Below are 72,089 nucleotides of genomic sequence, written 5' to 3' on the forward strand. Positions count from 1 at the left end.
AAGCAGCCATCTCGCAAGGAAAAGACTGGGAGACCGAAGTAATGAGCATGCTATGGGCGTACAGGATCACCCCCACGGTGGTAGGGTACAGTCCATTTCAAGTGCTGAGAGGACGCCTCCCATTCACCAGGGACAATGTGGTGTGGAGGGAGAAAACCATCACCAGCAAGTGGTCCCCGGCCGTGGTTCAGCACAACTTGGAGAAGGCCCAGAAGATTTATGCGGCCCATTATGACAAACGACGCAACACGAAGGATACTGGGTTGGAGGAAGGAGAATGGGTCAGGGTCAAGTTGCCCATCCTACAAAAGAAAGGAGAAAGCAAGTATAGTCAACCTTTGCAAGTCAAGGAGGTGCGAGGCAGGGCAGCTCTCCTCAGCGACGGCAAGGTATGGTCACAAGACCGCATGGCCAAGGTCAATAAGATTGTAACGTGGCCCCAATCAGTGAAGGAGGAGAGACAGGAGGGGTCTGATGAAACAAGACTTCCCGTCATGCGGGGTGCAACCGGCCTGTGGGAAGGAGTAAGTGAGGACAGAGAAATGGAAACATGTACCACAGAGTCTACCAATGAAGATGATACACCTGCCAGCGAAGAACAGGGAGAAGATCAGAGTGCCGGTGAGAGATTACTGGGAGAGAGAGAGAAGGAGGAAAAGATACCGGTAAGGTGCACTCGCAGCGGCAGAGCAGTTAAGGTGCCTTCCAGATACAGAGACTTTGAAATGAGCGGACAATAGAACTGAGACTGGAATAGCTTATTTGGTTAAGATTAAAGGGGGGAGATATGTGGTGTGCGCTCTAGTCTACAAGCGTGAACGCGATGACGCGTCACGCTGTAGATGAGAGCGGAAGGCGCACGCATGCGCAGAAGGAGTTTTAGTGAAGGCGCGAAACGGGGAATAGATAGTCAGCGACCGGAGCTCTCCATGTCAGGACGCTCGGCGCTTTATGCTAGAGATAACTTTAATTTACTTGCAATAAATAGTTCTTCATCTACACTGGCTCCAGTGCACTTTGTGGGGGCAAGGAAGGAACATTATAATGACATCCAACTGCTTCTTTCTTACCATTACTAATTTGTCAATGGTTGAAGCACCTTTCAAAGCCTGTCTTCGAGTGATGCACAAGAGTCAGCTAAAGTGAAACTCTGATAAGGACGAAATTCTTTTTTTGGGTCACAGGCAGAGAATTGGTGGGAGTAGGATTGGTCTGCTTCCTTTACCACCTCCCCCGCCACAGTGGCAAAAAATCTTGGAGTTAAGTTTGACACCCTACTTTCCTTTCAACCTCAGGTGACTGCTGTGGTAGGTTCCTGTTTTGTGTTGCTCCGGGCTCCTAAGAAGTTTATTTTCCTTCTTCCATTGCATTGTAAGAAGATAGTGGTTCATGCACTGAAAACTTCTAGGTTGAATCATTCTAATACTCTTTATCATGGGCTCCTGGAAAGGCCTGGTCAAGGCTGAAAGTGGTCCCAAATTTTGCAGCTCCTCTAATTTTGAAATGACCTTGGCGTGCCTCAGTTTCTAGTCATCTTAGATCTCTCCCCTTGCTGCCATCAGGAAGAGGATTCTCTTTCAGTATTTAGTTCTGGCGCATCATGCCCCTCTCTTTTCTGGTCTGCACTATTTCTCTGCAAAATTTCAGTTTCATACCCCCAGATGCTTCAAGAACCCATTTTGCTATTCCTTAATAGCGAAAAATAACGATTCGTTATCAAGGAATAGCAAAATGCAATGCATGAAGAAATCACTAAAAAAATAGCGATTTCTTAAAATTCCTTAATTACGACTCGCAAATTGCGAGTCGCAATTTAGGAATACCTCCCCATTCATTTCTATGGGCCTAGAGGCCCATAGGAATGAATGCGTAGACATTCTCAATTTGCGAATCGCAATTAGCGAATCGCAAATTGAGAATGCGATTTCAAGGGTGCAGGGGTGTCCAAAGGACACCCTGTTGCACCCCTGAAATTGATCTGTGCGCATATGTTGTGCACACACATGCCCTTAGGGCACGTGTGTGCGCAACATGAAACTTTGAAAAATGCACTTTAGTGCATTTTTCAAAGTTTTTGCAAATTACCATGAAGTTCAACTTCCTGGTAATTTCCCAAGACCTATTAGTGAAATCACTATTTTTTAAACTTTAATGCATTGCATTTAAGGAATCTCAATTTGTGATTCCTTAAATGCAAGTAATCGCAATTTTGCAATTTCTTAATTTGCGATTTTTGCATTTGGGATGATGCATCCCAAATGCAAAAATACCGGTCACAAAGGTTCTGAGAATCTGCCCCTTTGCGAGCGGATTCTAGCTTGATGCATCTGGGCCATAGTCCTGTGAGAATACTTCAGTCAGCCATGGCCAGTTTGGCGGTAGGGCTAAGGGTTAGGTGGTCGAGGAAGGGGGGATCAGTCTTTTTTGCCTGGCAGCTAAGGCTTGGAATCAGCTACCTCTGGAACTTCGGTCTCAGGTAAGAATTGTCATTCTGGAAGAAGCTCAAGACATGGCTCTTCTCACTGTGTTAAACTTGTGGCAGAGTTTTGTTTGAACTTCGCAGCATCCGGTGCCAGAACACTCCTGGGTGTAGCAGGGCGCTTTACAAAACATATTTATTCTTTCAGAGTGCAAAGGAGGGAATACTCCCTTTCACCACCACCCAGGCCCCAAACACTGGCAGCCAAGCAACCTATTAAGCACATATGTAGAAAAGTTCATGCATGTTCATAGCTGCACCTATGTGCATGAAATATATTGAGAGTGCCACCTTTGCAGCACCACAGCAGCTGTGGCTGGGATCGGTAGTGACAATGAACATGGCAACTTGATCTGGGGCGGATGACCTCACACCTCTGAACCCTTTGACTCACCCACCACAGTACCCTCTACTGTGCCAAATCCACTTGCACTGTGGAATAGCATTCCATCCTAGGCTGCTTGTGAATGTATGGCATAGCAGTTGGGGCATGCAATGAGGCATTATTCATATCGTTTATCTTGTCCCTTCGTGTCAGTAGTGTTTGCCAAGCATGGACACGGGGTTGGATAAGATGCTTTACTTGGGCTAGGGATGTGTATGCTAGCCAGAGTATAATTATGGCGCTTTAAATAGTAGATGGTGACCAAAGTGGCCACAGCATGCTGCTGTATACAGTGGAACAATTTGGATGCTGGCCTGGATGTTATGCAAAACAAAAGTCAGAAAATTGGGTTTTCTGAAAACTGGTCTGGCTTTAGCACTTTCCTTGTATGGCATTCCAGAATTAAACACACAAAAGGAGATGGAAGGAATGCTTGCAAATAGTCTAATCACTGGCAATCGCTCTGTGTAGAATTTCAACTGATCATTTTTTGCTCTGTGTGCCACTCTAGACAGGAGCCCCCGTTATGCATATCCCTTCTGACCAGGTTACTTATAGGAAGTGTCCATTTCGAACTGACAGGCAATGCCAATTCCAAAGGAACCACAAGCAACCACAGACTGGTATTGGCCTAAGTACCAGTGAGGTCCCTGGATCGCTGCGGTAAAGGACTCAAGCTATTCATACGGCACTGAGTCAGCACTGATTTCCTTCCATAAGGCTTGGCAGGGTTCTCTCATGGCTGTGAGACCCCGCCAAGGGAGTTGTTTCACAGCTGTGAAGTGTGCAGAGCAGCTTTATGCACACGGGGGCCACTGATCCGTTCCCTGCCATGTTTCTCTTGTATTATGCTCTAAATCAGTGATACTCAAAGTACGGCATGGGGGCCGCATGCGGCCCAACAGACCTTTACATGTGGCCCCTTGATCAACAGCAGCACTGGGCTGCTGTTCACTCGACTCAGCACTATGATTAAAACACTGTTAAATGTACATGCAAGCCTTTTTAAAGGTTAATTGAAGTTAAGGAAAGAAACTAACTAGGTTGTCCTGCACCACTTAACTATGGAAACATCTTCATTTTCAAAGCCATCTTGCACCAAAAGTGCCCTCCGCCCTCTGGATCGCCATCTTGTTAGCATCGATGCAGCCCTCGATCACATCACAGACCAAAGTTTGTGGCCCTTGAGAAAATGTTTGTGAGTACCCATGCTCTAAATAGTGTCACTGTGGCCGAACTGTCCTGTGGTGGCAGTAGCCTAACTAGGCCTTAGGCCACCCGTAATGCCCCCTGAGTTTGCCACCTGCAGCGGCCTGATCTGATCGAAGAGCGAGGGGGGTGCTGGCCATTCATACGGCCGCGATGGCTGCAGTTAAGACCTGGGGGGGTTCGGGTTCTGCCGCGATTCTTGCGGCCGCAACAGCTGCAGGTAAGAGCTGGGGGAGGATGTGACCGACCGTCACCTCCAAAACTCATGCCGCATGGGGCTGACCGCCCCCCACTCTCACCCCAAGATACGGCAGAGTGTGGTGGAGTGACAGCACGGTCAAGGGTTACCGTTCTTGGAGCCAACCCAGGCTCCACTGGCAGTTAACAGCAGTTTCCCGACTCTAACTAGAGGTGAGAAACTGGGGATACGGTGGTGTGGGAGGACCACCGTTCCAGCAACATTCTCCACCAAATCTTAAATAAGCCTATCTGTTGGTATTGTTACGTCCCACATTCGAAAGGAAATGCATAAAACTTTCCTCAAATCATCATCATCAAAACATCTTTATTCAATTCATAGAATCATAGAAGAAAAATCAATATCATACAGTGTTTACATCCTTCCAGTCCAATATAGTAATATTCAAAGTTATGGATTGCAAATTTATAAAACATTACATTTATGCAAATTCGCAGTTCCAGAGTAAAGTGCAATCAAGTCAATACAAGGAGAAACACAATTTATGCAAATTCGCAGTTCCAGAGTAAAGTGCAATCAAGTCAATACAAGGAGAAACACAATCATTAAGTTCTCTGTACAATGGGCAGTTAGAAATATAAAGTGTAGTGCTTTTGTATCATAATAGTTTTCCCCAGGGATGCTTATGCCCCTTTTAGTGTTTTTTACAAAGTCATTTAAAGTTAAAAAGTTACTAAAAACAGGTTTCATTGTAAAACATTAAATAGTATGTACAATAAAAGTTATCAACTACATGGTCATAAGGTGCATGATTAATGATTTGGTCCACTATTATAAAATCCTGGTTACAATTTCAAACCCTTCTTCATTCTTATGTAGTTAGCAGCCAATAAAAATCTCGAAACTCCAACAATAAGCTGGGTATTATCTGTTTTTAAAATACGTAACATGTCATTATATCTCCTCACACCCATTTTCCTTCCCAATGGTGCAATCCATTTCTGTCTGGCTTTCATGTAAGTGGGTCAAAATAGGAGAACGTGTGCTACGTTTTCCTTCATGGCCAGCTGGCACATTGTACACTCACTATCTTCCTCACCGTTACGGGACTTTTCTCATTTGGCTGTAAATGACCTAACACAGAGGGTCCCGACCTGAGTTTTAAATACAACATTTTTGCAAGTTGAGGTTCAATTTGGTCAAGAAACACCTCAAAACGGGGGGTGGGTTTAACCATCAGGAATTCATTTATAAGTGACATAGCACTACTGTTCTGTAGGACTTTTTGCACAACTAGGCTCCAGTAAACCCTCTAGAGTTCCTTTTTTGAGTCTACAGTCAGCCTTTCTGGAAGGTGCCAGAACTCGCTAAGCCCCAAGTCCAGGAGCCATCTACGTATGTTAATCAACCATGGGAAGGTTACATGGGTATCTAGTGCAATGAGTTCACTTAGTGCCTGCCTATAAATAAGGAGTTCATCAGTAGATCTTAACCTAATCCAATATAACAAGGTAATCAAAACTGCCCTATCCCGGATACGTTTTAGCCCAAAGTCATACATGTATGGAATCACCGGGGTGTTTTGGGGGAGAGGGATCATTGCTCTTAGAACCCTATTTTCTCCCACTGTTAGGGTGGATGTTTGCTCCACGCCCCACAACTCGGAGCCATAGAGGGCGGCAGTTTGGGCCTTAGATTTATATACCTCCAATGCTGGGGTAATAGATTTAGTATAAGTAGCATGGAGTTTTTTCAGGATGGGCACTGAGTTTTGCATCAAGATTGTCCCTGATTTTCTAATATGCGGGCACCATGAAAGCTTGGAGTCTAGGGTCACCCCTAGATAAACAAAATTGTGAACCCTCTCTATTACTGCACCATTTATCAAAATATTATTTTTGAAGCTTTTGTGATGCCTGATACACATATTTTTAGTTTTTAAGGTGTTTATTTCCAGTCCTTTTTCTTTGCAGTACACATCAAACTTGTGAAGGAGGTTTTGCAATCCCCTAGGGGTCTGTGAAAGCAAGATAGTGTCATCCGCAAATGTTAGGGCACATACATGAGAACCACCTAACTTGGGAGAGTCGTGATTTGAATCCAGTAAGAAGTCCACCATATTGTTGACATAAAGGAGGTACAGGGTGGGCGCCAGGACACAGCCCTGGCGCATCCCTCTTCTCACCGGTATCTCCTCTGTTAGTTCCCCACTCAATCCCCAGCGTACTTTCGCCAAATTGTCTTCATGGAGTTTTATGAGTTGTACAAGTATATTTTTAGGGACTCCTTGTTTAAACAGGTTTACCGACAGCAGATCTCTTAAGATCAATGAAGGCCACGTACAAATTACCCGATCTTAGTTTAGTATATTTCCAGGCAATGGTTAACAGCCTAAACACCTGATCTATGGTGCTGGTTCTTTTTCTGAACCCTGCCTGGTAAGAGAACAGTATATCGTTATCAGTTAACCAATCGTTTAATTTGTCCAGAATCTGCTTAGAATAGATTTTTTTGGGTAATATCTATCAAACTGATAGGCCTGTAATTAGCGGGATTGTCCCTAGAAACCTCCTTATATATATATAGGGACAATCTCCATGCCCTTCCATGATGCACAGTGCACAGTAAATTAATGTACGGTGCCCATACGTCTGGATTATGTCTGAAGAGGTCCCCCGGGACATTATCTGGGCCTGGCGCTTTAGACGCCTTGATGGTGACTATAGCAAAAACAACAGGTGATGGACAGAATGCAGAGCAATGTCATACATTAACCCCAGTACAGAGATCTGGGCCTAAATCCATCGTTTTTTTGCTCATCATGCCTTTCCAGTTTGAACCTAGCCATATGCAAATCAGTCTTGACCCTGTGCCCCATGGGAAAAGTCCAGCCCGAACTGCAAAGCCAGGTCCTCCCTGGACTGGAAACAAGCATCCAAGGACCGGTTTCGGGCTTTCAGCCCTCATCAGCCTGGATAGCTTGATTCCAGTGGCATGGAGAGCACGGGACTCAAGTCTGAGCATACCTGTCCCACTCGGGGTGACAAGAGCAAAAACAACAGGTGATGGACAGAATGCAGAACAATGTCATACATTCACCCCAGTACAGCGATCTGGGCCTAAATCCATCGTTTTTTTTGCTCACCATGCCTTTCCAGTTTGAACCCAGCCATATGCAAATCAGTCTTGACCCTGAGCCCCATGGGAACAGTCCAGCCCGAACTGCCAAGCCAGGTCCTCCCTGGACTGGAGACAAGCATCCAAGGACGGGTTTCGGGCTTTCAGCCCTCATCAGCCTGGATAGCTTGATTCCAGTGGCATGGAGAGCATGGAACTCACGTCTGAGCATACCCGTCCCACTCGGGGTGACAAAAGCAAAAACAACAGGTGATGGACAGAATGCAGAACAATCTCATACATTCACCCCAGTACAGAGATCTGGGCCTAAATCCATCGTGTTTTGCTCATCATGCCTTTCCAGTTTGAACCCAGCCATATGCAAATCAATCTTGACCCTGTGCCCCATGGGAACAGTCCAGCCCGAACTGCAAAGCCAGGTCCTCCCTGGACTGGAAACAAGCATCCAAGGACCGGTTTCGGGCTTTCAGCCCTCATCAGCCTGGATAGCTTGATTCCAGTGGCATGGAGAGCACGGGACTCAAGTCTGAGCATACCCGTCCCACTCGGGGTGACAAGAGCAAAAACAGCAGGTGATGGACAGAATGCAGAACAATGTCATACATTCACCCCAGTACAGAGATCTGGGCCTAAATTCATCGTTTTTTTGATCTCCATGCCTTTCCAGTTTGAACCCAGCCATATGCAAATCAGTCTTGACCCTGTGCCCCATGGGAACAGTCAAGCCCGAACTGCCAAGCCAGGTCCTCCCTGGACTGGAGACAAGCATCCAAGGACGGGTTTCGGGCTTTCAGCCCTCATCAGCCTGGATAGATTGATTCCAGTGGCATGGAGAGCACGGGACTCACGTCTGAGCATACCCGTCCCACTCGGGGTGACAAAACCAAAACAACAGGTGATGGACAGAATGCAGAACAATGTCATACATTCACCCCAGTACAGAGATCTGGGCCTAAATCCATCGTTTTTTTGCTCACCATGCCTTTCCAGTTTGAACCCAGCCATATGCAAATCAGTCTTGACCCTATGCCCCATGGGAACAGTCCAGCCCGAACTGCCAAGCCAGGTCCTCCCTGGACTGGAAACAAGCATCCAAAGACCGGTTTTGGGCTTTCAGCCCTCATCAGCCTGGATAGCTTGATTCCAGTGGCATGGAGAGCACGGGACTCACGTCTGAGCATACCCGTCCCACTCGGGGTGACAAAAGCAAAAACAACAGGTAATGGACAGAATACGGAACAATGTCATACATTCACCCCAGTACAGGGATCTGGGCCTAAATCCATAGTTTTTTTGCTCACCGTGCCTTTCCAGTTTGAACCCAGCCATATGCAAATCAGTCTTGACCCTGTGCCCCATGGGAACAGACCATCCCGAACTGCCAAGCCAGGTACTCCCTGGACTGGAAACAAACATCCAAGGACCGGTTTCGGGCTTTCAGCCCTCATCAGCCTGGATAGCTTGATTCCGGTGGCATGGAGAGTACGGGACCCACGTCTGAACATACCCGTCCCACTCGGGGTGACAAAAGCAAAAACAACAGGTGATGGACAGAATGCAGAACAATGTCATACATTCACCCCAGTACAGATTCAAGCAAGCCGGGCTGAAGATGGCTGGAATGCCAGAAACCGGTACTCGGAAGCTTGTTTCCGGTCCAGGGAAGGCATGGCTTGGCAGTTCGGGTTGGACTGTTCCCATGGGGCACAGGGTCAGACTGATTTGCATATAGCCATGTCTGAACTGGGGTGGCAGAGTGGGCTAAAGAACGGTGATGGATTAAACCCAGATCTTTTGACTGGGTGTGAGTGTTTGATTGATTCAGATGCTCCGTCCATCACCACCCCCTTTTGTACCGCTTTTGGCCGCCATAAGTGTGGCAGGGTATGCTCAGACGTGAGTCCCTTGCTCACTTTGCCACTGGATTCAAGCAAGCCGGGCTGAAGACGGCTGGAATGCCAGAAACCGGTCTTCGGAAGCTTGTTTCCGGTCCAGGGAAGGCATGGCTTGGCAGTTCGGGCTGGACTGTTCCCATGAGGCACAGGGTCAGACTGATTTGCATATAGCCATGTCTGAACTGGGGTGGCAGAGTGGGCTAAAGAACGGTGATGGATTAAACCCAGATATTTTGACTGGGTGTGAGTGTTTGATTGATTCAGATGCTCCGTCCATCACCACCCCCTTTTGTACCGCTTTTGGCCGCCATAAGTGTGGCAGGGTATGCTCAGACATGAGTCCCTTGCTCACTTTGCCACTGGATTCAAGCAAGCCGGGCTGAAGACGGCTGGAATGCCAGAAACCGGTCCTCGGAAGCTTGTTTCCGGTCCATGGAAGGCATGGCTTGGCAGTTCGGACTGGACTGTTCCCATGAGGCACAGGGTCAGACTGATTTGCATATAGCCATGTCTGAACTGGGGTGGCAGAGTGGGCTAAAGAACATTGATGGATTAAACCCAGATCTTTTGAGTGGGTGTGAGTGTTTGATTGATTCAGATGCTCCGTCCATCACCACCCCCTTTTGTACCGCTTTTGGCCGCCATAATTGTGGCAGGGTATGCTCAGACGTGAGTCCCTTGCTCACGTTGCCACTGGATTCAAGCAAGCCGGGCTGAAGACGACTGGAATGCCAGAAACCGGTCCTCGGAAGCTTGTTTCCGGTCCAGGGAAGGCATCGCTTGGCAGTTCGGGCTGGACTGTTCCCATGAGGCACAGGGTCAGACTGATTTGCATATAGCCATGTCTGAACTGGGGTGGCAGAGTGGGCTAAAGAACGGTGATGGATTAAACCCAGATCTTTTGACTGGGTGTGAGTGTTTGATTGATTCAGATGCTCCGTCCATCACCACCCCCTTTTGTACCGTTGATGGTGACTATGGCCTGCTTAGTGTCTAGAATGGTAATATGTAGTGGATCAATCACATCAGACATTATCAACTCATTAATTATGTGTAGATTCTCACTTGATGTGGAACCTGGAGATGCATATAAATGTGCAAAATGATTAAACCATGTAATAGAGTCTAGATAGTTGTCCTGGGCTGGTTTGCTAGACTTATTGCCATTTGCAATAATCCGCCAAAAAAGTGAGTGATCTCTTGGCTTTGCTGCAGCTAAAAGATCTTCCCAGCCTGCATCCACCCAGCTTTTGCGTTCTAATTTTAAAATCCGGTTATAGTTTTTCCTCTCTTGCCTGATTTTACCTGGAGAGCAGTGCTTTAGTTAGGTCTTTCTTAGCTACTCTGCAAACTTCATTAAACCAGGGATTGGCTGATGTCAGCTTGTTCCTCAAGGGTGTTTTTCCCATCGCTGCTCTGGTGAGATGGGGTTCAATTCTTTCCACTAATTTTCAGTGGATTTGGGTAATTAAAATAGGGTTTAAAGGAAAGAAGATAAAAGATCGCAAAAAATATTGTATATAGAAGTCAGGGGTTCTAATTTCCCTAGGATTGTTGGCCATCTAACTGCCCATCTGTTATTACACAGAATAGGCTGTGGTACCTGCAGACCTAGTCTAAATTGGAACTGGAAATGTTTAGCTTCTAGATCTAGGCAAAGGGGGAGGTGGTCACTTTCCCTCCGTTCCTCTACTCTAAAATCAATCACATACGCCCAATGTGTAGCACTTATCATGATGTAATCTATTGGTGAGGGCGACTGACCCCTTGTGAAAGTGTTTGTTCGCTCAGTGTCAGAGGGGCACCTTCCATTACAAGCCTGTAGCCCCTTTTCTATAGTGAGATTAAAAATCTGCAGGGCTGAGACAGTGCACCTTGTTGGTCTTTCAATGCTTAACTGTGGGATGCCCAATGCTTGGTCTTCTTTCTCCGTTATGGTTTCCATACCCCTTAAAGGTTCGTAACAACAGTTGAAATCACCACCGATTGCGATGGGGCCATCATTGGTGATAAAATCAATGATCCCACCTAATTGGTTAATAAGCGGTGATTCCTTAGAATGGTATCGTGGTCTTCTATATAAATTGAGAAGTGAAATCGTAGATTGATTAGGGAATTTTAAGTGCACTCCCTGGATATCATGTGAGCTAGTCATTATATCGTCTATTTCAGCATTTACTTGATTCTTGACCCAAATTAGAAGCCCACCAGAGGGTCTACCTTTTTTCAGATTGGTTGCCTCGATCCTAAATGTTCGGTACCCCACCATATATATATAGGGGTTCCAAAGCCCAGGTCTCTTGGAAGAGGCATAGGTCATATTTATCTATGTAATTTTGCCAATCAGGTTCCAAAAGTATTTTTGTGAGACCTGCTATGTTCCATGACAGGAGTTTGATGGTATTTATTTTGGTGGCGCTATCCCTTACTATGGTTAGCTCACTTTCCCTAGGGGTATTAAGTTTTAAACTAGAATTAGTGGTGGGTTCGCCCTCTGGGTCATCATAGCCAATTTGTTCGACTATACTTACTTCCTAACGAGTCCCACCGGGGAGGTGCTGCATCCCTGACCTTATCAGTATCAAATCAGTAGATGCACTTAGTCAATCTACTGCTTCAAGTCCACTTTGGAGCGTCGGTGTAATAGCTGGGGCACTCATATTAACTTCGATCATCATAGGATTCAAAGTGAGGCCACAGCTCAAACTATCTGTTTTGTTTTGTATGATTGAGATATTTGAGTCAAATAGTGTGTGGGTTCTTAAATTCAAAGTTATCAGGTTGTCAGCTATTACTTTCAAATAGAATGTTACTCTGATGTCATCTAGGCCCCCTCCTTCTTGCTGCACCCATTCAGCTCTCATAGAATCAGATTTAATTACAGAGAGACAGTGGCGCTTAGTCCGTATCCAGTGTATGACCTTGTTAACCAGGGAGTCCGAGTCCTCCTTGGTTCCCGGCTTTAGTCTAAGAACATTTGTAAGGAAGACATGGAGGGGGATAAACCCCCCTGGGGTTTATGCAGCGGTTCCCAGTTTGGTACTTGTTGGGGTACCTCTTTTCTCTGTCTGTTTCCCCATTCCCGTACCCCCTACGCAAGTTGGCAGGTGGTAAGCTATCAGGGGGCCTTTTCATATGTGAAGGGATTTGCTCTCCTCTACGTGGTCTATGCTGTTCTTGTGAGATGGTCACATGATATCCTAAATCTAGTCGTAGGCTACGATTATGGCCATCTCTATGCCACCCATGGGCACTGTGAGTTTGTGAGTTTTGTGCACCTATGGTTCGGTTCTTAGGCTTAACCATTCCAGTAACGTTATTTTTCGAACTTATCTCTCCCGGTTTGATCTCATCAAGAGTAGGGAATAAGCCCTTCTCATTTATACGCATATTACTGGTGAGAGTTTCGATCATTCTTTTAATCACGCTGCCCTCTTCTTCAACTCTACTTAATTTGTTGGTCAATGCTATTACCAAACTGTGTGTATCAGCAAGGTGTGTTTGCTCCTGGGCATGTAATAAGGATGGATTAGGCAAACTCCCACTATGTATTTGTCCCCCCCAGGTAAAGCCCTGTCCCTATTTCTGGGTTTTCTGCTAGGACTGTATATATATTGGAGCATTCGATTGTAATAATTTCATTTTGGGGGTCAGCATCGGTATCCAATTTAGGTACTGTTTCTTTACTTTTATCGTTAGTATTGCTGGTAGAAATCCCTGCTTTTTGGGGTTTTGGAGCTGGTGCTACAGGAGGAGAATCCTTTCCCGTTGTCTGGTGGACTATAACTATACCACTATCGGCTTTCCTGCTTGAAGTTTTATCCTTCTTGCAGCAGTAGGATTAAGTTTTATTGCTGCCTCTAGGATTAGACTCCTTGCCATCAGCCAACATATGCTCCACCTCTTCAATGAGGGTTATCAATGTCGGTTAATGTGCAGTTTTCGGCTGCAGATTTTGGTAGCTTCTGTGTCCTTGGGATTTTTTCCCTACCAGTAGTTGTTTCTATAGCTTTCCTTTTCACCATAGCTGTTATTCCCCTAAGGCAGTTAACCAATGTACACAACAAATGCAGGAATACTAATCGTGCACAATGAACTGTCAGCAACCGGTGTTACCTGACATATGCAATACAAATTCAAATATCCTACACACAAGAAGCTAGCTCTTACACAGATTGCAGTTGACAGGTGCACAATAGTACATGTGTGATTTTATTTGAGCTTCCCAGCAAATTCTCCCCGCTGGATGGCTATGCAGATCACAGCTTATCAGGAAAGTGCGAACATGACCAGTGAGAATAGTTGTCAAGGGGCAAAAGGCTGGGATATTGGGTAGTTGTATTGTACTTTGTCCCATCAATCGAGCATCTACAATCGCTACTATGTCAGTTCTCTTACCGGTCAGGAGATGCGGGGAGGACCAGTTAGGATAATATCAAGGGGGTGGCCCAGTCCAGGCTTATTCGGGCTTATACTGGCGCGGACGGACCCGCCCTTGGCACGGGCAAGCCCGCGCGCGTCCCTCGCATCCTTTGAGGGCCTCTGGCGCCCTCTGCTGAAGCTTGTGAATGGCGACCAGCAGGGCCCCCTGGGAAGTGTAGTCCTCGAGGAGGCTGGTAGGTCTCGGCGGCCGGCTCCCTTCACGGCTGATTCACGATCTGATTCAGACACTTAAACTGTTTTTGGAGAGTTTCGCGAAGATCCATTAGAGGCAGGAAACTAGCACAAGGCTCAAAAAGTGACTTACCGTTATTAAATTCCAATTAAAATAGCATCTTTAAAAAAAATGTTTTCCTATTTTTTGTCACATAGGACATTTTAGGCTTTGTATTAAAGGCACAGGGCTAATGACTTGCACCGTTCTTTCATTAGGTATGGCGGCTGGAAGCAGAGTGTAGCCAAAATCCATGCCCCCACTGAGTAGGGCCCAAATCCTTGCAAATTTGGTTGTGCGTGTATCGGTGCGCTGTGCCCAGAGCCTGGAACAAAAGGCGTGAGGCGCTACTTAGCTGGTTCATTAGTCACAGGGCTCTCTGGAGGATGCGGCCAGAGACCACACCCTATGCTCTTTCCACAGATTGGCAAAAAAGCAGTGCTCAATGGTCTTTGACTACTAGGGATTTTAGTGATCATGTATACAAAAATAGCCAACATGTGCATTTGAAAGAATGAGGTATCAGTAAAATTAATCATGTTACGGGGTATAGATATACACATTTGTTTCTTAATTAATTAATAATTTCTTTAACCGCAAAGGGAATCAGGTGCCTATGTTTTATAAATGCTAGCTTTAACCAAATGATGCAGCTTCGGGGAATACCATATCACGTTTGCACTATATTTATGGACACTATATGAGTGGCTAAAGAAAAATGTTCATGCTGTCAGTCAGCATCTTAATTATTCGTATTAACCAACTCAGTCACCAGGACTTAATCTGAATGCTCCAAAAGAGGGGGTTGTGCATATAGTTGGAGGAACTGAGGTCCATGTTTTCAGGGCGCTTCCTGAAAACGAGTGAGCGATGGTTCTTTAAGTTTTGAACGTAGGTGGTGCCAGTAGCGTAGATTCAGATCTGAGCAACTGCCCCTTGCCATGGTGAGTTTTTTGTGCCAGGTATCTCGGGGTCATGACTTTGTTTCTTATGAAGGTAATAATGAACATGCTACTTGGTTCGATAGGAAGACATTTCGATGCAGTGAGGTCAAAGGCTCAACATATTTCACTCTCCTGCCATGTGTAAAGTTCAAAATAGTAGAGTCAGATTTAGTTTTGCGAAGGTCTTTTTAGTGGAGCATTTCCGTAGGTAAGTCTTGACAAGACCAGTTTTTGCACCACCATTTTAAATTCTGATAAATGGCCTAGCTCTTTTTCTATTGTGTTTATATATGATTGAAGCTTCAGATTTTTATGATTTGCTGAGAAGATTTTTTGTACGTCGAATAATCTTGGGGTAGATGTATCAAGAAAGCCTTTTGCGATTCTTTATTTGCGATGTTTTGCGATTCGCAAAACGCGATGTATGTAGGTTTTTGCGAATAATATGCGATTTCTTAAAAATCGCAAATTATTCTGCGAATAATTAGCAATTTCTTAAATTGCGAAATTCGCAAATTAAGAAATCGCAAAAACGGGAATCAGCCAATGCAGGAACAGGATGATGACATCACAGTCAAGAAGTGTGGGTGATTACCTGCACCTGTTTGCCTGAGCCACACCCAGTGGCAGTTAGAAGACTTTTGGAGCTGAGCAGACCTGTTTTGCTTGTCATGGAGCCTGAAAACACACAGGAGGGATTGTCAGGAGAGAAGAGGAAGAGGAAGCACAAGTTCTCTGAAAAAGAACAGGAGATTTTAATTGAGGAGGTGGCTTGCAACCATGAGTTTCTGTTTGGAAAACAAGCACTGAAAGTGCCAGAGGCACGTAAGAGGAACATTTGGTTGGACATCCAGCAGAAGGTAAATTCAGTTGGAGTGACAACACCTACCATCGAGGAGTTGCGCAAAAGATGGTATGCTATGCGCCTCCGGTCCAAGGAAAAACTAGCGGCAAGATTGAAGGAGTCGAGCAAGAAAGGAGGTGGAACATCAACTGCTGAGCAGCCAACTCCACTTGAGGAGCTTGTTGAGGCCACTCTCTTGCCTAAGAGTGTGAGTGGTGTTGCGCAGATTGACAGCTCTGAGCCTTCACAAACAGCAGCAGGTAAGATGCATGTTTGTTTGTAAGTGAAGTTGTGGGACATGCATGTGCTTTAAGTTAGTACAAGTACACAGTGGGATTTTCTTAAGACCAGGTACACTGAGTCACAGACAGTGAGCAATGCATTATGGGAGTTGTAGTTACATTTCAACATGTTATTTTTTACATAATAGAAAAAACAGAATGACATTTTGTTTTTTAAATTTAGATTGAAATACACTACAAAATATGTTTTATCAAAGTAGGAACACTTTATTAAGCTCATAAAGTAATCCAGACAACAAACTCATATGTCTCTATCTACATCCACAGCACAGGCAGGACATTCCAGGGAGGAAAGTGATGGCAATCAATCGCCTCTTCAAGATGTTTGTGCTGTTGAAGACAGTATAAGTGATGAAATTGAGTCCACTCCCATTGTCAGGAAAAAACGTACACATGTGGCCCCTCTGCCTCCTTTTCAAGATGATGACATTGAAGCTGGTGGTACGAGTGAGAGTGTACAGGAAACAGTTGATCCTCCAGTACCTGTAGAGCAATCACAGGCACAGAGAAGGTCACGTGCATATACTATGGAAAGGTCAAGGAGCAGCAGAGGTGGAGAAGAGGACAATCCTACTGTATTTGCAGGATTAGAACAGGACATGTTACATGTGCAGCACCAACAGCACAAGGTCCTACGCTCTATAAATAGGCAGCTGTGCAAATTAAACAAGCATAATGCAGGCATGGGAGATGGGATGAGAGCAATGGCTTCATCAATGGATAGACTATGTTTGGCCCTTGAACGCACTGAGGAATCACGCAACAGGGCAGCTCACCGTGCCCATGTCAGGATGTATGGCTACACCAAAGCCATAAACAGATTGTGCACTGTTACTTCTAATTTTACAAGGCGTAGTATTACTATGCAGAGAGAGGTCAGTAAGTGCACAAAGAGTGTAGCCAAAGGTTTAGACAAAGTAACATCTGCTGTTGAACTACTCCAGACAGCAAACTCTGGCGCAAGTGCACTGTTTGAATCAGCTGACACTGAGGAAACCTCCAGTAGGAGTAGCAGTAATCCCACTCCTACATCAGATGTAACACAGCGCAGGAGTGGAAGGAATGCCGGACATTCTTCATCCAATAGAAGCATGGAATCTGTGCAGCGCTCTACTCAAAGCCGCCAGCGCAAAAAATGACTTTTTTCATATCTTGATTTTGTTGCTACTCATTTACCCTTTTATTTTGCAATGAAAATGTAGCTTTGCCTTTGCATTAACAGGTCATGTAGCACTACATTAGTAGCTTCAATGTTTGTGAATTAAAAACATTCAATACTGAAACCACATACATGTTTGTGATTCATTGTCTTACCTAAGAGTAATTGCGTGTTATCTCACTACGTCTCTGACATCCAGGAGCAGCTCCCACTCCTGCTGTAGCTCTTCTAGGTGGAGGTATTTCATCATCATCAGATGTATCTGAGTCACTCATTTCAATTTCAGTCCCTTTTCTCGTGGCCATGTTATGTAGCATGGCACAGCTACTTACAATTTTACAGCACGTTGCAGGATTGTATTGTAAAGCACCACCACTTTTGTGAATGCAACCAAAACGGCTTTTCAAAATTCCAAAAGTCCTTTCAATGACACCACGGGTTGAACGGTGTGCCTTATTACATCTCCTTTCATGTACATTTGATGGATTCAAATATGGTGTCAGAATGAAATCACGCACAGCATAGGCACTATCACCTGCATGATGAGAGAGAAAGAAAGAGTGTGTGCTTCACATCAAAGGAAAATTGTTGTTAGTAAGAATGTGAAATAGTGGTACATTTACCTAGTAGATAACCCTCTCCAAACTGGCCAGCACTCAAACGTCTATGTAGTCCACTATGCTGAAAGATATAGGAATCATGAGTGCTCCCTGGGTACTGAGCCACAATATCAGTGATAATGTACTTTGCATTGCACACCATTTGAATGTTGATGGAATGATAACATTTTCTATTTCTGTACACATATTCTGTGGCAGCCGGTGGAGTGATGGCAATATGGGTTCCATCTATGCAACCAATCACATGTGGAAAACGTGCGATTTGATAAAAATCCAGTTTAGTCTCTTGTATGGCTTGTTGGGTGTTGGAGAGGTAAATGTGATGTTGTAGCCTGTTCATCATTGCATGCAGAAAAACCTTAAAAAAGCGTGACAGGGCACTCTGAGACACCCCTCCAACCTCTGCAATGACCCTTTCAAAAGAACCAGAAGCCAAAAGGTGCAGTGAGCACAATACCTGCACATGCGTAGGAATTGATTGGGTCCTGGCTGTTTGATGTTCCAGAAAGTGTTTCAATTCATCAATGAGGTCCAAAATGGTGTGTGGGTCAAGTCTGTATTTTTCAAAGATGTCCTCTTCTGTCTGCTGGAACAGCGTAATACGCAGTCTGAAGATTCTCTCCTGCCTCTGTCTCCTCTGTGCAAGGGCTTGGATACGCAGCCTCCTAGCTATCAGGTAAAGTCCCGCCATTTTGAAAGTTAAAATTGCATTGTGGGTTTCTTTTATACTTTCAAATTGGTTACCACCTGCTTGTAGTTAGTGTTAATTGCGATTTCTTAATTTGCGAATTTCATGTTTTCACAATTTGCGAATTTTTCATACATCTCTTTGCGATTTCTTATTTTGCGATTTCTTGTTTGCGAAATTCGCTAATGTTAAACCATGCAAAATAAGAAATCGCAAAGAAATTCGCAGAATTTGTACTTTCGCAAATTAAGTAATCGCAAAAATAGCGATTACTTATTTTGCGATGCGATTTCTTACATACATCTCATATTCCTATTTTTTAGTCGCAAACGCCATTTTTTGCGATTCGCAGCATTTGCGACTAGAAAATAGCTTGATACATCTACCCCTTAGTTTTGCAGTCCATTACTCTGGATAAGCCAGCAATGATTGGACTGGGATTGTGCGCTGAAGTGGGGCAATATAGAAAAACAACAATGTCTCAAACGGTATTATTGAGAGAACTAATTAGCAAGTATGAGCACGACATTACAAAGGAAGTGAAATAGGAGGACTCGTAGTTTGTTTAAATGTGCTCGAGGCATCATATATTTTGAAAGATAAGAGACAACAATGGTTGTGGAAACAATTGGGAACATTTGTATTAGCACTCTAAGCAATTATTGCAGGGGCAACCTGAAGACTTTGTGCACCCAAGTGATCGTGACACTCAAAGGTGAACAGCACAGGTGACAAGTGGAAAAAACAGCAAGGGCGCAATGTGAAAAGGTGACTGATATGTACAAAGATTTATGGTTCAGAAAAAAGATTATTTACATAGGTTAATCATATTTTTTAGACATTTTTGAAAGAACCATAGTAGAAGAGGCGCCACAAATCACGCTGGTATGTCGACTGCGTTTCGTTCCTAGTCAGATGGGATCATCATCAGGACCAGGTTGCCATTTGAAGGGGCCCTGTGGGGCAAGAGGAGCGAGCTAATTAAGAAAAGGCCAGTGTGGGCCAGGCTATGATTGCTGTAGCCAAAGGAAGTGGCTATGGATGGTGTTATGGATGGGGAGGCGCAGAATCACTAAGGCACAGGGTACCTGGCGGGGGAAGAGCCCGGAATGCTAGATCCTTCCAGTGAAGGAATGCGCAATTTTGTCGGATCCGGTATTGAAGGAATTTTGAGTTAGGATAGCCTGGAAGAGAAGGGGCGTATGAGTCCGAGTGAGGCAAGGACTGTGAGCGCTGGCTAAACAGCGTGTGGAAACCATGCTCCAAACGTACCCGGAAAGGAATGCGTGAGACAGAGGGTCAGCAAGAGCTGATGACAGGTCGGAGTCCCGATCCACTGTTGACCGGCTGAAGCGGGTGGTTGAGGAGCCGTCTAGTGGGCCTGCCCTGACCAAAGGAGAACAAGGGGGGGGGGGAGAGACCGGCATCCCAGGGGCAGGCCAGGTGTAGGAGGCATGGTAAAGTCATCCTCAGAGCGATTGGGCTTACCATAGAAAAGAGGAGTCAGTCCAGACGTAGAGTCAATCAGAGTCGATTTGGTTCCTGGAACGGAGTTGCGATCTCCAAGAGTCTGCCACATTTGTGATCGGCTGGAAAGGAATCCGAATTCACAGTGTGCGCCGGGTGTATATAAGGAAGTGATAGGAATCACAATTAGAGCGTGAAGTCATCACGCAAGGGGGCGTGACTGTCTGATGACACCACGGTTGCCAGGGGGAGTAGTCCAGCTGAAATAGAGTGTGTCATGCCACCGGGAGTGTCGAAGTCATCGCACATAGGGGACGTGTCCGGGGATGTGAGCCCGGTAGGCAAGGAGACCGGGCAAGCGCCACAGGCCAGCGCAATAGGGCAAGCTGTGAAGCAGGAAGGAAATGTTGGGGGGTAGTGATGGGATCGCGGGGTAAAAAAGGGGGGGGTGAAGAGGACATGGGTCGAACAATCAGTTGCTAAACATAGTACAATTATATACATGTTCAATCCAAGATTTTGAAGGTTCCATTTAATGGAAAAATTTGGGCACATAATACATATATGTTGGCACATAATACATGTTTAGTCCAAGGTTTACTGAATTGCATCTAGTGATCCATTTGCATTCACTACTGCGTGCTATCCATAGCCACTTCCTTTGGCTGCAGCACTCCTAGCCTGGCCCAGACTGACCTTTTCCTAATTAGCTCGCTCCTCTTGCCCCACAGGGCCCCTTCTCCTGGACGCATGCCTCTGGGATAGGGCTAGCCCCGCTGCCCTACCAGCATCCATACCTCAGCACCTTCCTCAGGTACGTTTCACCAGCCCACGTTCCTCGCGCTCCTGGTGTTTTCTCGTGCTCCCCCTCCCCTTGTCTCATTTTCCCCTTTTCCCCCCTTGTATAGCACCTTCAAATGGCAACTTGGTCCTGATGATGATCCCAACTGACTAGGATCGAAACGCTGTCGACATACCAGCGCAATTTGCTGTGCCCCTTCTACTATGGTTCTTTCAAAAATGTCTAAAAAATATGATTAATCTATGTAAATAATATTTTTCCTGAACCATAAATCGTTGTAAATATCAGTCACCTTTTCACATTGCGCCCTAGCTATTTCTTTCACTTGTCACCTGAGCCATTCACCTTTGAGTGTCACAAGCACTTGCGTGCAAAAAGTCTTCAGGTCTCCCCTGCAATAATTGCTTACAGTGCTAATACAACTGTTCCCAATTGTTTCCACAACCATTGCTGTCTTTTATCTTTTCAAATATCCATCTGATGCCTCGAGCCCATTTAAACAAACTACGAGTCTTCCTATTTCTCTTTCGTTGTAATGTCCTGTACATACTTGCTAATTAGTTCTCTCAATAATACCGGTTGAGACAATGTTGTTTTTCTATACTTCCTTACCCAGATCTCAACCTGGTCTATGGGTTTACTGCTGTTGTTTGTTGCTGAAGTGGGGCAATAAGCAGGAATTTGATCTTAAATGTTAGAATTACATTTTTCTGTGGTTTGACGTAAAAAGAGTATCTCGTCCCGGGAGGTGACATATAGAAATAGCTGCATGTCATGAGTGTGAAGATGCCAATATATGTTTGACTGTTTCAGCTGTGTGAATAGTGGCTCTAAGTACAAGTTAAAGAGATTGAATTGAGATTTGGGGGACTACCTTGCATAGGGGCTAAGGATCCTGTGGAGTTTTATTTGTCCGGAAGAATTTCATGGGTATGAGGGAAACCATCTTTGGACTGTGCTAATTATTCCCATTATTTCAGTGTGTTTAAGAGGTTCAAAGGCTGCTTATGAGTCCAGGAGAATAAACCAGAAAGTGTAGCATTTCATCAACAATTTTGAAGAACAGCAGGTTCTGTGCTCCATCCCTACCTAAAAACAAAATGTCGTTCATTGACTAATTCTGGTAGGATCTGGGTGATCTGTTCTCTGTAATCTCGCCTTGAGCCAATGAAGAGTTCCTTATTCGTATCAGTAGTGGGTGATATTTGTGATGATCTCTTTTATCATTGAGTAAAGAATTGGAACCTCGACAAAGAAGGAGCTTAGATTCACTCTGAGCACCCTGGCCTTGGACAAGGCATAGGGTTGACAAATCTGCACAAACAAGGGTACGTTGGGACACAAATACGCCATTGTACAAGGCATAGGGATAACAATCCTCCCAAACAAGGGTGAGTGCACAGTCTTGTGCTACAAGTCAGGACATTACGTGCACGGTGGAGAATCTCTGGAGTAGTTGTATTCACTGCAAGTCATGATAGAGGTGCATTGAAAGCCTACAGAGCAGTGTATGGGGTGCCATCAGGTGGCCAGGACCACTACAGGCTGCAGTTTCTTACAGCAAAACATCGACCCAGGTAATTATTTCTTTACAAATTAAGCGCTGGGTTTTCCGTCTCTGTCCTCCAGGAAGGCCTTAGCGCATGAGGAAGGACAGTCCACAGCCAACCTCTATTTACCCATGGGAAGAGCGATTCTTTGCCCTTACCACTCTGCGAAACGGGTGGGTAATTTATCTCTTTCTAAAAAAAAACACAACCAACAAGATGTCCTTGCATATCTGAGAGATGCCCTGCTGCCCTGTTCGACTCTGCAGACCGAACGGAAGGATTGCTTCTAGCTGTCACAGCCCTCCATCAGCCTCATTTTTGCGAGAGTGACGGAAGGCAACCCTATTATGAAACTGCAATACTTTTAAAGAAAGAGGACACGTCCCATGGACTGTAGGCAGAGTTAGGTGGATACAACCTTGTTTGAAACCTAGCACCCCATCAGTAAAGAATGTGGCAGGCTTAAAGTTACATTGGTGTAAAAAGAAATCCACATTTGGTGCAATTTCGCCAAGCAGGGGAAGTTATTAACCTCATCGCTGCGGCGGCTATTCCGCCGCAGCGCTAAGGGGGCGGGGGGGCCGCGCGGCACGCCCATGCTGGTGACGGAACCGCTCCGTCACCAGCCGCGGTTGAGCTGTGCTCATGACAGAGCGGTTCCGTCATGGCCCCGCCCGCTTAATAGAACGCGCCGCGCAGGTGCGAAATCAGCGGCGTGCAGGTGCATCGGGCAGCCATGACGGAACCGTTCCGTCATCAGCACAGTGCCACCGCGGCTGATGACGGAGCGGTTCCGTCATCAGCACGGAAAGGGTTAAATCTGAAAAAAGGATTTCCCGAAAATGTGTTGATTCTACCTTAACTGCAGAAGTATGAATGCTGCATGTTATGGATCAGGAGGTGTGTCGCTACATTCCTTACTCCTTAGGAAAGTGAAACAGGTGGAGCAATGGCAGATTGACTGCAACTGTGCTGAGGACCCATGAGGACCCATCAGGCTGGCAGATGTCAGTCCCGGTGCCGTGGTCGCAAAAAAATTCTGTGACATGACTTGAGGCTTCCGTTGTTGTATTTGCATTGGCCGCAGGGTCTGGTGAAAGTAGTGCACAGCAGAGGTTGGCTGCCTGCATACATTGAAATCTGAAAGGTGTGTATAATTGAACAAGCTCAAAAAATCACTTTCAAAACCCACAGTTGAAGTACAATTATAGTATTAAATTAAACCCAAACCGAAAAAAACACTAACATTTATCAGTGGTTAGTTCTGCTTGACAGCCATGCAAATCATTACTTGCACACCAAACTGAATGTTTATTAACTCACAAAATATATAGAAACAGGTGACAACACATAAAATAACTGCATCGTTAAATAACACTTGCCTAAACCCATACATAATACCATATCATTGCATTAGCAGTCTTTATGGTAAATTAATAGGTTATTTCACCTTATGTAGGTAGACCTTAAAGCTAAGCCAGATAAAAACGATATATACATTACACATGGTTGTACATATAAAAGTACATTACTGTATGGTGTATTAACTAATGTTCAGTCTACTCAATTGCTAATGTTTGCAGCAAATGACACTAGAAATGAAGGTATCTTTTTACCAGGGTATATCTATTATGGTTGTGAAATTCTGGAGTGTTAATTGAGGGGAGAGCATGGTATAAAACTACTACAAGGTTAAAAAAACAGTGCCCTTGTTTACTAAAGTACAAAATATATCTTCAGCAAGAAAAGCTGAGTTTCAACCCTGGTAGCAATGACACAAAGCAGAAGGCTTTAACCCAGAGAAAGTTGTGTTAGTTCCAATTCAAGAAATCTTTATTCGGTATAGCAAAGATACACCATAAAATACAACAATTCAGACATGAATTAAAAACAAGTAAAATCCATAGGAAGACTAAAACAACAAAGTATTAGTTCTCATAGCATTTCGTGTATAACCAGCAAAAATGCTACAAGGAGAGATGTGAAAAAGTCCTTACTTGAGAGGACGTTTGTTTCCTGGATTTTCTCCCCGATCTGTACAGCTGCCACATACGACTGCCTGCTCCAACATTGGTAGCTCACCACCGCTTCTCACTTCTGTATTTTCAGTCGTGCTCGTTTTGAAGACACGGTTTTGCTGGTGCTAGTTATTTAATAGCTGTCCTGTGTGCTTTAGATCCCTCCTCTCCTAGGCTGACTCAGCCTCCTCCTCCTCTATGCTTCTTATTTGAAGGTGCGCGCTCGTCTTCTTGGATGCTTCCTCCTGCCCCCTGCTTATTGTTGACGGGAATGTGCCTTTTAAGAACGTTCGAGAAGGGCCTGCACACAGCTGCCACTCGCTCGTCTCCTTGGTCTCCTACCAGTATGTCCAGCATAAAGATCTGCTCTGGCTCACGTTGCTCAAGTGGGTGGTGCAGTAGAATCCTTCCAAATGGGGCGTCTTCTGTGCAGCTGTTGTGCAGGAGCGATTTATCAGTCTGCTCCCTGATCACATAACATCCAGCTGTCTCATGTCACCCCTTCACTGCATCTGCATGCTCTCTTCGCCATCACTGCTGAAGTAACCCACGACAACTTTGCTTCAATACTTCCTCCATCTACACCTCCCTAAACACTCTTCCTCCCGAGTTTGAATTTGTTTCTAAAGGCATGTTCTTCCCAGCTTATCTTGGTGCTGTCTGTTCTCGAATTCTTGTTTGCCTCATTCTGCAACATTATTATGCTTTATACAAGTATCTCTGAGAGCAGAACATGCTGGCTCAGTACAATGATCCTCTCCCAGAGCTCTGAACGTCCCAGTCTGCCCGTGAATCTCTCATAGGTCCTAGAACGCCTCAGCTCTGCGTGAGACCCTCCCAGAACACGCTGTTGCGATGTGCATCGACAGATCACGGAAACTCCCTGCGCTGTCTGTTAGCCTCTTGTATGGCTCAGAGTTAATCAATCAATCAATCAATCATAGCACTTGTATAGCGCACTACTCACCCGAAAGGGTCTCAAGGCGCTTGGGGGAAGGGGTCCGCTATTGCTAGAACAGCCAGGTCTTGAGTTGCTTCCTGAAGGCGAGATGGTCCTGGGTCAGTCGAAGGTGGATGGGGAGGGAGTTCCATGTCTTGGCCGCCAGGTAGGAGAAGGATCTTCCTCCGGTGGTGGCTCTTCGGATGCGTGGTACGGCGGCGAGGGCGAGGCTGGTAGAACGTAGCTGGCGGGTGGGCGTGTAGAAGGTCAGGCGGTCGTTGAGGTACTTGGGGCCCAAGTCGTGGAGAGACTTGTGTGCGTGGGTGAGGAGCCTGAATGTGATCCTCTTGTTGACGGGGAGCCAGTGCAGGTCTCTCAGGTGGCCGGAGATGTGGCTGCATCGGGGGATGTCCAGGATGAGTCGGGCGGAGGCGTTCTGGATGCGTTGGAGTCTTTTCTGTAGCTTGGCTGTGGTTCCGGCGTAGAGGGTGTTCCCGTAGTCCAGTCGGCTGGTGACGAGTGCCTGGGTGACCGTCTTCCTGGTTTCGGTCGGGATCCATCTGAAGATCTTGCGGAGCATGCGAAGGGTGTGAAAGCAGGATGACGAGACGGCGTTGACTTGTCTGGTCATCGAGAGGGAGGAGTCCAGGATGAAGCCCAGGTTGCGTGCGTGGTCTGTTGGCTTGGGAGCAGTGCCCAGGGCGGCGGGCCACCAGGAGTCGTCCCAGGCGGAGGGCGATGGTCCCAGGATGAGGACTTCCGTCTTGTCTGAGTTCAGTTTCAGGCTGCTGTTCTTCATCCACTCGGCGACGTCTTTCATCCCTTCGTGTAGGCAGGTTCTGGCGGTGTCTGGGTCTCTTGTGAGGGAGAGGATCAGCTGGGTGTCGTCGGCGTAGGTGATGATGTTGAGGTTGTGTTGGCGTGCGATGGCTGCAAGAGGTCTCATGTAGACGTTGAAGAGGGTCGGGCTGAGTGATGATCCTTGCGGAACTCCGCAGATGACTTCGGTGGCCTCGGATCGAAACGGGGGAGGCGGACTCTCTGTGTTCTTCCGGCGAGGAACGAGGAGATCCACTCCAGTGCCTTCTCTTGGATGCCGATGTTGCTGAGGCGTTGAACTAGGGTGCGGTGGCAGACAGTGTCGAACGCTGCGGAGAGGTCCAGGAGGATGAGTGCCGCTGTTTCCCCGTTGTCGAGCAGGGCTCGGATGTTGTCGGTGGCTGCGATGAGGGCGGTCTCGGTGCTGTGGTTGGCTCTGAAACCGGACTGCGAGGGGTCGAGGGATCCGTTCGTCTCGAGGAAGGCGGCAAGCTGTCTGTTGACGATCTTCTCGATGACTTTGGCAGGAAAAGGGAGGAGCGAGATGGGGCGGAAGTTCTTGAGGTCCGTGGGGTCCGCTGTTGGTTTCTTTAGTAGGGCGCTGAGCTCGGCATGCTTCCAGCTCTCCGGGAAGGTGGCGGTGTTGAAGGAGGTGTTGATGATGTTCCGGAGTTGGGGTGCGATGGTTGAGTCGGCCTTGTTGAAGACGTGGTGGGGGCAGGGGTCGGTTGGAGATCCGGAGTGGATTGTGTTCAACGTGCGCGCTGTGTCTGCGGTGCTGACCGGGGTCCAGGTGCGGAGGGTGGCGGTGGGGTGCGATGGTTCGATGGTTGGGTGCGTGGGTGGTGCGCCGAAGCTGTTGTGGATGTCGATGATCTTGTGGTGGAAGAACGAGGCGAGAGAGTCGCAGAGGTCTTGTGAAGGAGTGATGTCGTTGTTGCTGGTGCTGGGGTTGGAGAACTCCTTGACGATGCTGAAGAGTTCCTTGCTGTCGTGGGCGTTGCTGTCCAGTCGTTCCTTCAGTGACTTCTTCTTGGTGGTGCGGATGAGCTGGTGGTGCATAGATTCAGCTCTGGTCCTAAGTCTCTCTCTTGCCTCAGAACTCCCCACCTCCCTTAATGAGCCCCTCAATGCCCCAGGAAAACCCCGATATGTTAGTGTGCATCTTGCAGCCTCCAGTAGTTCCCAGTTCTGCAACACGCGACTTGTAGGCCACCCCCTCACGAAAGACTCACAACAATCGTTTGAAATGCAATAGATCTCGCATTTATGCGAGTTTGAGCGATTGGCGTTGTAAATGACAATGCCTATTTTTGTTTTGTTTTTTAAAACCTAAGTAAACGGCATTGTCATTTACAATGCCAATAGCTTAAATTTGAGTAAATAGGAGACCTATTGCGTTGCAAATGCTTGTATTTTCATGTAACAAACAGTCCTGACCGCATGGATGCCAGTCCGCCTTGTGAGAATGACCAGCGATGGACTTCTACACTGATGTTAAATACACATATGATACATATGTGCAGACACACACAACAATACAGTATTTGTTACCTTTATTGAGCTATGAGCTATGAAATGGGGATCCTCAAGTGCTTTGTTCACCCTGTCCTCCACCAAGGACAGTTATCAATATCACATTTCTCAAAGTAGAACAGTTTGTATGGTTCGTCTCATTCAGTATTTTTGCTGTGTATCTGTAAAATGTGGGCATTTGCTTCACCGGAGACTCTACAGGCTCTCCTCGGCCAATTAACACCTTAAGCAGAGCGGCAAGTGTCCTTCTTGATTAAAAGGCACAGAACTTCTCTAACCTCAAGGAAACCTAACCACGGCAGGTTTATATAAAATATGAAACTGTTTGCGCTATTCAGCTGTATAAAAATGTATTTTGCTTGTGCAGTCACATTCTGGCCTTTATTACTTTAAAGCAATAATCACTTTTACTCATATATCTTCAAAAACACTTTTTGATACTGTCATTGAGTTATTCATAATATCTTTTTAATTATATATAAGGTAACAGCGGCCATAGGCCATAGGCGCAGCTTTCCCGCCACCCCCCTCGCCCACACACACACTCCTGATGGTGGGCGGTGCTGAATCCACACTTTTAGTAGGACCTGCCCATGTTTGCCAGATAGTGCTGTTTTCAGTTTGTTTTCCAAGTTTCCTGCTCTTTCAGGAAACCAAAGGTGCTGCTGAAATGCTGTCTCTACTCTCTACCCTCTCCTGCTCTCACCCCGTGCTTCCGGTACCCTCTGCCTGTCCAGCTCTATGCCACAGCACCCTGCTCCCTGTCTCTAATCTCTTCCCCCACCCCACCTCTCACCCCATGTTTCCAATACCTTGTGCCTGCTTAACTCTGCCAAGGCACACTGCCTCTACTCTCTGCACCCCCTCTCAGTTTTTAGTTATGTTTTGTATTATTATATGTGAATGTTTTAACACTTTTATTAGAATTTTCACGTACTATAATATAAAACATAACTAAAAACTTATAAAATCCAGAAAGCGAGACCTGTTAGCTGTGCCGATGCTTGTTTACTATTAGCATGTCAGAATTAGGGCACCTGTTTCAGTGTCCCCTGTTCCAGTGACAGTTTGATTTTCCTCTGTCATTTCCTCAGTGAGATCATCTATTTGCCATTGTTCCTGTGTTAGTGCCCACTTGTTAGTATCCTAGTGCCAGTCTACTTTTGTCTCTGTACCATGCCAATGTCCCTATATCAAATCAATGTTAATGCTCTTGTGGCAGTGAAAAAGTGAAAGTTTTGGTACCTCGCTTATCAGGGAACCTGTGTCATTGGCAGTGCCCCTGTTTCAGTTTACTGGTATCAACATGAGCCCCCATGTTGGAAGGTCGTTTATTAGAATGTGTAGGTAGGTAACTACCACTAGTAATGAGGCCACAATCACAATATAAGGCCTAGTCATGGTCTCAATAAATTATTCCCTTGCCCAACCCTTGGTAGATGACTGCGAGCATGTAGGCTTAATAAGCAGGGCTGCCTGGAAGGGGGCAGGCTTGTGTACAGGGACAACAGGGGTCAGGAGTTTTAGGGCTCAGGGCAGGGGAAGGAGTTGGGGGTAGATTATTTGGGTTGGGGGTGGTTTGGCTGATGGGGTTGGGGCAGTTTGAAGGCTGAGGGTGCAGTTGGGCTGGGGCAGGTGTACTTGGGGTTAGGTTTTAGGGGGTGGGAACTTGTTTTAGGACTCAGTGAGGGGGCTAGGGTTGGAGTAGTTTTTAGGGGGATGAGTTGTAGGGCTCAGGGCAGGGCACAGGATAGGGGCAGTTTTAGACCCGGGATCCCTGGATGGCTGAGGTAGGTACCTTAGGCCAAGTAGGGACCCGCGTATCTTCAAGACAAATGTGTAAAGTATTCACAACCATGCTCACAATAATCCAATGATGACACCACAAATAGACTCCACACGAGTTTTATAAAACAAGTATAACCTTTATGTAAAAAGATATACGGTAAGACCACACAATATAAAACCAACATATGAGGTTGTGTAATATTTCTCCTGGCCGGTTTTTAGGCCAGCCAGCCCTTGTAAGTTCTGGCGAAGTCAATGAGCACTTCTAAATATTCTCCTGTACTCCTAATATCATGTCATACAGTTCGTAATGCTAGAATCAGGCACTTTTGCAAGGTAAAATAATGCAATGCGTAATACAATCACCAGATATGTCGTTCTGCGAAAATAAGGCAATGCATATACACTAATCAGGTAATTCGTTATGCAGGAATAATGCAATGCGTAATACGCTAATCAGGTAGTTCATTATGCAGAAACAAGGCAATGCGTCAATCTACAATCAGGTAGTTCGTTATACAGAAATGATGCAATGTGTAATGCGTCAGTCAGGTACTCCGTTCTGCAGAAATGGAATACTATGTAGTACACTCAGGCCCTGATCAGCGGGCCTTAGGCGGCCTCTCCGCCTCTTCTTCCGATCTGCAGTCAGCCTCTCACAGTTGCCCCAACACACCACGATGTAATCCCAAAGTGCAGCTCCGCACTCTGGCCCCTATACCGCCACTCCCTTGGCAATACGGGCCGTGATACGAGCCGAAGCAGAGGCTCACGCTGCCAACACAAGAGAGAGGCAAAGAGCATCTCCTTCTGAGCCCTTGCCCCGCACCAGGAGTCGACACACGTTACCTGGGGGGCGCAAACCCACTCTCCTCTCCTCGTCCAGCAGATGGGCCTCCAATGCAGCTGTGTGAAATGGCAACGGCGGCTCGGGCCGGAAATTCAGCTCCTCCGGGACTGCCGGTCCAGGCCGATTTACTTACGAAGATCTCAGGCTGCAAAAAAGCACATGCACACAGTGTCTCTGAGTCTTCCTTCACTCCGGGGACACAATCACTGGGCACTCCACACACAGGTCTCAGGCTGCATGAAGATCACGCACACAGCGTCGCTGAGACTCACTTTACTCTGGTGCACACAAATACCACAGCAAATGCTCACAAAATCTCCCGGTGCACAACGCACCCGCACACAGCGGCGATGAGACTCACTTGGATTCCGGTGCACACGATAACAAGGCAAACCCTCACAAAGTTCTCACAGTGCACAACGCACACGCTCATAGTGTCGATGAGACTCACTTGGATTCCGGTGCACACAAAACAAGGCAAATCCTCGCAAAGGTTGGAGACTCACTTGGATTTCGGTGCACACGATCACTGGACAATCCTCACATAGGGGTTCAGGCTGCACAAAGCACACGCACACAGTGTCGCTGATCCTTGCTTGGATTCCAGGTGACCACGATCACAGGCCGATCCTCCTGAAGGTCTCAGGCTACACAAAGCACACGCACACAGTGTCACTGAGACTCACTTGGACTCCAGGCACAGGCCAGGTCTTACGAGGGTCTCAGACTGCAACAGGCACTCTCCCACAGTGCCGCTGAGACTCTCCTGGAAACTTTTGTGCTCCTGTGTTTCCGAAAAGGGAACCAGCTCACCTCAGGCCCCTGGGGAGAAGTTACTTCAGGACACAGCACACAGCAAAGTCCTTCAAGTAAGGGGACACAGAACACACCAAAGTCCCTTTAGCCTTTCCTTGGTTACAACAGCAAATTGCAGGCCAGCCCCAGAACACACAGCAAGGGTCAGTCCTATCCGTCAGTCTATTCAGTTGTTTCTTCCTTGGCAAAGTCCTCTTCACCACAAAGTAGCTCCAGTCTTGTTCACACTTTATCAAGGCATTCTCCAAAGTTCAGGGGCTTCAGCTATCATAGTTATATCCCTCAATGGCTTTGAAGTCTTTGTATTTCAGGGAGCACTGACCTCTGTTCAAACCAGTTCTGGATGCCTTACTGCCAGTGACACCTTTCTTCCTTTGATTGGTGGGGGTCTGGATTCTCAATCATTCAGCAGGAGATGAGCCAATTATTTTATAGCAGCAACCCAGCCTCTTCACCTCTAGGGGCTTCTCCTCCCCTTACACTCCAGATGCAGGTCAGCCTGTTGCTGTCTCACCTCCTTCCCTGGGTCAGGACATTCCCCAGATCCTATTGCTTTCAAATCCAGACAGTCAATCCACAGCCAGGCAGAGACACACAGAAAGGTTAGAGCACAAAAACTCAGACACTTCTAAAAGAGTGGCTTCTGAACACACAATTCAAAGTCACCTTCATAAAAAGATGTGTTTTTACATTGTGAGTTCAGTCATACTAAACTTCACCTTTCCATCTTAAGCCTTTAGGAAGATCGGCTGGAAAACATATTAAGCAGCCTCCCCATTCTATCCTATGGGCAAGATGGCCTTTCAACAGTGAAAAACAAAAATGGAGATTATTTCACTGTCAAGACATGGCACACACCTTGGTACATGTCCTACCTTTCACATGCACTGCACCCTGCCCAGGGGGTACCGTGGACCTACCATAGGGGTGTCTGATGTGCCTAGAAAGGGAAGAGTATGGTTTGGCAAGTGAGTGCACTTGACACAACAACATGGAAGTTTAACAAAGTGTGTACAGGCCCAGCAATGGCAGGCCTGAGTTCCCTTTTTAAGGCTACTTGTGTGGGTGTCACAATCAGTGCTGCAGACCCACTAGTAGCAGTTGCATTACCAGCCCTGGCACACAGAGTGCACTTTACTAGGGACTTTACTTAGTAAGGAAAACTTACCAATCATGGACAACTAATTACCATTACACTTTATGCAGGGAGCACTTGCACTTTGACACTGTTTAGCAGTGGAAAAGTGTCCAAAGCATCTAAGTTGGCAACACCATGTCAGAAAAAAGGTCTAGGGGGAAAGCAAAAAGTTTAGGGACTTTAGCCAAAAAGGGCCAGTCCTACACAACCCCTCCCAGCCAAAAGCCAGGGTAGACCAATCAACTACCTTGATGGACTTACCTGCTTAGGGCGATAGAACACGGATGCAGGCCCGCTACCACAGGGGATTCTCTTAGTCACTACCCCATGGGCCAACTGTGCTGCTCCATGGGTACTTCCAGACAGTTGGGGCCTCTCTAGGGGTGCTGGCCCGTTGCCAACCCCCCACCTAGAGCGGTATCCCTGGAACACCCATCAGTCAGGACACCATTCCCAGTTATCCTGTCCTCGAGGTTAGATGTGGGTATACCCTGGTCACTCCTTTGGGACCCCGCCCCACTGGCTGCACACAGTCCCACAGGTTTTCCCACTGAGGGACACCTCCCTCGCTTAACCTTCCATTTAGATTTCTGTGCCTGCCATTTAGGAGTGGCACCTACAAACTTCAGGACTGGGGGGCTCTGATGACAGACGTCCTACGCCCTCCTGACACCAGGTGTTCTTCCTCTCACAGATGGCAAGTAGGCGTTAGGCCTCCCACTGGGTGCTCTTGCAAGGAACCCTCCAGTCTCTGGGGTGGGGTGGTGAACCCCTGGGGACGCTGCTCACACTCCCTCCCTCTCCTTTGAGACCGGGGCTAGCTCGCTTGCCACCCCCACTACTCTGGGACCTAACAGTTCAACTTCGCCTCTCTTCCCTCTCTAGGGCCCTTTCAGGCCTTTGGATCCATGACCAGGGGTCTGGCTCTTGTGCCAGCTCCCGGGAATCAAAGATCTCGCACCCTAACAAGGGTTGGCACAGTCCCCAAAAACTATTACTGAGCCTAGGCTCCTTAGGGGTAAGGTTGAGCACCCCCTTTAAATCATTTGCCTTGCTTACCAACACCCAGACATCCAGTGTACGCTTGTATTCATCCACACTTGGCACTGGCTGTACGCAGCCACCATTCAAACTGGATTCTGCCTTTTTAACCTTAATATCCAGTTCCCTCATGCTTAACTCATGAGCTCGGAAAATCTTTTTCTCTTCCAGGGCGAGAGAATTCCTTCTCTCCTCTGCTTGCTGTTCACTTTAAATGAGCAGCTTCTGCTCTCTGCCTAAGTTTTAAGTTTCAAAACCTCTAACTCACGCTCTCTGACCCTTTGGTTTTCCTCCAACTCCTCTGGTGAAAAACTCCTCTCTGAATGGCTACTACCAGCCCCTGATGCTGGTCCTTCCACTGGCAAATCCTATGGACCAAATCCATTCCCTGGGTCATCCTCATCCACCTCAACATCAACCTCCTGAGTCCCTTTGGCTTCCCACCAGGCCCTCAAGGCCACCTGCAGCTCCTGCTTCTTGGCGCTACTTTTCATGGGACATCCCACAGCTCTGCAGTATTGCCTCAACTGATCAACTTTGCAGTAAAGCAATGCCTCAATGTTGAACTCTAATTTTGCAGCCTCACTGGCTCCTTGACTCCTCTCAGACATGATGTGTGGCTTAAAGGATGCTAAAAAAAAAACCAACTAAAACCAGCAAATCAAGAACACAATATGTGGTTGCATCGTGGTCTGCGCTATTTATGATATACATCGATCACTGTGAGTGAATTTGCAAAACACATTCAAATACCACCAGCTGACCACCAAATGTTAGACGGGATCCCTGGTTGGCTGAGGTAGTTACCTTAGGCCAAGTAGGGACTCGCGTTCCAACATCAGGGAAAGGCAGGTCACCTTCTTAGATAGCACCGTTGACCCTCTCAGTAGCTTGGCACGAGCAGTCTGGCTTATCTTCAAGGCAGATGTGTAAAGTATTCGCAACCACGCTCGCAATAATCCAATGATGACACCACAAATAGACTCCACACAAGTTTTATAAAACGAGTATAAACTTTCTGTAAAAAGATATACGATAAGACCACACAATATAAAACCAACATATGAGGTTGTGTAATATTTCTTCTGTCCGGTTGTTAGGCAAGCCAGCCCTTGTTAATTCTGGCAATGTCAATGAGCACTTCTAAACATTCTCTTGTACTCCTAATAGCATGCCATACTGTTTGTAATGCTAGAATCAGGCACTTTTGCAATGTAAAACTACTGTAATGCGTAACATAGCATCAGACACTTAGCAATGAAAAGAATGCAATACGTAACGCAACAATCAGGCACTTTGGAAGGTAAAATAATGCAATGCGTAATATAACCACCAGATATGTCAATCTGTGAAAATATGGCAATGAGTATACACTAATCAGGTAATTCGTTATGCAGGAATAATGGAATAATGCAATGCGCAATACGCTAATCAGGTAGTTTGTTATGCAAAAACAAGGCAATGCGTCATACGACAAGCAGGTAGTTTGTTATACAGAAATGATGCAATGTGTAATACTTCAGTCAGGTACTCCGTTCTGCAGAAATGGAATACTACGTTGTACACTCAGGATCCAATCACCGGGCCTTAGGCGGTCTCTCCGCCTCTTCTTCTGACCTGCAGCCAGCCTCTCACAGTTGCCCCCAACACAGTACAATCTAATCCCAAAATGTAGCTCCGCACTCCGGCCCCTGTACTGCCACTCCCTTGGCAATACGGGCTGCGATACGAGCCGAAGCAGAGGCTTGCGCTGCCAACACGAGAGAGGGGCCGAGAGCGTCTCTCTCCGAACCCGCGCCCCGCTTCAGGAGTCAACACACGTTACCTGGGGGGCGCGAAGCCACTCTCCCCTCCTCGTCCAGTGGCTGGGCCTCCATTGCAGCTTTGTGAAATCACAACTGCGGCTCAGGCCGACATCTCAGCTCTTCCGAGACTGCTGTTTCGGGCCGCTTCACTTACGAAGATCTAAGACTGCCAAAAAGCACACGCACACAGCTTCGCTGAGTCTTCCTTCACTTCGGGTGCACGATCACTGGGCACTCCACACATAGGCAAATGTAAATGTAAATGTCATGGTGTTTATAGAGCGCACTGTCACCAGACGGTCACCTTGCGGTGTCGCCTATTCGGCTTCCTGACGCTGATACTCATACCGCTGTGGAACCCCTCCTGGCTTTCCCTGTGAAGTGTCCACTCCTGGGCACCCCCAGGGTGAAGCCAGACATCGTTAGCGCTGTTGGGGCCGGTGAGGAGGCTAAGCAAGCTATTGCCCAGAGTTGCAGCGTGGGGCCCGTGATGAAAATAGGCACCGAGGTGAGAATGAAAAGGTCCGAGGAAATTGAGCCCGAGACCCCGCCGAGGCGGGAATTGAACCCTGGTCCCCTGGCCAGAACTCTGCATCAGGGTCTGCCGCTCTAACCGTTGAGCCACTCTCCTCCTCCAGGTCTCATGCTGCATCAAGATCATGCGCACAGCTTCACTGAGACACACTTCACTCGATAACACGGCAAATCCTCACGAAAGTCTACCCCTGCACAATGCACCCGCACACAGGGGCGATGAGACTCACTTAGATTCCGGTGCACACGATAACAAGGCAAATCCTCATGAAGGTCTCCCGGTGCACAACGTACCTGCCCACAGCGGCACGGAGACTCATTTGGATTTCGGTGCACACGATAACTGGACAATCCTCACAAAGGGGTTCAGGCTGCACAAAGCAAATGCACACAGCGTCAATGACTCCAGGTGCCCATGATCACAGGGCAGTTCTTATGAGGGTCTCAGGCTTCAACAGGCATGCTCCCACAGTACCGCTGAGACTTTCCTGGAAACATTTGCGTTCGTGTGTTCCAAAACAGGGAGCCAGCTCACCTCAGGCCCTTGGAGATAAGTTACTTCAGGACACAGCACACAGCAAAGTCCTTCAAGCAGGGGAACACAGCACACAGCAAAGTCCCTTTAGCCTTTCCTTGGTTAAAACAACAAACTGCAGGTCAGCCCCTGAACACACAGCAAAGGTCAGTCCTATCCTTCAGTCTACTCAGTTGTGTCTTCCTTGGCAAAGGTCCTCTTGACCACGAAGTAGCTCCAGTCTTGTTCACACTTGATCAAGCCATTCTCCAAAGTGTGGAGAAGTGTGGCTCAATGGTTGGGGCGGCAGACCCTGATGCAGAGGTCTGGCCCGGGACCAGGGTTCAATTCCCGCCTCGGCGGGTCTAGAGCTCAATTTCCTCAGACCTGATCATTCTCGCCTCGGTGCCTATTCTAATCATGGGTCCCACTCTGCAAATCTGGGCAATAGCTTGCTTAATCTCCGCAATTGCCCCAACAGCGCTGGGATGCCTGGCTTCACCTTGGGGTGCCCATGAGTGGGCATTTCACGGGGAAAAGCCAGGAAGGGTTCCACAGCGGTATGCGTACAGCGCCAAGACACCTCCGGGTATAAGTGCGCTATACAAGTACGAATTCATTTCATTTCAAATTTCAGGGGCTTCAGCTCTCACAGTTATACCCCTCAATGGCTTTGACGTCTTTGTGTTTCAGGGGACACTGACCCCTGTTCAAACCAGTTCTGGGTGCCTCCCTGTCAGTGACACCTTTCTTCCTTTGATTAGTGGGGTCTGGATTCTTAATCACTCAGCAGGAGATGAGCCAATTGTTTTATAGCAGCAACCCAGGCCTCTTCACCTCTAGGGGCTTCTTCTCCCTCTACTCTCCAAATGCAGGTCAGCCTGTTGCTGTCTCACCTCCTCCCCTGGGTCAAACCATTCCCCAAATCCTATTGATTTCAAATCCCGACAGTCAATCCACAGCCAGGCAGAGACACACAGAAATGTTAGAGCACAAAAACTCAGACACTTCTAAAAGAGTGGCTTCTGAACACACAATGCAAAAACCACCTTCATAAAAAGATGTGTTATTACATAGTGAGTTCAGTCATACTAAACTTCACCTTTCCATCTTAAGCCTTTGGGAAGATAGGCTGGAAAACATATTACACAGCCTTCCCATTCTATCCTATGGGCAAGATGGCCTTTCAACAGTGAAAAACAAAAATGGAGATTATTTCACTGTCAGGACATGGCACACACATTAGTACATGTCCTACCTTTCACATGCACTGCACCCTGCCCCGGGGGTACCGTAGACCTACCATAGGGGTGTCTGATGTGCCTAGAAAGGGAAGGGTAAGGTCTGGCAAGTGAGTGCACTTGACAGAACAACATGGAAGTTTAACAAACTGTGCGCAGGCCCTGTAATGGCAGGCCTGAGTTCCCTTTTTAAGGCTACTTATGTGTGGCACAATCAGCTGCAGGCCCAGTAGCAGCAGTTGCATTACCAGCCCTGGCACAGAGAGTGCACTTTACTAGGGACTTTACTCAGTAAGGCAAACATACCAATCTTGGACAACCAATTACCATTACACTTTAAACAGGGAACACTTGCACTTTGACACTGTTTGGCAGTGGCAACGTGTCCAAAGCATCTAAGTTGGCAACACCATGTCAGAAAAAAGGTTTCGGGGGGAAAGCAAAAAGTTTAGGGACTTTAGCCAAAAAGGGCCAAGTCCTACAGGGAATATTTGGGTTGGGGTAGTTTTGGGGGTGGGGGTTCGGGGTAGTTTTCAGGACTGGGGTGTCAGGAGTTTTAGGGCTTAGGGCAGGGGCAGGAAAGAGTTAATTTTAAGGCTGAGGGGGCAGTTGGCTGGGGTGGAGGTAGGTGGGGTTAGGTTTTAGGGGGTGGGGCTTGTTTTAGAGCTCAGGGAAGGGGCTGGGGTCAGAGTAGTTTAAAGGGGGCTGAGTTGTATGGCTCAGAGTAGGGAACAGGATAGGGGCAGTTTTCAGGTCAAGGGGGCAGTTGGGTGGGGGAGGTAGGGATTTTAGGTTTAGGGTGTTTTTAGGGTTTAGGTCAGAGGGACAGGAGTGTTATCTTTTACCACACATGCCCATTTATCAAACAGGTCTTTACCACGAAATTGCGGGGTAAATGCATGCATGATAAAGGCATCCATGGTAAAGATGCGGTCAGGGTTTAAACGGCGTGGTTAAGGCATATGTTGTTGAGGCAGCGTTTTTCCATCAGACAACCCATTACATCTTCTGGGCCTCTAAACATACATGCCCTAACATATACTAGGGACAACAGGTAGGTTGTATGTACCAACTTTTTGATCTTCTTTATTGTGTGCCCTGTGTCTAACCTTGCCTAACTTTGTTTTTTCCCCCTGTGATTTCTGTGCTTCACTGCCACCAGTACTGCTCCTCTGTGCTGCACCCTGTACTTCATTTGTGTCCTTTTCATTTTTTTCCCTTCGTTATTGTGTGCCCAGTGTCTAACCTTGCCTTACTTCGTTTTGTTCCCCTGGGATTTCTGTGCCCCTTGCCCTCTGTTTTTCCGCTGCCCCCACCCGTTTTTTCCCGCACCTTCCCTGCGGCCCCGCCCCCCGCTCACCCATTCGCTGCTCCTCCCTCCCACCTCCCCATATATGCCGGCCGCTGCGCCGCCACGCCGCTGGCATGCCTAAGGCAAGCCCGTCTGCGCCCGTCCATGCCTGAACCACGCCCAGTGCGGACCCCCTAGCCCCCGCGAATGCCACAACGCCCGTCTCCGCTACGAATCCAGCACCCTCCACGCACTCAACGCTGGACGATCAGGCACCTGCTGCCTGGCCGCCCCGAAGCACACCCAAGGACCTTTCTCCTGCCAGAACTGCAGCTTCACCAGCATCCAGCCCGCCACCTCACCTACCAAAGAACCCTACCACCTCAGATGCATCCTTCTCAACACCCGCTCCGCCCGTCGCCTTCCTGACAGAGACCTGGCTGAACCCCTCCTCGGCACCCGACATTGCCATACCCATCCCAGAAGGATATAAGATCACCCACAAGGACTGCACCAACCGAGTAGGAGGAGGAATCGCCATCGTCCACAGGAACACTCTCAGCGTCTCGACCTGCACCGACGACACCTTCAGCACCGCTGAAAACCTGCACTTCCAGATCCACACTGACCCCAACACCACCCTCAGAGGAACCCTTGTCTACTGACCCCCCGGACCCTGACCACAGTTCAGCGACTCCATCATCGACTTCAGCAGCACACACGCCCTCGCCTCCACAGACTACACCCTCCTCAGGGACCTGAACTTCCACCTTGAGAACAACAACAACTCCAACTCCTTCACCTTGATCGCCAACCTCGCCAGCCTCGCCAACCTCGGACTCAGACAACTCGTCACAACACCCACCCACTCCGCCGGCAACATGCTTGACCCCATCTTCTCCACAAGCTCCCACGTCTCCTTCAACCACACCACTGAGCTCCACTGGACCGACCACCGGTGCATCCACTTCACCTTCCAGAAACCAACCACGCACCACCGCACCAAACAGAGGCCATGCCACTGCTGGAGCAAAGTCACCGAGGACCAGCTATCCACCACCCTCCCCCGGAACCCACCAGCACACCAGACCGACCCAGATGCCACCGCCCGCAACCTCAAACAGTGGATCGACGACTGCGCCAATGCCAGTGCTTAATTTGTAAAAGAATAAGTGCCGGGGCTCTCGTCCGGCGGCCACTGCGGCTTTCACCACACATTGCCTCTGCCAACGACAGTACAAACATAGCTATAATGCTCTCACTCCTGCTAGTTTGACACTTCATCATATTCCAGCCCCCACAGCTATTACAACGTCTTGGGACTGGAGACAGGTATTGAAAATGTAAATTGAACTAATGAATAGATGACCTAACAAAGAATAAAGACAGTATTAGACTGGCGATGTTATTTCAAGGAATGACGGCCCTCTTTTCACACACCCGTAGACATAGAGCACTTAGGAGTTTTCTTTCCCTCCCCAATGGTAGTGTGCAGATCATTATTATGCCTCACACTAAAGGCACAGGAGTGGGGGAGAGAGAGGATATATTCTCTACTCTGTGGTAGCTTGCGGGGGAGGTCTAATTATGTTACACTCTACATATAGTATGTTTGGTTGTTTGTGGTGTGTAAAGAGTTCAGTTTCGCCGAGGGTTGTTAGAGGCTTATTCCCCACCTATCTGCTACCTTTTGCACCCCTATCACCGTTTCCAGAGTAACTGGTTAGGGAGTTCGAGGCCATCCTATCCTATTGTCCCAAGACACTGTGTCCCTCCTACTCGCGACCTTTCTTGTTCCCGGACTGCCGCTGAACCGGGCCTCGAGCTCTTGAAGTCTTCTTCCCTTCACCTTTCAGACTCCCTTCGGCTCCAGACCCGGCTCGGCCCTTACTTCCTCCTCCACACACTGTATATCAATGTGCCTCAGAACAGAAGACGGTGAATGGTAGGCCTCAGGTCCAGAAGGTAGTCCTTCAAGGAGGGTCCATCTTAACCACAACTGGCCGGCACTATAGTAATATAATGTGTACGTCAGGCACGACTAGGCAAAGCACAGTGATACATTTAATCTTGTGGCGCCGGAGCTATCACGGTGCCAGACACGCCACCATGCAAAAGAAAACAGCATTGATTTGGCAATGAGGTGAGCATGGCGACGAAGTACTTACAGTTACTCGTGGTGGGCAGGGCGGCTCTAGCACTGCCTTTATTAACCAATGTAGACCTGCCTGATGCTGTTGCCAGCTATCTGCCCTCAACGTCGTCGGGCTGATGACTCCTGGTGTGCGGGGAGTGGCAATCTGAACAGAAACTGCGCATGCTGCCTGCCGCGCAGCCTCTACTCCAGCAGAATCAAATCAAGCCTAATCAGTGTCCCGCCCACCAGCAGCCCTAAACTAAGGTCTGTCATCATATCATATCATAATAATGAATCTTGGCTCAGGGTCTCACAGCCGCAACACTCATCGGGACTCAGGAGAAAAGAACAACAATCTGCGCAGACTCAGTGAGGTAATTTATCATCATGCCATATTTGACTTGCAGATGCATGTAGACCCGTCCCTGACAAGAAAATGCCGGTGCTAAGCACCAGAAAGCTCCGGCACAAATTAAGCACAGCAAGACGGTGAATGGTAGGCCTCAGGTCCAGAAGGTAGTCCTTCAAGGAGGGTCCGTCTTAACCACAACTGGCCGGCCCTATCGTAATATAATGTGTACGTCAGGCACGACTAGGCAAAGCACAGTGATACATTTAATCTTGTGGCGCCGGAGCTATCACGGTGCCAGACACGCCACCATGCAAAAGAAAACAGCATTGATTTGGCAATGAGGTGAGCATGGCGACGAAGTACTTACAGTTACTCATGGTGGGCAGGGCGGCTCTAGCACTGCCTTTATCAACCAATGTAGACCTGCCTGATGCTGTTGCCAGCTATCTGCCCTCAACGTCGTCGGGCTGATGACTCCTGGTGTGCGGGCAGTGGCAATCTGAACAGAATCTGCGCACGCTGCCTGCCGCGCAGCCTCTACTCCAGCAGAATCAAATCAAGCCTAATCAGTGAGAAAAGAACAACAATCTGCACAGACTCAGTGAGGTAATTTATCATCATGCCATATTTGACTTGCAGATGCATGTAGACCCGGCCCTGACAAGAAAGTGCCGGCACAAATTAAGACCAACGCCCTTGTCCCGCTCAAGAAATCCTCCAACAGCCACACCAGCAAGAAAGCCAGCTGGTTCACCGAAGACCTCCAAGCCTCCAAACAAACCTGCCGAAAGCTTGAGAAGTCTCTAATAAAAGAGAGAAGGACCCCACAACCAAAGGGATGGAGTACCACAATAGACTATTGTCAAGCAAAAAATGTTTTCCCTTTGGGACACCTTACTGTTAGGCCGTACGTTCTCAAACACACATAAATGGAAACAACAACATTAACGTGATACTATGCTAGCGAGGCAGAATGTACAAACAAACAAAATTATGAGAAAATACTAGACAGTTTATTCATATTACAATACATCATAAAATAATTTAAAACAGGGACAGACAGTTAAAATAAGGAAACAATTAGATTCCTATTGGTAAAAAGGAGGTCACAAACAGAAACTTAATTCAGCAAAGCGTCAGAATTATCTTCAGTTAATATAGAACATAATCCTCCTTTCTTTTTTTGCATCGACGCGTTTCGGCAGACCTTCTAATAAAGCCACCTTCTTTTTTAAATTTTTTAATTTATTTTAGCATAAACAAATGAGTTGGTTGGTGTGAATCCACTTGTCCCATTATACAAATCACAAATAACAGCAAATTAAAAACAGATATTTCAGAAATCATATACCATGAGCAGTCAGAACAACAATATAGGATCATGTGACAATAACAATAAGGCAAATTGGCTTTAAAGCTGTCACAAATATACAAGTAAAGCACGAGGTCCCTCTTTAGGACTCCAGATCGTTTGTAACTAAACCCCATATCTGTTCACCAATCTTCTTTTTCCGGGGACCCTTGAGATCATACAGGCTACGCTCCATATTATGTACTGCAAAGAACCTGGCCCGCCAAACCTCAAAAGCAGGCGGTTCCTGTTGTAGCCAGGCAGATGCGATACAGAGTCTGTAAACAGCCGTCACTAAGAATATTAAATTGATGTACTGCTTCGGAATTCGAGTATTTGGTAGACCCATTTCTACCCCCAATAATATCTGTGTTGCTGACAACTGTATTTGATTACCCACCACTTCGGAGATACATTTTTCTATCTGCGTCAACAAGGCTGCCAATGCTGTACATGTAAAAAAGATATGGACATCATCTACAGATATCATACCGCAACGGAAGCATTTCCATATCGCATCACCGGGTCATTTAGACACCTTGTCTGGGGTATAATATAGATTGAAAACTGATTTATAATGCTGCGCAGAGAGCTTTGCTGACAGGAATACATTTTTAGCCATTACCAGTGAAGTTTCAATTTGAATGTCCGACCTGCCAAGTTTAGCCCCCCATTTACAGTTCTGTTGTTCAATGTCATTATCTTTAGTATTTGACATATGATTGTATAATGAACCAATCTTTGCACCTTTTATGATGTCCTCGATCAAAGGGTTCGATTGAATATTGCATCCACAATTCCCCAGATGATTTGTAATCTGCAAATATTTAGCAAAATTCTCCCTGGGGAGCTGGTTTTGTTATTGCAGTTGTTCAAAGGATTTAAAAAACCCACCAGAGTACAGATCTCCCACAATCCTTATTCCTTTCTCCCTCCAAATGTGTACTACTCTATCCCATAGATCAACTGGTAAGAATATTGACGATACCAGTGGGGTATACCATGTGATTTTAGTCCGAGCATCCCCCTTACTGTGCGCCAGACCTTATACGCAGCCTCCAATGTCTTAAATCGCGTGCGTTTGTAATAACTCCATTCCAGATGCAAGAATAAGCTATTTTTGGCTTTTACCCCCAACAACATTTGATAAATTGAAGGGCATTCCGCAGGCCTTACTGGTCCGGCTCCTGTTAGCAAAATTCCCATACCTTGCAACATACATGCATAATAATATAATGCGAAGTCCGGTACTGACACCCCCCTAAATTTCTTGGCAATGTCATAAAACGCCCAGCCCGTCGCGCTTTACCCCCAGACCACATAAAACGCATACAAATTGCCTGTAATTTCGCAAAACTTGCCTTAGGGACTTCTAAAGGTACGCATCGAAAGAAATATAAAATTTGAGGGAGGACCATCATTTTTAACAAATTACATCGCCCCACTAACGAGAGGTGTATACATTCTGCCTGATCTAACTTTTTCCGTACTCCACATAGAAGCTGGTCCCAATTAGCTTTGACCAAAGATATTGTGCACACTCGAAGCCTAACCCCTAGATAAACCACCTCTTGACATAACCTTGGGTCAGCATACTTTGGCATATTTATACTTAATAACTGAGTCTTGGCAGAGTTCAGCTTATAGCCGGATGACCTACCAAATTCTGCAGCCAATTGTTCGATGGCCTGCATCGCTGTAGCTGGATTAGACGTAACAACTGCCACATCATCAGTGTATGCTAATACCTTGAACTGATAAGTCTGTATAGATAGAGGGGGTATCATTGAGTTAGCTTCCAGCATTCTTAAAAAAGGTTCGATATATAATGAAAATAAAAGAGGAGAACAGGGGCAACCTTGCCTGGTCCCCCTGCGTATTTGTACATCAGCCGACTCCAATCCCATAGTACTAATTTGGGCAACCGGATGATGATATAATATCTGGAGTGATTTGATAAACTCTGGGCCAAAGCCTCGACCCCTCATAATGTCCCACAAGAAGCGCCATACAACACGGTCAAAGGCTTTCTCAGCATCAAGTAAAATCAAACAAAAAGGTTCCTGAATAACTTTTACATAATCAAAAAAAGTTATCACTCGATTAACGTGATTTGTGGTACCGCGTTGAGGGATGAACCCATGCTGCATAGTCGATACTAGTCCCGAGATAACCAGAGAGAGTCTATTAGCTAATATCTTTGAATATACTTTCCCATCTGCGTTTAAAAGTGATATAGGACGATACGATCCAGGCATATCCACCGGCTTGCCCTTTTTATGAAATACCACAATACATGATTCTTGCCATGTTTTAGGGAATGCGCCTTTCTGTGCCGCTAACATTGTTGCCAGGAGATCACCTTTTAAAACCGAAAAAAGTTTTATATATTTCAAGCGGTAGCTTATCAGGCCCAGCCGCCTTTCCAATTGCCAACCCATTAACTGCCTTTTCTAATTCTTCAAGTGAAATAGGTGCCTCTAACATTTCCATTTCGTCTACCGGGAGATCCTTCGTACACTGTTGACTAATCAAACTAGCAGCACTGTCTTCGTCATATTCATCACTCTGATACAAAGTCTCATAAAACTGCCTGAAAACCTCCAGGATCCCCTGATCATCCTTAACAGAGTCACCATTCCGATCTACCACTTCATCAATGCGCTGGGCTGACTCCCATGATCTTACCATTTGGGCGAGACATCTGCCACTTGCCTCGCCATATTCATAGTGGATTTGTTTCTTAATAAAAAACCGTTTAGCCGCCTCCTGGGACCAATTCAAATTTACAATTGTCTTGAGCCGCGCTACTGTATTGATCTGATCCTCTATGTCATTCCCAGCCTGTATGCCTACCATAAGCGCTGCCTCAGCCTTTGTCAACTCCTGATAGAGTGTTTTTATTTTAGCTGACTGCTTTTTTTGATTATAGAGGCCGAAACTCAGCGCCTCTCCACGGAAAGCAGCCTTGAAGCAGTCCCATACACAGCCCTCGCTACTGCTCCCTTGATTGACATTAAAACAAAATGGAATCCATTGATTCATATGCTCGACAAATTGCTTTTCAATCAACAATTTACGGTCAAAGGAGAACCCCCTTGGACGCTCGTATGATGCTATCCCTGCTATGGCTAGTACTACTGGCCCATGATCTGATGTAACTCTCGGATATACCTGGATCGTAGCTTGATTTAACAATGATGAGGAAGTGAAGAAATAGTCTAATCGAAGTAACGTCCGATGTGGAAAAGAAAAGAAAGTGTATCCAGGTGACCCCCCCCTTAAGAAGGACCACACATCCACCAGCCCATGGGCTCCCGTTAGAGCCTGTAAAGCCTTAAACACTCTCGGCTTCCTACCAGTATAGTGCATTTGTTCATTGTTTAAAATGTTGGGTGCTAAATTTATATTGAGATCACCACACACAATCAACGGTGTGGGCCAATCTGCTAACTCTACATTTAAGAAATCAAGAATGGTTGCTTCATCTAAATTTGCCCCATACACCACACACACACAGTGAATTTAGTGTGACCCGCAATGCACTCTGCGATTGCCCAGCAGCCTAACCCATCAGAGTGTACCCTACCCGTGCTACCTATATGTTTTTTACCAAGGATTGCCACTCCTCTCGCAGCGCCCGAATATTTAGTACAAGTGATTAGCTTAAACCCTGATTCTGCTAAAACCAGTCTCTTCGACCAGACTATGTGAGTCTCTTGTAAGCATATGATATCACATTGAAGGACATGTAACTCCTGTGCGACCCTTCGTCTTTTCTCCAAAGAATTCAGCCCCCTCACATTCAACGTACCTAGCCTTATCCCCCTACCTGCCATTTGACCATATCAACATTTTTCTCCATTCTCCATTCTCCATTAGTCCACCGCCTTGTCCCATAAACTTTACTGACCGCTTCCAAATATAGACTCTTCCCCAACCAAAACTCATGTGTTATTTTCTTTTTCCTACCCATTCCCACGCACCCCCGCCTTTATTCCCCCCATTCCTTCACCACCCCCCCACCCTCCCCACCACCCTACTCGAGGCTTAAGGACCATGTCCTCTGCGATATAGAAGTGCTTTCATCACGTAGTGCGACTCCCCTTCCCTTCCCCCCACCCTCTGGCTCACTCCTTCCACACTCCACTCTCCAATCAACGGCCTTACATCAGGCCTTCTATGAATTAAACAGGCTATCCCCCGTCCTTCAACACATATAAAACGTCCTGTAAGAGATCCACATATCCTACATTGATTCATGCATTAAATGTTTATAGATATCTTCAGATATTTTGTCAAGATGCCCCCCTTCAAAAACAGATTTCGACTCCTCTGTTCAATGCGTATCACCCAACAAGATAATATTTAAAAAAAATAAATAAAAAAAAGACGAAAGGAGGAAAAGCACAACAATAAATGTGGAGAGTGAGAACCCCCTGTAATCTATCCACGACACCACGTTGCATTCCCCGTACTTGTGACCACACTCTATTAAGTCAAGCATAACTTCAAACAAGTCTGATAAAGCAGCCTTCACGTTAATTCTCTGAACCAGTACTTAGATTTGGATTTTTCGACTGTTTGTCAATCTCCTTTAGATAAACCTGTGCTTCTATCCCGGCAGTGAAATATCGGGTCTGGCCTTTATAAATTGTCTTCAGTTTAGCCGGGTTAAGTAAAAAACATTGTGCGCCTTTTGCTTGAAAGTGGGCAATCAATTTCCGCATTTGCCATCGCTCCTGCACCGTCGTAGGACAGAAGTCCGGGCGCACAAAAAACTCACACCCACCACCTTTCCGTTTTCTCTCTGGGCGAGCTAGATCATATAATGCCTACCTCAACAAATAGTTATTCAGGCATATCAAGATGGCCCTTGGGTATGCATTCAGGGCATTACCACGCTCTTGGCTCACAAACGGGAACCTGTGTGCCCGGATGATTTCTGTGTCCCAGTTCCAGGCGTTCAGCTCAGGAAAAGCTTCCCTAAATACCTGGATGATGAAACTGTGGGGATCAGATCCCTCTTTACCTTCAGCCACTCCAAGAACGCGCACATTATTGCGCCTAGCGCGGTTCTCCAAATCAGTGAGTTTCCACTCGACTTCTGACTTAGACTTTTGCAATGTCTCTATAGCTGATTGTTGCTTTGCAAGGCTATCTTCCGTTGAGGAAACTCGCTCTTCTACCTCCACAACCCGGCCGGTAACTTCTGCGCAGGTTTTCACCAAACGTCTTACAGTATTCTGGAGCTTTCTCACAGCTCCTTGTGTGCGCAGCCCCTCAGCTCTAGTCTCATTACGGTGTGCCATTATACTTTTGTATATCAGTCCCAGAGTGACTGAGTCTTCCATAATCTCTTCATCATCCAAATTGAACTGGGACAGTGAGGAGCCATGACCATGACCAGAGTTTTCTACCGCTTCTGCAGCTTTCCTTACTGTCTCATAAGGCATTAAATATTCAGAACCCTCCTGTTCTTCCTCGCCTGGCGTTGCCCCCCAGTCGCCAAGATTGCTTAGGCTGGGGGAGGAGCCTAGCTCGCGACCGAGATGGCCGCGCTTTAGCTCGGCTCCGTTCGCCCGCCTGTGTTTTTCACATTTATCCTGCATTTATCCTGCCCCGGGAAGCCCTCCTTGCTGTGTGGTACTATTCCGACGCTCTGCAGGCACTTACCACTTGTTCCAGTTGTCCCGGCTGCTGTGGGTCCGGTGCAGTGCTCCCGACCGTTCCCGGGACTCGAGAGCGGACTGGCCTGGTTCTTCGTCCCGGCTCCTGGGCCGGATGCAGCCTGCGGGCTTGCCCTTCGGGCGCGCTGGCGGTGATTGGAGGGCCGCTGTTCGTGTGAGCCGGAGGTTCCTGGCTGAGAGACTCCTGTGTGGCAGCAGCCTGGGATGGTGACGCTGCCCTTCATTATTGGGGTTCCTCGTGTGTTCAGCTTCCTCCCCCTTTGTTCTCCGGTCCGGCCATTTTGTTCTTTGCCGCCCGGACTCGGAGAACGGGACTGGCGACATTGGGGGGCCGGCGAATCCCCTTCTTCTGGTGGCCCCCCCTTCCTGTCCGGGGTGTTCTTCTGCCTGTCGGCGGGACTTCTTCTGCTTGACTGCCGCCCCGGCGGAGGTTGTTGGCCGCGCGGCCTGTGCAGGCTCTCAAGATGGCGACCAACCCCGATTGTTTGGGCCGGGCCCGGACGAGCACTGGGGGCCCGCCGCAAGGCCCGGGTGTCGGATACTGTGAATGTTTTCCTGCACTTAAGGGGATCTTGAACGTCCTGCTATCCTGGCGGCTCTCGGTGGCCGCGCCACTCCTGGCTCTGGAGACGGTTCCTCACTGCGGGCCTCCCGGGCCCCCGCGACCGGATGAGGCATTGATATCGCGGGGTGTGGCTGGTACTCTCCTGGCGGCCTCTGCCCTGGCTGCCGCCCCGGAGGTGCGCAACCTGACGGCGCCTTCTCCTCCTGTGCTGCCTCCTCTGCCCTTGGCCCGGGAGCTGGATTTTGTTTTGCCGGACTTTCATGATTCTCCTGGTCCCTCTCAATCACCACTGCCCGATGACGTCTCCTGTGCCGGCCCGGATGGGTCGGTTTTTCTGGATCTATCCTTGGAACTGTACCTGCATCGTTTGCTACATTCTGTGATTTTCCTGGATCTTCCGTGCTTTTCTTCCTGTGACTTTTTTGGACTGCCGTTGGACTCTCCTGCTGCCTGCCTTCTGTTCTTTCTGGCAGGGTCCTCGTTGGATCGGACCCTTACTGCTTTGGATAAAACGGGTCAGGGCTGATGAAACCTGGCTCTTATATGCGGTAGCTCATGAACGGTTTGGATGATCTTTGTGTCCTGATATGGTACTGTGTAACTGGTTAGTGCTCCTGGACTTTGGCCTGATACTCTTTGGCTTCCCGAGGACTTGGACCTTTAACCCGGGCGGGTGGATGGGTGCGTTTACTCCTGTCTTTGGCCCTCCCCCGTGTGTATGTTTGTATGTCTTTACTCCCTTCTTTCCTTCCCTTCCTTCCCCCCCCCCCTTTTTTGTCTTTTAATTCTAACTTTCCTTGCTCTACTAAATTTCGGGTTCTATTTAGGGCGACAGGCACGCTGCGGGGGGGTAGGCCGTAGCCTTCTGCAGGGGTGCAGGGTGGGCTTAGGGGTGGGTGGGGGGGGTCTGTTTGTGTCGGGGGGTCTTTTTCCCCCCTTAGTTTCCTTTTTTTGTTCTATGGCTCTTGTGTATCCACTTTTTCGGGACTCTGTCACCTCGTATCTCCCCCGGGGGTTTTCTGTCCTTCTTCCGGTGTGTGGCTGATTGTGGTTCGCTGCCTCTTCTGGTATCGTGTTTCTGTTCCATCGCATGCCGGTTTTTTTGTCCTGTTCTTCCCCCTGGGGGTGCATGGTCTGGCGGGTGTTCCTTTTGTTGTCCTTTTCTCCCTCCTTCCCTTCCTCCTTTATGGAGGTGTCCTTTTTTCGTTGGGGTGCGTATTGCTTAGTCTTTGTGCTGGGGCTTTTTGAATACGTCTTCTTTGTTCGGGTGGGGGCGGAGGTGGGTGAGCGCGATTGATTGTTGCCACTGTTGCTGTTTGATGATCTGATTCTGTTTTTATCCTTTGCTAGATTTGATTATATGGCTTCATTTTCTTACGTTGTGTTTATAAAATGGCGGCTTGCCGCGGTCCCTCCCTTGTATTCTCATATACGGCCCGTTATTCCCTTGGTCCCCTCCCCGTGCTAGAAAACTTAACCTTTCTTATCCTGCTCTTGCTGAACGCTCGATTGTTTTATTGCTTCACCAGTGCTCCTGATGTTAAATCCTGTGCAGATCTTCTTTTTGTATGCTGGTTATTTGACCATTCTGTTTCTGGCCAGCCCGTGGGGTTGTAGGCCAGTATTTGTGAGCTTCCATTGTTCAATAAAGGTTTTCAAAAAAAAAAATAAAAAAAAATAAATAAAAAAAAAAAAAAAAGATTGCTTAGGCTGTCTTCGTCATTTTCCTTATCTGATGCCACGGTCAGGTCAAACATTGAATAAAACCTGCCGTCTGAACCAGCACACTCTGACCCACTGCCTTTCTCAGTCACTAAGTGGGCAACCAGATCTATAGTGTTATCTACTCCTGTGATGGTTGTACTGATTGTGCTGTTTGCCCCACATGTCTCTCTTAATGTGTTCTCATTGCCAGCTTGTTCGATTACATTCTCGACCGAAGATTGCGCCATATAGGGGGCCTCGCTATCCGCTATTGGTGTTATCTGCGGCTCTTGTTGAGCACCTGCCATCACTTGGTCTGTGTGGGTCTCCACAGTTGGCCCTCCCGTCTTAGCCTTACTGCCTTTTTTATTAAAGACTGCCGGGACCACCCGTTGCTTTACTGAATTGTCTTGAGGGTGCTGGGTAGACTGAGTCTGTACACCAATCTGGGCAAGCTGAGTATTTAAACCCATTAGGTTTGCCGAGTCGACCGGCTGCGCACTACTCACTGCCAAGGGCTGAGCAACATTTCCCACTCTTCTGCCCTGAACAGTACTAACTGCATTGTCCACAGTGGGGATTACCGTACTGTTCACCTCGCCGTCCTCTATGCTGACCTGCCCTGCAACAGCTATGCCTACTGCTGCTGGCGTACTCACTGAGGCGGGCGTAGCTGTTCCTCCGCGATTCCTTGCAGCTCATCTCCCCTTCGGTGCCATCGCCGCGATAACAACTTCAATAGCAAACTCACTGAGCCAAGCCGGTCCGATCCCTCAGCTCTGCTCGATAGCACACACAGCAATCCGGCAAAGATCTCCAATCGCGTAAGTAGTCACTGCTTTTCCACCGGACACAACGTGATTGTACTGAATCAAACCTGCCGTGGCCCCAGTTGCAGTGTGTTTGAAAGACTCCACCTGCCGGCTGGCCGGCCTGCTCCAACTCCCGCACCAACTACCACCGTAGAACGCCTCCACCGCTTCAGCCGTCACAGATGGAAAGACGCTGACTGCCGCCACACAGCCACCACCAGGTTAACCCTCAATTAAGCCGAAAAACTCCAGGGGTATCACACCTCCAAGGAACGCTTCACAGGGGGATTCGCGGGGAGTCACACAGAGCGCAGGTTACAGCACTTCACACGGCACAGTTGCGGCCGCCATCTTGCCTCCACTTAGTGCTTCAAGATGAACTTAACATAGAATTAGGAATTTCTAAGCAAACAACGTTGCAATTTGGGATATCATTGCTGGTAAACTGACAAGTGGAGTATGAGAAACCAGGGCTTTTTGCAGCATCCCCCCACATTTTTACCCTCATTTTTTTGATGACTAGATGCTGCTTTTCTGACTCTGATTGTGCCCTGGACTCTGCGAAACAGACCCAGGGCCTGTGCTATGATTAAAAGTACTTGGTAATTAGGTATAATTACAATCAATCCATCATAGCATTTGTAAAGTGCACTACATACCCGTGAGGGTCTCAAGGCGCTGGGGGGGGGGAAAGGGGGAATGCTGCTACTGTTCAAAGAGCCAGGTCTTGAGGAGTCTTCTGAAGGTCAGTTGGTCTTGGGCCTGCTGTAGGCGGATGGGGAGGGTGTTCCATGTCTTGGTGGCGAGATGGGAGAATGATCTGCTGCCGGCGGTCACTCTTCTGATGCGGGGGAGAGGGCACGGTCTGTGGAGCGGAGCTGGCGGGTGGGGTTGTAGAAGCTGAGACGGCTGTTGAGGTACGCTGGTCCGGTGTTGTGGAGTGCCTTGTGTGCGTGGGTGAGGAGCTTGAAGGTTGTCCTTTTGTTGACAGGGAGCCAGTGCAGGTCTCTCAGGTGGGGTGTGATGTGGCTGCGGCGAGGGATGTCGAGGATCAGGCGTGCGGAGGCGTTCTGGATGCGTTGGAGCGTTTCAGGTGTTTGGCCGGGTTTCCTGCGCAGAGCACAGTCTGCTGATGACGAGGGCCTGGGTGACCGTTCTTCTCGTTTCTGTTGGGATCCACTTGTAGATCCTGCAGAGCATACGGAGGGTGTTGAAGCAGGAGGAAGAGACGGCATTGACCTGCTTTGTTATGGAGAGGGTCAAGTCAAGGATGACCCCTAGGTTGCGTGCGTGGTTGGTGGGTTTTGAAGCTATTCTAGTGCAGTCAGCCAACAGGAGTCGTCCCAGGCCGAGGCGGTGGATCCGAGGATGAGGACCTCCGTCTTGTCCGAGTTCAGCTTCAGCCAGCTGAGCCTCTGGTGTTGAGCAGTTTCAGTGATTAGGAGCATCCGATCTCTACTACATCTGTAAGAGATCAATGCCCATGTCTCAAGAAACTTTTTGTTAACGATAAATAGACCAGGTTCGTTCCGTACCTGTAGGCCAATCGGAATAGTGCCAGATTTGACATACTCAACCAAAAACTCTGCATGGGCTTCAGTAAGCTTTTTTTTAAGATTAAGCAATTTACCCCAGTTTTCTCCTTTGCCTGAAACCACAGTAATTTTCAATAGATGTAAAAATAGCCATTATCCTCTGTTTTATTCAAAGGATACCTCTTTGATGGAGGAATTGTGCCTGTTGTGGTACGCGCTCAGACTACACTAACGCTTATAGTCTGTTGGTGTAGTGTATTGGACACCCTTTGTGGGTATGTATTCTATGGATAGATTATCGCTATGGATATGTTTGGCATAGATAGCACTAATGCATAATTACAAAATTGTGCGTTGCGCAGGTTAGAACGGCATCTGGTAACATGGTGTATTTTCCAACTCGATTTACAATTTAGGCAATGTACAACCTATGGTGGCGCTCTTTACTATGATGGAGGTGCCGCCTCGAGGTTTAGATGGTTGTCGACTACATGGGCTTCATGTTTGATTTGGTGACCTACTCTGTGTAGCAGTATAGACGAGGTTGGATAGTCCTATTTTTATTTTTATCTTCTGATTACTCAGAAAGAAACAGGAAGTATAAGACCAAGCGAGACCCGGATATCCGCAATTATGATATGCTGCCGCGTCCACTATGAGTATTTAGAGGACGGTCGGGTATTGCTTAGGTTTCCAAGTGTGAAGACTGGAGTGCGCTGACACGCGGGACGCCGACGATTTGAAACACTACGGTAATTATGAGTTACGGGGGATGCTGTGTGTCGGCAGCGCTGGAGGCCTAAACCTGACTCCTTAGTGTGTTTTTTTTTTTTTTTTTTTTAACGTTCTAGGTGGTATTCGTTTTTTCAAAAAGACAAGGCATATGAAGAAACCGCCATTACGCTGTCGGGTGACACTGCTTATTAGTGTAAGTAGGGCGTCACGTGTGGTGCTCTAATGGAGACTGATTAGAGACACTGGTGATATTGTGGGCCGGGCGCGCTGTAGGCATAGACCTGATTCCTTAGTGTGTCTTTTGCTTGGCGTTCTAGGTGGTATCCGTTTTTCAAAATAAGGAATAGGAAGATACCGCCAATACGCTGCCGTGCGATAAAGCCCGCTAGTGTGGCCGAGCATTAAGAAGCCTTACAGGAGCTTAATGAGCTTACCGCGTGTCTAGGAGACATTACATATTGAAAATATGTGAGAATCGGGTTACCCCCATCAAGGAATAACAATGTTAATGTAGGCATGTATGTACCTTGGACTCATGGGGGAATCTTTGTATCTTTTTATTTTGCAGTGAATAACTGAATTTTTATCAGCCTAGTGCTACTGAACCAGAGATTTTGATCCTGGATTTTAATCTTTAGAGCGGAAATAAGCACCGTACGAGGTGGGTCTGACTGTGTAATTGTTCTTGCCCATGTAGCGTCTTTGCAAATTGAATATGGCTGGGTGATAGCCATTGTAAGTCGTGATGTATTTATTCTTGAACTCTTAGATTGCCGGTCTGAAGGAGTTCCTTCTCGCAGGACGAGAGGACTTGAAAGGACATCGGAGGTATCTACCCCGAAGTGGCACATGTGTTAGAAATAGTTCATGAGGTATGTGATTGTTGAGCACAAACATATGATGTATGACATGATGCTTCACAGATAGGGTGGTCTTGTTGTTCCCCATAACTGATAACCTACCAGGAGGGACTCATCTGTACTCTCCCCAAAATTTGAAGGAGGTAGTTTTGCCCTTGCATTCTGACTTTATTAGCGGGCCGTGAAGACAATTACAAGGCTCATGTTTATTAAAGAAATTTGGTATAAAATACACATTGTAATTGTTTAACAAATAAGCGAATATGTATGAAATATTAGAGGGGATCACTAGGAGAGAATAAGTACCTTGGTGATGTATATGACCATAGTGATATGCTAGAAACAACAGGAGTGAATTGGCCTCCAAGTCAATTCTCATTGAATTACTGTGTTTTGTTTATGTTAAGAAAAAGTATTTGTGATGACTAAATGCTGTTATCTTTGTACCTGTTATGTTAATTAATGTGTTGTGATACTTTTAAATAACACTCGAGGCAATGTAATTATGAGATGTGCTTTATAGGATTTTCATTGTGTATGTACATTTTTTTTAAATAATTTTTTTGAATTACAGAAATAACTGGGAAGATATTATATGTATTCCTGATGAAGGTGGCTTTATTAGAAGGTCCGCCGAAATGCGTCGATGCAAAAACAGAAAGGAGGATTATGTTCTATATTAACTGAAGATAATTCTGACGCTTTGCTGAATTAAGTTTCTGTTTGTGACCTCCTTTTTACCAATAGGAATCTAATTGTTTCCTTATTTTAACTGCCTGTCCCTGTTTTAAATTATTTTATGATGTATTGTAATATGAATAAACTCTCTAGTATTTTCTCATAATTTTGTTTGTTTGTACATTCTGTCTCGCTAGCATAGTATCACGTTAATGTTGTTGTTTCCATTCATGTGTGTTTGAGAACGTATGGCCTAACAGTAAGGTGTCCCAAAGGTAAACATTTTTTTGCTTGACGAAAGCTTGAGAAGGACTGGATCAGTGAATGAACACCGGAAAGCTATGCTGCCCACCAGAACGCCACCCGCAGACACCACCACCTCATCAGATCCGCCAAAAAGGCCTCCTTCAAAGACCGCCTAGACAACAACGCACACAACAGCAAAGAGCTCTTCAACATTGTGAAGGAACTCTCCAACCCCAGCTCCAACACCAACGATATTCCACCTTCGCAAGACCTGTGCGACTCTCTGTCCACATTCTTCCACCGCAAGATCGCAGACATCCACAACAGCTTCAAGGCCGCGACCGCCCCGGCAACCACTGAGACCCCCGCCCCCACGACCCCCATCCGCACCAACCACCTGCTCTCTTGGACCAACATCGACGGCAACAACACCATCAAGATCATGAACACCATCCACACCGGATCCCCGTCAGACCCCTACCCATCTTCAACAAAGCCGGCACCTCCATCGCACCCCATCTTCGGAAAGCCATCAACATCTCCTTCGAGACAGCAACCTTCCCGGAGAGCTGGAAGCACGCCGAGATCAACGCCTTACTCAAGAAACCCAAGGCGGACCCCAAGGACCTCAAGAACTTCCGACCCATCTCCCTGCTCCCGTTCCCAGCGAAGGTCATTGAGAAGGCCGTCAACAAACAACTGACCAGCTTCCTCGAGGAGAACAGCATCCTAGACCTGTCCCAGTCAGGGCTCATCCCTCAGCCTAACACTGTTCAACATCTACATGGCTCTGCTCACCCACGTCGTCCGACTGCACGACCTCAACATGATCTCCTACGCCGATGACACCCAGCTTGTCCTCTCCCTCACCAAGGACCCCCACACCGCCAAAACCAACCTCCACGAAGGAATGAAGGCCGTCACCGAATGGATGAGGAACAACCGGCTGAAGCTGAACTCGGACAAGACGGAGGTCCTCATCCTCGGATCCACCGCCTCGGCCTGGGACGACTCCTTTTGGCCGACTGTACTAGAATAGCTTCAAAACCCACCAACCACGCACGCAACCTAGGGGTCATCCTTGACTCGACCCTCTCCATGACGAAGCAGGTCAATGCCGTCTCTTCCTCCTGCTTCAACACCCTCCGTATGCTCTGCAGGATCTACAAGTGGATCCCCACAGAAATGAGAAGGACGGTCACCCAGGCCCTCGTCATCAGCAGACTGTGCTACAGAAACGCCCTCTGTGCAAGAACCCCGGCCAAACACCTGAAACGCTCCAACGCATCCAGAAGGCCTCCGCACGCCTGATCCTTGACATCCCTCGCCACAGCCACATCACACCCCACCTGAGAGACCTGCACTCGCTCCCTGTCTACAAAAGGATAACCTTCAAGCTCCTCACCCACGCACACAAGGCACTCCACAACACCGGACCAGCGTACCTCAACAGCCGTCTCAGCTTCTACACCCCCACCCTCCAGCTCCGCTCCACAGACCATGCCCTCTCCCCCGCATCAGAAGAGTGACCGCCGGCGGTAGATCATTCTCTCATCTCGCCACCAAGACATGGAACACCCTCCCCATCCGCCTACAGCAGACCCAAGACCAACTGACCTTCAGAAGACTCCTCGAGACCTGGCTCTTTGAACAGTAGCAGCATTCACCGCCCCCCCCAGCGCCTTGAGACCCTCACGGGTGTGTAGTGCGCTTTACAAATGCTATGATTGATTGATTGTAATTATACCTAATTACCAAGTACTTTTAATCATAGCACAGGCCCTGGGTCTGTTTCGCAGAGTCCAGGGCACAATCAGAGTCAGAAAAGCAGCATCTAGTCATCAAAAAATGAGGGTAAAAATGTGGGGGGATGCTGCAAAAAGCCCAGGTTTCTCATACTCCACTTGTCAGTTTACCAGCAATGATATCCCAAATTACAACGTTGTTTGCTTATAAACTCCTAATTCTATGCTAAGTCCATTTTGAAGCACTAAGGTGATCTGTGAGCACTAGGGGAAGCGAATAAAGAAGGAGAATTCTGGGTTCAGGAGATCTAAAATCGGACCAGGATTGATGAGTATTTCAGGAAGGATAGTGTGAAAAAAGTCATGAAATAATGGGATAGATTTACTAAATGTCTGTGCATTGCACTGCAGCAACTAACGTTGCTTTTCTGTATTCTGCAAGAGGGAGAAAGGAGTTAAGATCTATAATTACTAAAAGTGACCTGCTGTTGCTCTCTTCCCCTGCACTGGCACACACACAGGCTGCCGAGCATTGTGCAAACATCTTAGCACCATGGTGAAAAAGAATGTGCGTGATATCTAGCATACATTTTGCCCTGAAAGTGTTCCCCTCCTGTACAAATTCCTATTGCTCGGCAATTTTTTATAACATTGCACACATGTATTGTGTGAAATGCTATTAGAAATAAAAGCATTTCTCCAACTATGCGTCTGCTTCAAGGAGTTGTTATTTTCTGATGTAAAGCTCGGTCTGCCTATCTTCATATATCAGGCTTTGCATTAAAATACATCAGTGCTTGTGCTGTAACACTCAAGTACCACCCAGGTATCTCCCCATTGATGCATTGTGGAGGAAAGCAATGCAAAGTGAAATGTGTACCAAGTAAATGAGACCTCTAGACCTCTCTCGGGAAAAATACATTTTATGGTGGAGAGTAAAACAGCTTTCCAGACGTTGTGCCACGCTGTGCCATTTTGCATGACTTTGTGGTGGGACAAAGTCTTAGTAAATCTGCTCCAATGTTTTTTCTATTGAGAGAGAGAGAGAGAGAGAGAGAGAAAAAGACCTACTTCAGATAAGGGAGAGTTGACATGTAAAACATGTATTTTACTAATGCATATGCTGCAATGAATTGTGCTATTTTCAAACAGACAAGGGGGACCCAAAATAATGGCCAAGGACTACGGGTAACAATTCTATTTCAAGGAACGCCGAGCCCAACACTTTCAATTAGTCATCACCACTCGTGCCTAGTCATCCCTACTTAAGATCCCTTTGCGACCTAAGCCAACGGGCCTTAGTCGCTTGACGCCTCAATTCGCTTCACACCACACATCCTGCGGCACATCCGGCTCCACGCCGTTATTAGTCACAATCAGTACCGTGTGTTCCAATCCCGGATTCCATACACCATTCATCCTTGCTTGCCCACGAATTTCTGAAAGAGAATTAGATGTGTTTATGCCTTAAACTCGCTGCCCTACTGTAACCTTTTTGTCAAATGTTTGTCATTGTTTCCTATAGGCCATATTTCTTCTTTTTTTCACCTTGTTTTTATCCTGACAGGCACAAACATGTTCTGTACCAGGCAAATGTTATTTTCTAGTCCTGATGATGATTCCAGTTTACCATGAGAGGGATCGAAACGTCGACATTTCTAAATGGAACCACAAATGTCCATTGTGCTTAACTGTTGCGGTATCTATTTTTGGTCAAAATTTGCTGTTATTTAAAACTGAATGCAGGTGGCCAAAGCTCAAAGTCTTTGCCTGTATTTCTGTTTTGGTTCGATGGTCTGTATTGTTACCCCATTCCCCCACACTTCCCGGTTCTTTAAAGGTACAGGCTTGTGCCTCACTATTTATGCTGTTCAAAGTATTTCTGACTTTATTTTCTCCATTGTAAAAATAAAACTCCATTGTCCGGCTGGACACTGGATGGCTAGAGTAACCCATCGTTGGTTATATTCTAATTATTTTGTGTACATTATTATTTGCTTAGGACTTTTGTTCCTTGAAATTGAATTGTGCAGCATGATTATCCCCTATATAGCACTAATTTTATAGATGACCAGTCAGGATTTTTTTTTACGCGCCATCTGAAAATTAAGGAAAGGGTATATATAACATTTGCTCCACAATGCAGTGCATGTCTTTAATTTCAACTTGGATGCTGAACATATTCGGAGGCTGTTACTATGATCCAGACTTTTGTGTTGCAAATTATCTCTTGACCTTGACCTGTGAGCCCTGCCTGCTGCCAGTTGCATATAGTTGGGCGGGGGTGGAGTGAAGCACTATTATGGGGGTGCGTGTCCTCTCTGGGCCGCCCTCTGGCTAAGGCCCTGCTTCTGGTATTGACTGGCACTGTTTTCTGTGCGTCCTGAATATTCTTTCAGGCAGTAGGAAAAGCTTTAACCCTAGTTCTCCTATAGTTGAGACCCTCAAATGCCGTCTTCGTGCTTGTTTTGCATAATTCAGTCAGTCAGTCAAAAATCTTTATTCGATAAATCAATATCAAAAAAGGCACGGTACATAAAGAAAATACACACATTACACAATGTTAAATATCAGCATTTTTTAGTTTAAAAACCGCATATCATAGTTTAATAAAAACAATACAAAAAAAAGAAAAAGTTTTTAAGATCGTCATTAGTTTCATAAAAAGATATGTCATAAATATTTAAAATACATCATCATACCGCTATCAGCCAAGTTCTTAATATATGATAGTATTTATCTAATAAAGTGCTAATAAAGTGCTAGGTGCAAAGACTTCATAACAGTGTTGCCAATCTCTCGTTCTCCTTGAGTCTTTTCCTGGTGCGCACTGCACACACCAAAAAATTGGCTACACAAAAGACAATACTGGGATGATTTAACAGCTGCAAATAAAGAAGTGCTGGTCTTACTTGCAGAAACCCTGCCTTTTTTAACATTGGCACAAGATACTTCCTCCTTTCCACTGTAAAATGACCACAAAACATGGTAAAATGTGTAGTATCTTGGATAGAAAAACTATCACAGGTACAGGGTGGAAGTTCATCAGGTTTATGCCAAGTTGTATACTGGCCTAATATTAGATGAATCATATTGAAGCGGAAACGAGTTAATAAAAACCTGTGAAAAGGGCGGTTAACCAGGGTAAGATAAAATTCAGGGCCTGGGGAGGTTGCAACCAAAGTGTGTGCTCTAACCAAGGGTTTTATCAGCTCCTTTTCCTCTCTTAGTAATGACAACCTCTCAAGCATATCACTTTTGGTTCTGACAATGTCATTCCGGGATATAGACTCCGGTGAGGAAAAGAGGTTGGGTCGACCCAGAGCACTGAAGCCATTTTTAACGTAAGTCAACCACTTAATTTTATGTGCATTATCAAGTAAAAGACAATCTTTCAAAATGGCCTGATTAAGAGATAATTCGTTATTGAGCCAAATTTTAAGCCGCATGATTAAAGGGGCCACTCGAATTTTGTCTGAAATAAAATCGGCCCCCAATTCAGAATGAACCGAATAAGACGGTGTAGACTGGGGTAAAGACAAAACTGATTTGAAACATTTATTTTCAGAAACCTGAAGACAATCTATTGATCCATAACCCCATAGTGAACAGCCATAGGTTGCAACAGACACACACTTGGCGTTGTAGATGGTCATGAGGGCTGGGACTGGCCTAGCCCCCAGCCTTCTGCTGAAACTCAAGATGGCAGAGGATGTTCTTACTAGGGCACTATTTCTGTTTCTTATTTGAGGACACCAGCTCCCCTTATCCTCAAACGTGACTCCTAAGTATGGGAATGTCGAAACTCTTTGCATTTCCACGTTGCTACAATAGAAGGTTTTAACTTTCTTACAGCTTGAGCCTTTACCCACCACCATGGTTTGTGATTTTTTAGCATTAATTTTGAGATCTAAGGAAGCCATAAAAAGCCCAAATGCATCCAATAACCGCTGGAGTCCCAGTCCTGTGCGGGCCAGAAGCACCGCGTCATCCGCGTACAGGAGGACAGGGACACAAGTCTCTCCAATACGCGGTATGTCTGGTGTTGCCGTCTTTAACTCGAATTCAAGGGCGTTAATATAAACTGTGAAGAGCAGGGGTGCCAAGATGCACCCCTGTCTCACGCCTCTTTTGGACTTGAAATGGCTAGTACGTCGCCCCCCATGGTCAACCCTAACGGAGGCATGAAGGTCTGAGTGAAGATCGGCAAGAAGATTTACAAGTGCTCGATCAAGACCCAAATCTACAAGAATATGCCACAGTTTATTGCGGTTCACGAGATCAAAGGCTGAAGATAGGTCCATGAACCCTAAATATAACGACCCATCTTTAGCCCTAGTATATTTATCCACTAACATCTGCAGATTAAGGCACTGGTCCATGGTGCCCCGTTTAGTTCTAAAACCGTACTGCAGATTGGATAAAACCCCTCTATCATCAAGCCATGACTGGAGTCTACGTAGGATGACCCTACCCAAAATTTTTACTGACGAATCAATAAGAGATATCGGGCGATAACATGCCGGGTCTACCCTACTTCCCTTCTTGAATACGGGAATAATTACAGACTCCTTCCAAGAAGCCGGGATACTGAATCTAGTTAGGGCATTAAAAACACCACACAACACCCTTGACCAAAGCTTTGGGTCCATTTTAAAAAAGTCAGCAGGGACTCCGTCAGGCCCAGGGGCTTTGTTCTTTAGGGTCTGATCGATGGCCTTCTCCACCTCAGAAACCTCAAAAACAACTCCCTGCATTTCATGAGAAAGAGGAAGACTGTCTAACACTTTTTCAGTTAGGTTGCTCGAATATATTGCCTCAAAGTGGCCGATCCAGTCACGATCCGGAATATTTATCTCAAGGGAAACTTGATCCTTGTCTGAAAAAAAGGGCTGATTAACTACCCTCCAAAAGTCAGCACTATTTTTAACAACCTCGGAATCAGACAATTGTGACCAGGCAGTATCCCTAATCTCCTTCTTCCTATTTTCTAGGGCTTTTTTTATATAAGGATCTTAATGTAGTTATTAATGTGCGGTCTTTAGGAACAGCTTTAAGGGCCTTGAGCAGAGCAGAATGAGGTCTTGAACAAGCATGATCAAACCATTTTTTCTCCCTGGGCTTAGACTGTTTTTTCTTATTTGTCAGATTGATGTCAATAGTTTTACAGATGTTACCAAAGGCAGACATAACTTGAGGATTTGATGCCCTCGTATCTAGACATGTCAGCACATCATTTTCAGTGCTAATAAGGACAGCATGAAGAACATCCTCAGGTACGACAGAAGACCACTTCAATCTGCGCCCCTGGTCCATTAACACCACATCTTGACTTCTATTCCCCCCTGGCCCACTCTGATTAAAAAAGGCACTAGACAACATCTCCGCTACTACCGGGTTATGATCACTAAATGCTGAAACCATAGTGCCATAGTGAACCACCCTCTCTAAAATTGGACAAGACACAAATATGTAGTCAATTACGGTACCGTTGCCATTACCTTTAAAGGTGGGAGTCCTTCTGTCACTTTCCCCACAACTAGATTCGTACAGATTCCAAACATTCAGATAGGATTCAAGAGTCTCCCCCCTATTAGAATGCTCAAAGTGTGGTAGTATGGAGTACGGAGGCCCCTCTACTAGGGGATCTGTACATAACTGATTGCAGGGATGAATGTTAAAATCACCTAAAAGAATAACTTCGAACTCTTTTACCTTGGTTCTATAGACTGACAAAAAGGATTCAATAATATCTAAATTCTGCCTAGTGTCCTCGTTAGGGCTAGAATTATAAAAATTAATAAACAAAATATTTAAAAAAGAGGGAGGATTAAATTCGACAATCAAACAATTTTGGGAGCCAGAATTGTGTTGTGTTAACACCCCTTTTAGAGACGTTTTAAACAAGGTTAACAAGCCCCCCCTTGGTCTGCCAGCCCCTTCTCTAGTAGCAGGTAAAGAAAAATGTGTATAACCGTCCAAAGAAAAACTGTTCGTTAAATCCCAAGTTTCCTGGAATGCAAGAATATCAAAGGACTTTAGTATTTTAATCCATTCATCAATCCCTGCCTTAGCCCTAATGCCGGCAATGTTCCAGGTCGTTATCCGACAGTATTCATTTGAGGAACCCTCATTGATAGGCAGTCAATCATTTTCACTTAAAGATGAAAGAGGGGCAAACCGATTGAACAAAGGCAAAATTGGGGGAGATTGTAAGTTGGGCCTACACAGATTATAGCAGTAAGAGTCCATATTCACAGAAGGTTGATGTTCTTGGGGCATCCCAGGAAAAGAGACCTGTCTATTTGAGGGGTAAGCAGAGGTTTGATGGCCAACATAAGAATTTGGGGTAAGAGTCATGTTCAGATGATTATAAAAATACCCCAACGGCTGCACGCTTATATTATCCTCAGTGACCGGTAAGGACGCCGCCCTTAACAAAACAGTTGCGACGTGCTGCGGGTGTCTTAAATTTACAATAACACAGTCGCCTCTGCATGATTTTCTTAAGGTGCCAATCCATTCAACCCTGCGCACTGACAATATGTCATTACAAAAAGCGGTGGGAAACCCACAAAATTTATTTAGCCAAGCAATGACCTTGTTGCCTAATGAGCTGGTCAACTCATCTCGTGCTTCAAAAGAGTTAGGGTCTACTGGCGGAACATTTGTTAAAACCACTGTGTATGGTGCACAATCAGGGGGTAAATTAACTACAGGTTTTTTCCTCCCCATTGTCCTCCCCAAGCTACTTTCGCCTGCCTTACTAGCGGCTATTTTCTTCTGTAGAATGGGAGCTATGGTATCGGGCTTTGACTGAGGTGGAGCAGAACTCACACAAAAAACTGGTTTGCCCGTGGATGTACCTTTAACCCCCTTGCCGCTATTTGAACCAGAGACAGCTGCCATGGCAGTTATCTCAGGTCCAATGGTCTGAGGCGGCTTAGTCTGAGACAAGTGTGTGGATAGGAGGCACCCGAGTCTAGAAACCTCTTTAGAGACTTGGTCTAGTTTGTAATCAACCCCCTTCCTATTTACTACAGCGCCCTCAGAAAGATCACTCTGATTAGCATTTGTAATATTTTCAGTGATCGCTTGAGCTGGTGGAGATAGTAGTGTGCTTAATCTGGCTATCTCTTTTGTTATCATATCAACTTTTGCTATTAGGGGTTTAATCATTAGCTCCATTTTAGTGGTCAATATGTCTGCGAGTAGCTGAAGATGATCGTTATTCACAGCTTCCTGACCCCCCTCAGTACTATCAATATTTGTTGCCTCTGCCCAGACAGACTGAGAGGTTGCAGTTTTCTTTTTACGTTGCCCTCCACGCTTATTAATCAGTCTTCTACAAGCCCTGACTGGGCGGCGAATCAAGGATGGAACAGCAGTGGGAGAAGATGACAATACATCATTGCTGTCAAGGGTGTCCGCCGAAGAAGAAGCAATGTCAATGTCCAAAACAACGAGGGGAGCAACAGGTAAAGCACTCTCATTTCCGTTATCAATGTCGATGTTATCTACAGCAATAAAGTCTGCTGTGGGCGAAGCAGGGGGGCTAATCCGGCTGAGCGACTGACGACGATCAGAGTTTATCTTTGTAACCATCTTGACCATATAATTGTCCATGGTCCCGACTAAAGCAGGGGCTTTGGCAGAGCGCAATTTAGCCATTTACTCAACAAACGTAATTAATATAAACAAATGGGTAAACCAATAGTTAGACACTCACTGCGAGATGATAGAATCCATAGGCCAAACTGCCAAGGGTCGTGGCCCTGCCCTGCCTCCTCCTGCCCCGGACGGCCAAAGCATTTCTCCAACTATGCGTCTGCTTCAAGGAGTTGTTATTTTCTGATGTAAAGCTCGGTCTGCCTATCTTCATATATCAGGCTTTGCATTAAAATACATCAGTGCTTGTGCTGTAACACTCAAGTACCACCCAGGTATCTCCCCATTGATGCATTGTGGAGGAAAGCAATGCAAAGTGAAATGTGTACCAAGTAAATGAGACCTCTAGACCTCTCTCGGGCAAAATACATTTTATGGTGGAGAGTAAAACAGCTTTCCAGACGTTGTGCCACGCTGTGCCATTTTGCATGACTTTGTGGTGGGACAAAGTCTTAGTAAATCTGCTCCAATGTTTTTTCTATTGATAGAGAGAGAGAGAGAGAGAGAGAGAGAAAAAGACCTACTTCAGATAAGGGAGAGTTGACATGTAAAACATGCATTTTACTAATGCATATGCTGCAATGAATTGTGCTATTTTCAAACAGACAGGGCAGGGGACCCAAAATAATGGCCGAGGACCACGGGTAACAATTCTATTTCAAGGAACGCCGAGCCCAACACTTTCAAATAGTCATCACCACTCGTGCATAGTCATCCCTACTTAAGATCCCTTTGCGACCTAAGCCAACGGGCCTTAGTCGCTTGACGCCTCAATTCGCTTCACACCACACATCCTGCGGCACATCCGGCTCCACGCCGTTATTAGTCACAATCAGTACCGTGTGTTCTAATCCCGGATTCCACACACCATTCATCCTTGCTTGCCCACGAATTTCTGAAAGAGAATTAGATGTGTTTATGCCTTAAACTCGCTGCCCTACTGTAACCTTTTTGTCAAATGTTTGTCATTGTTTCTTATAGGCCATATTTCTTCTTTTTTTCTCCTTTTTTTTATCCTGACAGGCACAAACATGTTCTGTACCAGGCAAATGTTATTTTCTAGTCCTGATGATGATTCCAGTTTACCATGAGCAAGGGATCGAAACGTCGACATTTCTAAATAGAACCACAAATGTCCATTGTGCTTAACTGTTGTGGTATCTATTTTTGGTCAAAACTTGCTGTTATTTAAAACTGAATGCAGGTGGCCAAAGCTCAAAGTCTTTGCCTGTATTTCTGTTTTGGTTCGATTGTCTGTATTGTTAACCCATTCCCCCACACTTCCCGGTTCTTTAAAGGTACAGGCTTGTGCCTCACTATTTATGCTGTTCAAAGTATTTCTGACTTTATTTTCTCCATTGTAAAAATAAAACTCCATTGTCCGGCTGGACACTGGATGGCTAGAGTAACCCATCGTTGGTTATATTCTAATTATTTTGTGTACATTATTATTTGCTTAGGACTTTTGTTCCTTGAAATTGAATTGTGCAGCATGATTATCCCCTATATAGCACTAATTTTATAGATGACCAGTCAGGAATTTTTTTTACGCGTCATCTGAAAATTAAGGAAAGGGTATATATAACATTTGCTCCACAATGCAGTGCATGTCTTTAATTTCAACTTGGATGCTGAACATATTCGGAGGCTGTTACTATGATCCAGACTTTTGTGTTGCAAATTATCTCTTGACCTTGACCTGTGAGCCCTGCCTGCTGCCAGTTGCATATAGTTGGGCGGGGGTGGAGTGAAGCACTATTATGGGGGTGCGTGTCCTCTCTGGGTCGCCCTCTGGCTAAGGCCCTGCTTCTGGTATTGACTGGCACTGTGTTCTGTGCGTCCTGAATGTTCTTTCAGGCAGTAGGAAAAGCTTTAACCCTAGTTCTCCTATAGTTGAGACCCTCAAATGCCGTCTTCGTGCTTGTTTTGCATAATTGTTTTTGCATAATTTTTGTTCAAAGCATTGTGTCATGTTTTTGCCAATGAACTTGTGAGTGGTTAACTGTCTCTTTGGTGCAGAGATAGGCTGATAAGCAGAATAATGCAACCCTTTTGAAGTGGCACAGGTGAGCTAAAACATGCAACTCGTCAGTCCAGTTATTCCCAGATGTTTAGAAGCATTAGGTTTAAGATCTGGATCACAGACAGTAGCCGCCACGGACAGTGCCAAGGCAGGCAGCTGCATTTTCTGGGATGGTGCTCGCATTAATGATAGCCTGACAAGGATGCTCACAAGACAGAGCTGGGAGATCATCTACCCGGCATCTTCTGAGGGAAAAATCCCTGCCTTTGACATCAGAGGCCTGCAAGAAGAATGCATTCTTTAGACAAGTCATCTGATCTATAATCTTAAGGGAAACGGCTTCTCCGAGTCCTTGGGTTCACATGTTCCTGAGAACAAACAAAGTAATAAAAAAATATCAGCAGGCCCACATTGTTTGCAAATCTGCCCCCCTTCTCGTGCATTTTCGTGTAACCTTCCTGTTGAATGCCAAGGCCAGAAACCCTCGCTGCGAACCGGCCCGGCTGCAGAGAAAGAAGCGAGACCTGCCAAGACTTCGTTCCCTTCAGGCCTGGCAGGAGTAAATGAAAGCTGCGCCTCTGCTGAAAACAATAGCAGCAGGACATCCTGCCGCCCTCTCACCCCGCCTCTCTCTTCCTGGTTCATAATGAGCCCGCAGCAGCAGAGTCCTTGGACTCACGATTTTCTCGGAAAGTCAGGGCCTGCTTCATTGTCGCACCTACCACACACGGCTTAAGGGCTGTTTAAAGAGGACAATTACATCCGCGGGATGTCCTTCCAGTGCACAGTCCGGTATTTTTGCTTTTTAAATCGAAAACTAGAATATGAAGACATATGCAATCAGTTCAAGCCTTTAGCGCCATTATTTTCTATTTTACGATTTTGATTCAGAATGATGACAAGGACATAAGGACATTCAGCAGCTCCCAATAAACGTTATTTCTTAACAATTAATAGTGTTACCTTATGTGGTAGCACAGTAATTAGTTTTTAACAACACCTGTTTTAATACCTCAGAACAAATTACTTTGTGTAGACGATTCAAGGTAGCTCTGATAAGAAAGCACGTGTGTGCACACTTCCTTTAATACAATGAGTGCTTCCTTTATTTTAAACAGTCCTACTATGATTTAAAACTTGTATTCAGCTTTCAATTTGCTCGGAGCTCTGAATAAGATACTTTCTCAAGTACAATTTTCCCACGAGAAACACTTATGAACAGTGTTATATGTTGAAGGGCCACTATACATTTAAATACAATAAACCCTAAAGAGAGATGCAAACTCTTGGCACAGTTGTTTTGAGAAGATTGTGACGCAAACAACAATTTGGTATGAACAGTGAAGGAAAATGACAAAGAAGTAATCGGTCTTTCTATCCTTTTTGAATTACTTTGAAATATATAGTTGTTTTGCTTGTTTTCTATTAGAGCCAACATTCTTTCACCACGCTATTTGGGAAGTTCGCTGACACCATCTGGGCACATTCCTCCCCTCTTCTGTACCTGAATACAACCATCAGTAGGTGAAAGTGACATTTAACATTTGCATATTGCTGTTAGCTGATTGGCACCCCATTTGTAGTGTTTTACTAACGTTTGATCAAGAAACAATGCATTAATGAAGTCTTAAACAGCAAAGCAACAGCTGCAGAATTGTGTAGCCCCAGTGGTGTTTTAAAGAACTGGCCTGAAGAGAATGCTATTGAAGAAAAACGCTGTAGTTAAAATATGTTTATGCACCAAAATGTAGTTCTTTTGAAACAGTAGCCATCATGCAGTAGTACAAATAAGGGTAATCCCTGTTAAAAGTTCACAAAACTAGTTGTAATGCCAATCCAAGACACAGATCCTGATTCTGGCCTAGAAGTTCATTGCAGCCTTACCTCTCAATAGTCCAGCCCTTGTGGAAACACCACTGTGTCCGGCAACAAAGGTGTGAAGCCTTGAGGTGACTATCAAGAAGGACAGATTAAACACACCAACAGAATACAGATCTATGGAAAATATGCCTTTTGAATGCGGTGACTAGTTAACAATGTCATCAGAATATTGTTCCAAGTTATACTGACGCCCTGAAAATGGTGACAGATTAAAAATACTCCAGAAAACACTGGTGCAATTTGTACACTGTTAGACCTGGCACTTTTTGCAGGTTTATTCCACAACTTTTTGTCTCCTATTTTTCTGACCTGGTTTTCCTTGGTGATAGGACTGTGGGCACTTTACCACTGCTGCTCAGTGCTAAAGTGCATATGCTGTATGTGTAAATTGTGACTGCAATTGGTTATCCATGATTGGCATTTTTGATTTACTGTACATCCCTAGTAAAATGCGCTGTGTGGGCCAAGGACCTGTAAATCAAATTCTACTAGTGGGCTTGCCATTATAACAAATGGGATGACCCAGTATAAAATCAAAGGACCTGGCTATCGATTGGTAAAGAAAACAGTTGGTCCTAGACAAAAAGTAGGTTACTTACAGTACATGAATAAAATGTGCACGGCTGTGGTAAGTGATTAGATCATCAAATTGAAAGAGTATGTATTACACAAGCACTTTCCTCAATGGTAACTCTTTCATGGGAAGGCACCCAAGAGACAACTTAATCATTGAACATTGTTTTTTTAATATTCAAAACTGGTTTTCACAGGGGCCAGTCAACGATCTCCAACTTGATGTCTCTGACCTTATTGGCAAAAAGAGCAAAGTATAAAAAGCAAAAGTTATACATCTGTTTTGTAGACCTTAAGTCAGCTTTTGATACTGTTCCTCGTAACCTACTTTGGACAAACCTATCGGCATGGGGTATTCCTAAACAATTGTTAGACATGATTATATTATTATATTCTAATACGTGAGTCCAGGTCAAAGTGGGGGATGGCAGATGTACTACTCCCCGACTGGAAACCCATGGTGGTCTTAAGCAAGGATGTGTTTTAGCCCTATATCTTTTTTTATCTTTTTATGGACGATTTACCATCTTATTTAAAAAATGTTAATGCTCATTCACCAAACTTTGCAGGACAAAATATAACATATTTAGAGTATGCAGAAGATACCATACTGCTTAGTCATACTGTCATAGTCCTACAAAGATTAATAGAATCATTTAATAATTATATTCTAGCCAATGGTCTTCAAATGAACACCAAAAAACAAAAAATAATGACGATAGGTTTGACTAGATCAGATATGGGAATATGGAATATTAATGGGTTGAAGATTGAAACAGTAAAACTTTATAAGTATTTAAGTATCTCATTTGGTGACAGAATGGCTTTTAAACAACATTTTATCAATATAAAGGCTAAACCTGCTGCATTGTCTTTTGCTTTTAGAAAGTTGCGAGATACGTTGTTATTCCGAACCATGGGCATTTACTTAATGTAATGAAGTCAAAGCTGATTCCCCCTTGGCCTATGGGTCAGTAATTTTTCCAGGAAAAGACTCTAAAATTCTAGATGATCTACAAATAAAAGTTGTTAAATCAATTTTCAGGGTCCTAAGAAATGTCGGGCACGCTAACATCAGATTGGAATTTGGCTTGAAAAGCCAAAGTTAAGCTAGTCAATCTGCATTTTTAAAATGCCTATACTCGCTTTTTCTGTCTGTCCCTGGCACCATTGCAAATCATTGCTGGAAGGAAATAATGAAGAATGTGTGTGCAAGTAGTTGGAGATCTTATCTAATGGAGAGCCTAAACACTTTCAAGTCCCAGCCCTTTCAACACATGGTTAGAAATAAAGCTCTGTTTAGACAGATATTAAATCAGTCAGCAAACTTATTTTTCGATTATACTGGATAAGGAGAAGTTTGCAAAAAAAAGGCATGCCTGATCGGTTATTAATTCATTTGATAAATTGGAGCCACAACCATATCTCATTTTCTATTTAAAACCGTTCTTAAGAGATACATTTCTTTTGTTACGATTCAGTCGATATCCCGCAAAGGATGGAAGTCCAATATGGGTACAAAATTGGACAACAAATAGTTGTAGGCTATGCTGCTTTTATAATGAATCATTATTGCATATTGTATGCATTTGTCCTTGGTTGTTACAGGAGAGAAAAGTACTTTTAAAGTAAATTCTCAAAGAAAATGAAGTGAGAACATGTCGTCAAACAATAATAACTTGCCTTTCTGGGAATTCCGCCTGGTTAAAAACTCAATTTGTAAAGTTCATCCTCATAGTAGAAAACAAGATACATTATGAGTGCTACCCAGACATAAAGGGTAGTCTGTAATGACTACAAATTTGTTTTCGCTGTTACTCCATCTTTTAAACGGTGCTGTGAGACCTGAACATGGTGAGATAGTTAACTGTTATTTCTCAAAAAATCTATTTTGAAGATGTTTATTATGACTCAGGAATGGAAACTTTATATGGTTTTATTACATTGTAGTAACCTGTAATAACCTTAACTATTAACTATTTGGTGTATGTTGACCTGTGATAAATAATTTTAATTTCATTCTAATTTTAAGATGATTCAAGTAAAAACTGCACTTTTTGAATGAAATACACAATGGCACTTTAACACAGGAATTTATAAAATAATGTAGCAATGGTAGTTTTATAGAAGTCTTTTACTAGTACAGAAAGGAGTGTTGTTTTAATAAAGAAGGATATATGATATGAAATATAAATTGTAGAATGAAATGCCATTCTAGTGGTGGACTGCTGTGACATCAATTATTTGGGATGTTATATTATCCCCAAAGCTGTTGCCCGCTGGAAGCGGCCATACCAACCCTCTCTGTTTTGTGCGCTTTGTCCCTCCCGTGTAGAGTCGGTAGCCCACATTCTTTTCGAATGTCCGGACTACCGTGCTCCGAGGAGCCGGTGGCTTAAACCCCTATGCAGACTCCTAGGGACCCGTCAGTATTCAGTGGCGATGCGCATTTTAATGTCTGACACTTCTACTGTGATTGTTTGTGCTGTGTCAAAATTTATAAAATGGTCTTGGTTGATTCGTGCAAGAAGGCTTTCCCTATCAATTTAATTCTGTCTTAACTGTATTTCACACTTTCTTGGTTTTTAACCTTCTGTATGTAATTAGAATGTGTTTGTTTTTATATTGTATTTTGTATCCTTTGTACACGCTTTTATGGTATTTTTATATCAAAATAAAGCCTATCAATCAATCAATTATCCCCAAATTATCACAACATTAGTAATATCCCGTCTTGCATTTGTTGTTTGAAGAAAATACAATTGCTTGATTATGTATTTATAATTCTAGTCCTTAAAGCAATTTAATCTATTCTATATATTCTATGATTGTAACGATTTTTATTAATCAACAATAAAGATTAATTAT

The 72,089-nt window shown here is 45.9% G+C and overlaps 1 long non-coding RNA gene across 1 annotated transcript; it reads right to left on the minus strand.

Moving 5' to 3' along the window:
• Positions 1–16,382: 16,382 nt before the first annotated feature.
• Positions 16,383–24,426, minus strand: LOC144825243 (uncharacterized). The gene is made up of 4 exons (XR_013609349.1): positions 24,333–24,426; positions 17,832–17,889; positions 17,364–17,743; positions 16,383–16,532 (listed from the first exon to the last, which is right to left on the minus strand). It is a non-coding gene; the product is annotated as an uncharacterized LOC144825243 (long non-coding RNA).
• Between the last annotated feature and the right edge of the window lie 47,663 nt (positions 24,427–72,089).

Source organism: Lissotriton helveticus, chromosome 3_1, assembly GCF_964261635.1.
Source record: "Lissotriton helveticus chromosome 3_1, aLisHel1.1, whole genome shotgun sequence".
NCBI classification, from domain to species: domain Eukaryota; kingdom Metazoa; phylum Chordata; class Amphibia; order Caudata; family Salamandridae; genus Lissotriton; species Lissotriton helveticus.